This window comes from Pecten maximus, chromosome 15, assembly GCF_902652985.1.
Source record: "Pecten maximus chromosome 15, xPecMax1.1, whole genome shotgun sequence".
Classification (NCBI taxonomy): Eukaryota; Metazoa; Mollusca; class Bivalvia; order Pectinida; family Pectinidae; genus Pecten; species Pecten maximus.
In genome coordinates this window covers 1249991-1309324 of record NC_047029.1, presented here as the reverse complement: position 1 = coordinate 1309324, position 59334 = coordinate 1249991, and the positions used below count along the sequence as shown (strand labels likewise).

At 36.6% G+C, this 59334-nt stretch overlaps 2 protein-coding genes across 4 annotated transcripts in view; both read left to right on the top strand.

Annotated features, from left to right (window-relative positions):
* Positions 1-11396, top strand: part of LOC117343842 (3-ketoacyl-CoA thiolase B, peroxisomal-like) — a 17932-nt gene extending 6536 nt beyond the window's left edge. Inside the window, exons 6-12 of the mRNA XM_033906377.1 lie at positions 4319-4414; positions 6525-6605; positions 7460-7556; positions 8250-8340; positions 9050-9229; positions 9608-9809; positions 10647-11396. Of these exons, the coding sequence (XP_033762268.1) occupies positions 4319-4414; positions 6525-6605; positions 7460-7556; positions 8250-8340; positions 9050-9229; positions 9608-9809; positions 10647-10725 (826 nt within the window). The 3' untranslated portion in view covers positions 10726-11396. The remainder of the gene's footprint in view (positions 1-4318; positions 4415-6524; positions 6606-7459; positions 7557-8249; positions 8341-9049; positions 9230-9607; positions 9810-10646) is intronic.
* Positions 11397-27006: 15610 nt separating this feature from the next.
* On the top strand, positions 27007-58844 carry LOC117343780 (mucin-19-like). Of its 3 annotated transcripts, none has more exons than XM_033906277.1 (3): positions 27007-27132; positions 42879-42983; positions 54356-58844. In XM_033906277.1, the coding sequence occupies exon 3, from the start codon at positions 54366-54368 to the stop codon at positions 56742-56744; it is 2379 nt and encodes a 792-aa protein (XP_033762168.1). In that variant the 5' UTR covers positions 27007-27132; positions 42879-42983; positions 54356-54365; the 3' UTR covers positions 56745-58844. The 3 variants fall into 3 exon arrangements, with proteins under 3 accessions (XP_033762168.1, XP_033762167.1, XP_033762169.1); XM_033906276.1 differs by lacking the exon at positions 27007-27132 and adding an exon at positions 41736-41809; XM_033906278.1 differs by lacking the exon at positions 27007-27132 and adding an exon at positions 41797-41814.
* The last annotated feature ends 490 nt before the right edge of the window (positions 58845-59334 follow it).

The window sequence follows — 59334 nt, the reverse complement described above, 5'->3', positions numbered from 1 at the left end:
TCTATGTAGACTCCTCTATGTGAACTCCTCTATGTGGACTCCTCTATGTAGACTCCTCTATGTGGACTCCTCTATGTAGACTGTTCTATGTAGACTCCTCTATGTGGACTCCTCTATGTAGACTCCTCTATGTAGACTCCTCTATGTAGACTGTTCTATGTAGACTCCTCTATGTGGACTCCTCTATGTGGACTCCTCTATGTGTGATCCTCTATGTAGACTCCTCTATGTAGACTCCTCTATGTAGACTCCTCTATGTAGACTGTTCTATGTAGACTGTTCTATGTAGACTCCTCTATGTAGACTCCTCTATGTAGACTCCTCTATGTTGACTCCTCTATGTAGACTCCTCTATGTAGACTGTTCTATGTAGACTCCTCTATGTTGACTCCTCTATGTAGACTCCTCTATGTAGACTGTTCTATGTAGACTCCTCTATGTGGACTCCTCTATGTAGACTCCTCTATGTAGACTCCTCTATGTAGACTCCTCTATGTAGACTCCTCTATGTGGACTCCTCTATGTAGACTCCTCTATGTTGACTCCTCTATGTTGACTCCTCTATATGGACTCCTCTATGTAGACTCCTCTATGTAGACTCCTCTATGTAGACTCCTCTATGTAGACTCCTCTATGTAGACTCCTCTATGTGAACTCCTCTATGTCGACTCCTCTATGAGGACCCCTCTATGTAGACTCCTCTATGTAGACTCCTCTATGTTGACTCCTCTATGTTGACTCCTCTATGTAGACTCCTCTATGTTGACTCCTCTATGTAGACTCCTCTATGTAGACTCCTCTATGTAGACTCCTCTATGTGGACTCCTCTATGTGGACTCCTCTATGTAGACTCCTCTATGTAGACTCCTCTATGTAGACTCCTCTATGTAGACTGTTCTATGTAGACTGTTCTATGTAGACTCCTCTATGTTGACTCCTCTATGTGAACTCCTCTATGTAGACTCCTCTATGTAGACTGTTCTATGTAGACTCCTCTATGTTGACTCCTCTATGTAGACTCCTCTATGTAGACTCCTCTATGTAGACTCCTCTATGAGGACTCCTCTATGTGGACTCCTCTGTTTAGACTCCTCTATGTAGACTCCTCTATGTAGACTCCTCTATGGAGACTCCTCTATGTAGACTCCTCTATGTAGACTGTTCTATGTAGACTCCTCTATGTGGACTCCTCTATGTAGACTCCTCTATGTAGACTCCTCTATGTAGACTCCTCTATGTAGACTCCTCTATGTGGACTCCTCTATGTAGACTCCTCTATGTTGACTCCTCTATGTGGACTCCTCTATGTAGACTCCTCTATGTTGACTCCTCTATGTAGACTCCTCTATGTAGACTCCTCTATGTAGACTCCTCTATGTAGACTCCTCTATGTGAACTCCTCTATGTCGACTCCTCTATGAGGACCCCTCTATGTAGACCCCTCTATGTAGACTCCTCTATGTAGACTCCTCTATGTAGACTCCTCTATGTAGACTCCTCTATGTAGACTCCTCTATGTAGACTCCTCTATGTAGACTCCTCTATGTAGACTCCTCTATGTGGACTCCTCTATGTGGACTCCTCTATGTAGACTCCTCTATGTGGACTCCTCTATGTGGACTCCTCTATGTGGACTCCTCTATGTGGACTCCTCTATGTGGACTCCTCTATGTAGACTCCTCTATGTGGACTCCTCTATGTGGACTCCTCTATGTAGACTCCTCTATGTGGACTCCTCTATGTAGACTCCTCTATGTAGACTCCTCTATGTAGACTCCTCTATGTAGACTGTTCTATGTAGACTGTTCTATGTAGACTCCTCTATGTAGACTCCTCTATGTAGACTCCTCTATGTAGACTGTTCTATGTAGACTCCTCTATGTTGACTCCTCTATGTAGACTCCTCTATGTAGACTCCTCTATGTAGACTCCTCTATGTAGACTCCTCTATGTAGACTGTTCTATGTAGACTGTTCTATGTAGACTCCTCTATGTTGACTCCTCTATGTGAACTCCTCTATGTAGACTCCTCTATGTAGACTCCTCTATGTGGACTCCTCTATGTTGACTCCTCTATGTAGACTCCTCTATGTGGACTCCTCTATGTGGACTCCTCTATGTAGACTCCTCTATGTTGACTCCTCTATGTTGACTCCTCTATGTCGACTCCTCTATGTGGACTCCTCTATGTAGACTCCTCTATGTAGACTCCTCTATGTAGACTCCTCTATGTTGACTCCTCTATGTTGACTCCTCTATGTAGACTCCTCTATGTAGACTGTTCTATGTAGACTCCTCTATGTTGACTCCTCTATGTTGACTCCTCTATGTAGACTCCTCTATGTAGACTGTTCTATGTAGACTCCTCTATGTTGACTCCTCTATGTAGACTCCTCTATGTAGACTCCTCTATGTTGACTCCTCTATGTAGACTCCTCTATGTAGACTGTTCTATGTAGACTCCTCTATGTTGACTCCTCTATGTAGACTCCTCTATGTAGACTCCTCTATGTAGACTCCTCTATGTTGACTCCTCTATGTTGACTCCTCTATGTAGACTCCTCTATGTAGACTGTTCTATGTAGACTCCTCTATGTTGACTCCTCTATGTTGACTCCTCTATGTAGACTCCTCTATGTAGACTGTTCTATGTAGACTCCTCTATGTTGACTCCTCTATGTTGACTCCTCTATGTTGACTCCTCTATGTTGACTCCTCTATGTAGACTCCTCTATGTAGACTGTTCTATGTAGACTCCTCTATGTTGACTCCTCTATGTAGACTCCTCTATGTAGACTCCTCTATGAGGACTCCTCTATGTGGACTCCTCTGTTTAGACTCCTCTATGTAGACTCCTCTATGTAGACTCCTCTATGGAGACTCCTCTATGTTGACTCCTCTATGTAGACTCCTCTATGTGAACTCCTCTATGTAGACTCCTCTATGTAGACTCCTCTATGTAGACTCCTCTATGTAGACTCCTCTATGTTGACTCCTCTATGTAGACTCCTCTATGTTGACTCCTCTATGTAGACTCCTCTATGTAGACTCCTCTATGTGAACTCTATGTGAACTCCTCTATGTAGACTCCTCTATGTTGACTCCTCTATGTAGACTCCTCTATGTTGACTCCTCTATGTAGACTCCTCTATGTAGACTCCTCTATGTAGACTCCTCTATGTAGACTCCTCTATGTGGACTCCTCTATGTAGACTCCTCTATGTTGACCCCTCTATGTAGACTCCTCTATGTATACTGTTCTATGTAGACTCCTCTATGTAGACTCCTCTATGTGGACTCCTCTATGTAGACTCCTCTATGTTGACTCCTCTATGTAGACTCCTCTATGTAGACTCCTCTATGTGGACTCCTCTATGTAGACTCCTCTATGTGGACTCCTCTATGTAGACTCCTCTATGTAGACTCCTCTATGTGGACTCCTCTATGTAGACTCCTCTATGTAGACTCCTCTATGTGAACTCCTCTATGTGAACTCCTCTATGTAGACTCCTCTATGTAGATTCCTCTATGTGAACTCCTCTATGTAGACTCCTCTATGTGAACTCCTCTATGTAGACTCCTCTATGTAGACTCCTCTATGTGAACTCCTCTATGTAGACTCCTCTATGTGAACTCCTCTATGTGGACTCCTCTATGTGAACTCCTCTATGTAGACTCCTCTATGTGAACTCCTCTATGTGGACTCCTCTATGTAGACTCCTCTATCTAGACTCCTCTATGTGGACTCCTCTATGTAGACTCCTCTATGTGGACTCCTCTATGTAGACTCCTCTATGTAGACTCCTCTATGTAGACTGTTCTATGTAGACTCCTCTATGTGGACTCCTCTATGTAGACTCCTCTATGTAGACTCCTCTATGTAGACTCCTCTATGTAGACTCCTCTATGTAGACTCCTCTGTTTTGACTCCTCTATGTAGACTCCTATATGTGAAATCCTCTATGTCCTCTACCTCTATACCAGCCCCTTTATATGGGCTCCTCTTTGTTGGCTTTTCTAAGTCAGCTCCTCTTTGTTGGGTCCTGTATATTGGCTCTTAAAAATCAGCTTCTTTAAGTTGGCTCAACTATGTCAGTTCCTCTATATTGACTCCTATAAGTCAGCCCCTTATGTTGGCTCGATTATATGATGGATCCTCTATATCTGCCCCTCTAAGTCAGCTCCTCTGAGTCACCTTCTCTAAGTTGGCTCCTCTATACCGGCTTCCCTTATATGCTTAGAAGTTATTTGTGTCTTCAATCACCTAAGCATAGACATATCAAAAAAAAATATCCAAATTTTTTATTTTTATCCATAGGTTTGAGCAAATGACAATGAACAAAGGTCTAGATCATACATTTAACCCTAAGATGTTAGGAGAGGAGAAAGCCAAGAACTGCTTGATACCTATGGGGTGAGTATTCCTGGAGTTATCTCCCTTTACTGTCTGATACCTATGGGGTGAGTATTCCTGGAGTTATCTACCTCTACTGTCTGATACCTATGGGTGAGTATTCCTGGAGTTATCTCCCATTTACTGTCTGATACCTATGGGGTGAGTATTCCTGGAGTTATCTCCCTTTACTGTCTGATACCTATGGGTGAGTGTTCCTGGAGTTATCTACCTTTATTGTCTGATACCTATTGGGTGAGTATTCCTGGAGTTATCTCCCTTTACTGTCTGATACCTATGGGGTGAGTATTCCTGGAGTTATCTCCCTTTACTGTCTGATACCTATGGGGTGAGTATTCCTGGAGTTATCTCCCTTTACTGTCTGATACCTATGGGGTGAGTATTCCTGGAGTTATCTCCCTTTACTGTCTGATACCTATGGGTGAGTGTTCCTGGAGTTATCTACCTTTATTGTCTGATACCTATGGGGTGAGTATTCCTGGAGTTATCTCCCTTTACTGTCTGATACCTGTGGGGTGAGTGTTCCTGGAGTTATCTCCCTTTACTGTCCCGATACCTGTGGGGTGAGTATTCCTGGAGTTATCTCCCTTTATTGTCTGATACCTGTGGGTTGAGTGTTCCTGGAGTTATCTACCCTGACTGTCTGATACCTATGGGGTGAGTATTCCTGGAGTTACCTCCCTTTATTGTCTGATACCTGTGGGATGAGTGTTCCTGGAGTTATCTCCCTTTACTGTCTGATACCTATGGGGTGAGTATTCCTGGAGTTATCTACCTTTATTGTCTGATACCTATGGGGTGAGTATTCCTGGAGTTTTCTACCTTTACTGTCTGATACCTATGGGGTGAGTGTTCCTGGAGTTATCTACCCTGACTGTCTGATACCTATGGGGTGAGTATTCCTGGAGTTATCTCCCTTTACTGTCTGATACCTATGGGGTGAGTATTCCTGGAGTTATCTCCCTTTACTGTCCGATACCTATGGGTGAGTGTTCCTGGAGTTATCTCCCTTTACTGTCTGATACCTATGGGGTGAGTATTCCTGGAGTTATCTCCCTTTACTGTCTGATACCTATGGGTGAGTGTTCCTGGAGTTATCTCCCTTTATTGTCTGATACCTATGGGGTGAGTATTCCTGGAGTTATCTCCCTTTATTGTCTGATACCTATGGGTGAGTATTCCTGGAGTTATCTACCTTTATTGTCTGATACCTATGGGGTGAGTATTCCTGGAGTTATCTACCCTGACTGTCTGATACCTGTGGGGTGAGTATTCCTGGAGTTATCTACCCTGACTGTCTGATACCTATGGGGTGAGTATTCCTGGAGTTATCTACCCTGACTGTCTGATACCTATGGGGTGAGTATCCCTGGAGTTATCTACCCTGACTGTCTGATACCTATGGGGTGAGTATTCCTGGAGTTATCTCCCTTTACTGTCTGATACCTATGGGTGAGTATTCCTGGAGTTATCTACCTTTACTGTCTGATACCTGTGGGGTGAGTATTCCTGGAGTTATCTACCCTGACTGTCTGATACCTATGGGGTGAGTATTCCTGGAGTTATCTACCTTTACTGTCTGATACCTATGGGGTGAGTATTCCTGGAGTTATCTACCCTGACTGTCTGATACCTATGGGGTGAGTGTTCCTGGAGTTATCTACCTTTACTGTCTGATACCTATGGGTGAGTATTCCTGGAGTTATCTACCCTGACTGTCTGATACCTATGGGGTGAGTGTTCCTGGAGTTATCTACCTTTACTGTCTGATACCTATGGGGTGAGTATTCCTGGAGTTATCTACCCTGACTGTCTGATACCTATGGGTGAGTGTTCCTGGAGTTATCTCCCTTTACTGTCTGATACCTATGGGTGAGTATTCCTGGAGTTATCTACCTTTACTGTCTGATACCTATGGGGTGAGTATTCCTGGAGTTATCTACCTCTACTGTCTGATACCTATGGGGTGAGTATTCCTGGAGTTATACAGCTTCACACCATAGACTTTTCTATAAATATAGACTTGATTAGACATGTTTGTTTCAATTGTATTTTTTTTTTTTTTTTTTTTCATTATTTTTGTATCGGTGATTTGAATACATCTTTACAGCCTGACGTCTGAGAATGTGGCTGAGAAATATGGACTGACCCGAGAGGAACAGGATCAATTTGCCTTGTTATCACAGGACAGGTTAGTTTGGAGATTTACTATAATTGTGTAAATTATATGATATGTAAATAGAAATAAAAATTTAACAGATGAAAAGGTCTGTTTTAATCCTAGGAGGTGGTAATATAAACTGTCCGTGTATGTAAGTCAACAGTCATCTCTTTTTCCTTTCCTAATTAGAGGGGATAATTTGTCCTTTCAGTTTCACCAGATTTCTATCTTTTCTCCTTAAGTTAATTTCTGTAGTCGATTATGTTCCTACATATATAGACAGCTGTCCTCATTTGACCTTTGATGTTATCAGGATGTTATTTTCTGATAGAACAAAAAAAAAATTATCTTTAAAAAAGACAAACGGCATAAAAAAGAAATATCTTTAAAAAAGATAAACGGCATAGTTTTAATGCTGGTGGTTATAATGTAGAACTGATGGTGAAATAAACTAACAAACTAAAGCGTTTTAGCACGAATAACAAAATTATATCAGTTTGAATCATTTTTTGGTAATAATAAGACTGCATTTGAATCAGGAATATTATCTTATTAATGTGTCATTTAAAAAGAAAATCTACTTATTCAGTTTGCATTCAATCTTATCTTTGTTTCGTTTTTAACTGCATATCTGCATTTTGCATTTACCGCTACATTGACCAATCACATACTTCCTCTTGACCAGTAACGCCACCTGTCGCGTCATATCCGGGGACAAAAGAAAAATTAAACGGCTATGCCGAAAAACCCTGATTTTGTTGATTATTATTTATGCATCTGACTGAGTAATCTGATGGAGATAAAACACATCTATAGCACATTGAGCTTCCATGGAAATAACTTTTCAGTGAAATTTATTACATAATATTTTTTTTAACCAACAGGGCTGCCAAAGCACAGAAAGAGGGTCTTTTTGACAATGAAATTGTTCCTGTTACCACAACTATCAAAGATAAGGAGGGGAACGAGACAACAATTACTGTAAGTGGGGAACAGACCGACTGTCATCTGAAACATCACAGTGACATGTCATGGTTATACTGTTTCAATTTGAGTTTACTGGCGACTCAATCATGATCAATAGCCAGTCAGTTAAACTGATAACCCAAACAGTGTAACAGTGGTATCCGATACACTATCACAGAAGGGCTAGCTGGATTTGATGTTTATACATACAAGATAGTTGGTTTTTTTCCTAAATAGTTATCGGAAATGTTATTCTCTTTGCCAACAGAGACTTCATTAGTGTACATTATAAGTCTCTGATGTTTGTAGTCACTGACCTTTCAGGGTCATAGTCTGACCTTTCAAGGTCATTAGTGGTCCCTTATAATGCCATGTACAATTGATATACATGTTTCATAATTATGCAAATAGAAATTTGCAAATGATATATTTTTGTTACACTGTTACAAATTATTTTCACGTACCATTCAACTAATGTGTTGTGTCGTAACTAGATAAGAATGCAATTTCATTCTGATGTACAAATTTAATGTAAAAAGTGAGTTTAAAGGTGAAGGTCAAAGGTCTAAACAATAGGTTTATACATTTAACTTATCCAGTTATATTTCTCCTTTCTTCTGTCTGTTTGTTGTATCCTCCTAAAACAATATATACTACGTCACAATGTGTAGTCTTCTTTGTTTTTATTGATTGTTTTTACTTTTCAAGGTCAAAAAAGATGATGGTATTCGTCCCACTACTCTTCAGGGATTGCTTAAGTTGAAGGCAGCATTTAAAAAAGGGGGATCAACCACAGCAGGTAAACGTTGTTTAAGGAAGCATAAGACCTTAACTTCCAAACAAATATGAATATATAAGGGAGGTAACTAGCACAAATCATGGTCTAACTCCTTCTCATGAGGTAAAAATTAACTTGCAAAAAATCACATTTAAGTCTGTCTCAAACTAAAGAGATATATGAATTTGACAATATGTATTTGTATTTTGGCAATAGATGAGATTGAAACAAAGTCCAAGAATTAGATGTAGCATACCTAATTCTAGTTAACAGTAAACATCAATGGATGTTACCAATACATCATACAGGTAACAGTAGCCAGGTAAACAATACATCATACAGGTAACAGTAGTCAGGTAAACAATACATCATACAGGTAACAGTAACCAGGTAAACAATACATCATACAGGTAACAGTAGCCAGGTAAACAATACATCATACAGGTAACAGTAGCCAGGTAAACAATACATCATACAGGTAACAGTAGTCAGGTAAACAATACATCATACAGGTAACAGTAGCCAGGTAAACAATACATCATACAGGTAACAGCAGTCAGGTAAATATTAATGGTTGTAAACAATACATCATACAGGTAACAGTAGTCAGGTAAACATTAATGGTTATAAACAATACATCATACAGGTAACAGTAGCCAGGTAAACAATACATCATACAGGTAACAGTAGTCAGGTAAACATTAATGGTTATAAACAATACATCATACAGGTAACAGTAGCCAGGTGAGCGATGGAGCTGCAGCAGTCTTACTGGCCCGACGATCTGAGGCTGTCCGTCTAAACCTGCCAATTCTGGGAGTCCTGAGGGGGTACGCTGTAGGGGGCTGTCCCCCAGAAATCATGGGCATTGGACCAGCTATCGCCATCCCCATGTTATTAACAAAGACAGGTAAAATCTTTAATCATGCGAGGGTTAAAATGTTTTCTATGTATAAGAGGTCTTTTTTTGGTTAAAAGAATTAGATAGTACATTAATGTTTTTATTGTTTTTTTAGTGTTTTTTTTTCTTTGATTAAGTTCACATTATTTCTCCAGATAGAAGAGGTAATTTTATTACTAAGTCTACACTAAGTACACTTATCTGTGATGTAACAAACTGGGATAATTGGTCACCACAATTTATATAACATGAATTGTATTGATAGCCCCTTCAGGCTGTGTCTTTATACTGATAATGAGCATTACCTCCATTTGAACATACACTGTACGTCCTTCCTAATCCACGACTCATCATACTTGACATTTATCTCCCTCCATCCATGGTTAGGTATGACCAAGGAAGCGATAGAGATCTTTGAGATAAATGAAGCATTTGCCAGCCAAGCCAAATACTGTGTGGACAAGCTTGGTCTTCCCTCAGAAAAGGTCAATCCAAAGGGCGGAGCTATTGCCCTAGGACACCCTCTGGGCTGTACTGGTGCCAGGCAGATCGCCACTCTTCTACACGAACTCAAACGGAGAGGGAAAAAGTAAGACATATATTTTAAAACAGTATTTTACTTGATCAATAGTTTCTCAACTTGTTTCAAAAACCAGCTTAGAGCTTGATATGAATTTCTCTTCCAAAAATGGTGTGATCTCCATTTAAATTTATTACATTAGGAAGCATTGCATCAAGCTTTTTTATTTATTAATTAAAAGTTAATTCCTAAATTGTAGGCCCTTATAAAAAACATGTGTTGTTAAAGTTATTTCAGATAGTTTTTTTTATAATTTCATGACATGCAGATTTAGAATACTTCAAAACAATTACTATTACCTGTATTTAATACAAAAGTTTCATTAATCAATCAGTTTGTCTGTGAGTCCAAATTTTATGACTGGAGAATTTTTAGATTAGTTTTTATGTAATTATCCTACCTTTCCAGGTATTTCCATTGAAAATCATTATTGTGAGAGTTATGCCCCTTCTCTCTATTCTGGTTACCAAGATTAAATATCTCATACAGGTTGATATTGAGATTGGTGTACTTTAGACTGATTGAAACCTTGCAATGGATTTTTGCGATATGCAAATTATGAGATTAGATTAACTAATCTGATTAAATACAACAGTCTTTGTGTTTATGGTATAGTTCTTCTTCAATCAGATTAACTGTTCTTTCTCTAGTTCTTATCCAATCAGATAAGCTGCTGTACTTTCCCCAGTTTTTACCCAATCAGATAACTTGTTCTTTCCCAACACACATCCAATTAGATAAGCTGTTCTTCCCCTGGAGCTCTTATCCAATCAGATTAACCATTGTCCTGTTTTGTTTTTACCCAGTAGAATTAACTCCTAACCAATCAGCCAATCTCTATTACAGGTCCTACGGGGTAGTGTCCATGTGTATGGGTACAGGGATGGGAGCCGCTGCCTTGTTTGAGTACCCAGGACAAGCCTAGTAAACAAACAGTGTAAACATTCTCAAACAACAACTGTGATCATTAATACGCCATATTCAGAGAAGGATATCAGTTTCTGTAATCTGAAAACATGAACAAATTAAACAAATTGATGATGATTAGGGTGAAAGGTGTGTTGTGTGACCGCTGTACCAACTGATGGTCCAAGCCTGCATACATAGGGTATATATCGTAATCAGAGGAATTTACAATGGCACTAAATCAGCAGTAAGGCAATGTGACTTGTGACCAAGGGCTGGGAATTGAATCCATGTGACCAGTGGTCTAAAGCCTGACCTTTAACATCGTGTTTCTGATCAGCTTAACAGAGAACAATGATGAGGCCATGTAAAAAATATCTGCAAGAAAATAATGAAATTCAAAACTGAAACTCTTTAATTGCTATTAAAAATGGTGGTTTAAAGAAAATATATACATATATATACTACTGAAATATTTAACTATTTGTACATTTTATAGATAAATGTTTGTATCAGAGTAAGATTGTATGTGTTATGGACATGTTATAAGTTCATAAGACTGACCAACTGTATTTGAATGATTAAGATGATTAATATGTATAATAGAAATACGTGTGCAATATGTTTGACAGTGTGGATGAAAGGAAATTGAAGATTAAAGAGAAAATTAAAGTTGGATATATATTGAAAGTTGTTCAATTTATTGTATCATTTTGTTGGGCATCGAGGATGGAATTAGAAGACTCTTACCCTTCCTGAACACCTGGTCTTGTTCACCTTATAACTTTACAAGGGTCTCCATCCTCATAACTTTACAAGGGTATCCATCCTAATAACTTTACAAGGGTCTCCATCCTCATAACTTTACAAGGGTCTCCATCCTTATAACCCATCCTAATAACTTTACAAGGGTCTCCATCCTCATAACTTTACAAGGGTCTCCATCCTTATAACCCATCCTAATAACTTTACAAGGGTCTCCATCCTCATAACTTTACAAGGGTCTCCATCCTTATAGCTTAACAAGGGTCTCCATCCTTATAACTTTACAAGGGTCTCCATCCTTATAACTTTACAAGGGTCTCCATCCTTATAACTTTACAAGGGTCTCCATCTTTATAACTTTACAAGGGTCTCCATCCTAATAACTTTACAAGGGTCTCCATCCTTATAACTTTACAAGGGTCTCCATCCTCATAACTTTACAAGGGTCTCCATCCTTATAACTTTACAAGGGTCTCCATCCTTATAACTTTACAAGAGTCTCCATCCTTATAATTTTACAAGGGTCGCCATCCTTATAACTTTAGTTTACACGTCAGTAATACAATACAAACGGTCGTCTGTATAGTTTACACGTCAGTACAACACAAACTGTCGTCTGTATAGTTTACACGTCAGTACAACACAAACTGTCGTCTGTATAGTTTACACGTCGGTATAAAACACAAACTGTCGCCTGTATAGTTTACAAGTCAGTAGTACAACACAAACTGTCGCCTGTAGTTTACGCGCCAGTACAACACAAACTGTCGCCTGTATAGTTTACACGTCAGTTCAACACAAACTGTCGTCTGTATGGTTTACACGCCAGTACAACACACACTGTCGTCTGTATAGTTTACACGTCAGTACAACACAAACTGTCGCCTGTATAGTTTACACGTCAGTCGTACATGTACAACACAAACTGTCGCCTGTATATTTTACACATCTGTAGTACAACACAAACTGTCACCTGTATAGTTTACACGTCGGTACATCACAAACTGTCGCCTGTATAGTTTACACGTCAGTAGTACAACACAAACTGTCGCCTGTATAGTTTACACGTCAGTAGTACAACACAAACTGTCACCTGTATAGTTTACACGTCGGTACAACAGAAACTGTCGCCTGTATAGTTTACACGTCAGAAGTACAACACAAAGTGTCGTCTGTATAGTTGACACGTCAGTACAACATAAACTGTCACCTGTATAGTTTACACGTCAGTACAACACAAACTGTCGTCTGTATAGTTTACACGTCAGTACAACACACACTGTCGCCTGTATAGTTTAACGTCGGTACATCACAAACTGTCGTCTGTATAGTTTAAACGTCAGTACAACACAAACTGTCGCCTGTATAGTTTACACATCAGTAGTACAACACAAACTGTCACCTGTATAGTTTACGCGCCAGTACAACACAAACTGTCGTCTGTATAGTTTACACGTCGGTACATCACAAACTGTCGTCTGTATAGTTTACACGTCAGTACAACACAAACTGTCACCTGTATAGTTTAAACGTCAGTACAACACAAACTGTCGCCTGTATAGTTTACACGTCAGTATAAAACACAAACTGTCGTCTGTATAGTTTACAATCAGTACAACACAAACTGTCACCTGTATAGTTTACACGTCGGTACAACACAAACTGTCGCCTTGATAGTTTACACGTCAGTATAAAACACAAACTGTCGCCTTTATAGTTTACACGTTAGTACAACACAAGCTGTCGCCTGTATAGTTTACACGTTAGTAGTACAGCACAACCTGTCGCCTGTATAGTTTTCACGTCAGTATAACACAAACTGTCGTCTGTATAGTTTACACGTCAGTAGTACAACACAAACTGTCGTCTGTATAGTTTACAGTCAGTACAACACAAACTGTCGTCTGTATAGTTTACACGCCAGAACAACACAAACTGTCGTCTGTATAGTTTACACGTCAGTACAACACAAACTGTCGTCTGTATAGTTTACAGTCAGTACAACACAAACTTTCACCTGTATAGTTTACACGTCAGTAGTAAAACACAACATGCCGCCTGTATAGTTTTCACGTCAGTATAAAGCACAAACTGTTGTCTGTATAGTTTACACGTCGGTACAACACAAACTGTCGCCTGTATAGTTTACACGTCAGTAGTACAACACAAACTGTCGCCTGTATAGTTTACACGTCATTCATACATGTACAACACAAACTGTCGCCTGTATATTTTACACGTCAGCAGTACAACACAAACTGTCGCCTGTAAAGTTCGTCAGTACAACACAAACTGTCGCCTGTATAGTTTACACGTCAGTAGTACAACACAAACTGTCACCTGTATAGTTTAAACGTCGGTACAACACAAACTGTCGCCTGTATAGTTTACACATCAGTCGTACATGTACAACACAAACTGTCGCCTGTATATTTTACACGTCAGTACAACACAAACTGTCGCCTTTATAGTTTACACGTCAGTACAACACAAACTGTCGTCTGTAGAGTTTACACGTCAGTACAACACAAACTGTCGTCTGTATAGTTTACACGTCAGTATAAAACACAACTGTCACCTGTAAAGTTAACACGTCAGTACAACACAATATATCGCCTGTTTAGTTTACACGTCAGTACAACATAAACTGTCGCCTGTATAGTTTACAAGTCATCACAACACAAACTGGTGTCTGTATAGTTTACACGTCAGTACAACACAAACTGGCGCCTGTATAGTTTACACGTCAGTACAACACAAACTGTCGCCTATATAGTTTACACGTCAGTACAACACAAACTGTCGCCTTTATAGTTTACACATCAGTAGTACAAGACAAACTGTCATCTGTATAGTTTACAGTCAGTACATCACAAACTGTCGTCTGTATAGTTTACACGTCAGTACAACACAAACTGTCGTCTGTATAGTTTACAGTCAGTACAACACAAACTGTCGTCTGTATAGTTTACAGTCAGTACAACACAAACTGTCGTCTGTATAGTTTACACGCCAGAACAACACAAACTGTCGTCTGTATAGTTTACACGTCAGTACAACACAAACTGTCGTCTGTATAGTTTACAGTCAGTACAACACAAACTGTCACCTGTATAGTTTACACGTCGGTACAAAACAAACTGTCGCCTTGATAGTTCACACGTCAGTACAACACAAACTGTCGCCTGTATAGTTTACACGTCAGTAGTACAACACAAACTGTCACCTGTATAGTTTACACGTCAGTAGTACAACCCAACATATCACCTGTATAGTTTTCACGTCAGTATCAAGCACAAACTGTTGTCTGTATAGTTTACACGTCGGTACAACACAAACTGTCGCCTGTATAGTTTACACGTCAGTAGTACAACACAAACTGTCGCCTGTATAGTTTACACGTCAGTACAACACAGACTGTCGTCTGTATAGTTTACACGTCAGTACAACACAAACGGTCGTCTGTATAGTTTACACGTCAGTATAACACAACCTGTCGTCTGTATAGTTTACACGTCAGTATAAAACACAACTGTCACCTGTAAAGTTAACACGTCAGTACAACACAATATATCGCCTGTATAGTTTACACGTCAGTACAACATAAACTGTCGCCTGTATAGTTTACAAGTCATCACAACACAAACTGGTGTCTGTATAGTTTACACGTCAGTTCAACACAAACTGTCGCCTGTATGGTTTACACGCCCGTCCAACACAAACTGTCGTCTGTATAGTTTACACGTCATTCATACATGTACAACACAAACTGTCGCCTGTATATTTTACACGTCAGCAGTACAACACAAACTGTCGCCTGTAAAGTTCGTCAGTACAACACAAACTGGTGTCTGTATAGTTTACACGTCAGTACAACACAAACTGTCACCTGTATAGTTTACACGTCAGTTCAACACAAACTGTCGCCTGTATGGTTTACACGCCAGTACAACACACACTGTCGCCTGTATAGTTTACACGTCAGTACAACACAAACTGTCGTCTGTATAGTTTACACGTCAGTCGTACATGTACAACACAAACTGTCGCCTGTATATTTTACACGTCAGTACAACACTAACTGTCGCCTGTATAGTTTACACGTCAGTAGTACAACACAAACTGTCACCTGTATAGTTTACACCTCGGTACATCAAAAACTGTCGTCTGTATAGTTTACACGTCAGTACAACGCAAACGGTCGTCTGTATAGTTTACACGTCAGTAGTACAACACAAACTGTCACCTGTATAGTTTACACGTCGGTACAACACAAACTGTCGCCTGTACAGTTTTCACGCCAGTACAACACAAGATGTCGCCTGTATAGTTTATACGTCAGTACAACACAAACTGTCGCCTGTAAAGTTTGTCAGTACAACACAAACTGTCGCCTGTATAGTTTACACGTCAGTAGTACAACACAAACTGTCACCTGTATAGTTTAAACATCGGTGCAACACAAACTGTCGCCTGTATATTTTACACGTCAGTACAACACAAACTGTCGCCTTTATAGTTTACACGTCAGTACAACACAAACTGTCGTCTGTATAGTTTACACGTCAGTATAAAACACAACTGTCACCTGTAAAGTTAACACGTCAGTACAACACAATATATCGCCTGTATAGTTTACACGTCAGTACAACATAAACTGTCGCCTGTATAGTTTACAAGTCATCACAACACAAACTGGTGTCTGTATAGTTTACACGTCAGTACAACACAAACTGGCGCCTGTATAGTTTACACGTCAGTTCAACACAAACTGTCGCCTGTATGGTTTACACGCCCGTACAACACAAACTGTCGCCTGTATAGTTTACACGTCAGTTCAACACAAACTGTCGCCTGTATATTTTACACGTCAGCAGTACAACACAAACTGTCGCCTTTAAAGTTCGTCAGTACAACACAAACTGTCGCCTGTATATTTTACACGTCAGTAGTACAACACAAACTGTCGCCTGTATAGTTTACACGTCAGTATAAAACACAAACTGTCACCTGTAAAGTTAACACGTCAGTACAACATAATATATCGCCGGTATAGTTTACACGTCATCACAACACAAACTGGTGTCTGTATAGTTTACCCGTCAGTACAACACAAACTGTCGCCTGTATAGTTTACACGTCAATACAACACAAACTGTCGCCTGTATAGTTTACACGTCAGTACAACACAAACTGTCGCCTGTATAGTTTACACGCCAGTCCAACACAAACTGTCGCCTGTATGGTTTACACGCCAGTACAACACAAACTGTCGCCTGTATAGTTTACACGTCAGTACAACACAAACTGTCGTCTGTATAGTTTACACGTCAGTCGTACATGTACAACACAAACTGTCGCCTGTATATTTTACACGTCAGCTGTACAACACAAACTGTCGCCTGTAGAGTTCGTCAGTACAACACAAACTGTCGCCTGTATAGTCTACACGTGAGTAGTACAACACAAACTGTCACCTGTATAGTTTACACGTCGGTACATCACAAACTGTCGCCTGTATAGTTTACACGTCAGTACAACACAAACTGTCGTCTGTATAGTTTACACGCCCGTACAACACAAACTGTCAACTGTATAGTTAACACGTCGGTACAACACAAACTGTCGTCTGTATAGTTTACACGTCAGTATAAAACACAAAACTGTCACCTGTATAGTTTACACGTCAGTAGTACAACACAAACTGTCACCTGTATAGTTTACACGTCGGTACAACACAAACTGTCGCCTGTATAGTTTACACGTCAGTACAACACAAACTGTCGTCTCTATAGTTTTACACGTCAGTAGTACAACACAAACTGTCGTCTGTATAGTTTACACGTCAGTACAACACAAACTGTCACCTGTATAGTTTACACGTCAGTAGTACAACACAAACTGTCGTCTGTATAGTTTACACGTCAGTACAACATAAACTGTCGCCTGTATAGTTTACAAGTCATCACAACACAAACTGTCGCCTGTATAGTTTACACGTCAGTACAACACAAACTGTCGTCTGTATAGTTTACACGTCAGTAGTACAACACAAACTGTCGTCTGTATAGTTTACACGTCAGTACAACACAAACTGTCACCTGTATAGTTTACACGTCAGTAGTACAACACAAACTGTCGCCTGTATAGTTTACACGTCAGTACAACATAAACTGTCGCCTGTATAGTTTACAAGTCATCACAACACAAACTGTCGCCTGTATAGTTTACACGTCAGTACAACACCAACTGTCGTCTGTATAGTTTACACGTCAGTACAACACAAACTGTCGCCTGTATAGTTTACACGTCAGTAGTACAACACAAACTGTCGCCTGTATGGTTTATACGCCAGTACAACACAAACTGTCGTCTGTATAGTTTACACGTCAGTATAAAACACAAACTGTCGCCTGTATAGTTTACACGTCAGTACAACACAACTGTCACCTGTAAAGTTAACACGTCAGTACAACACAAACTGTCGCCTGTATAGTTTACACGTCAGTACAACATAAACTGTCGCCTGTATAGTTTACACGTCAGTAGTACAACACAAACTGTCGCCTGTATGGTTTATACGCCAGTACAACACAAACTGTCGTCTGTATAGTTTACACGTCAGTCGTACATGTACAACACAAACTGTCGGCTGTATATTTTACACGTCAGCAGTACAACACAAACTGTCGCCTGTAAAGTTCGTCAGTACAACACAAACTGTCGTCTGTATAGTTTACACGTCAGTAGTACAACACAAACTGTCACCTGTATAGTTTACACGTCGGTACAACACAAACGGTCGTCTGTATAGTTTACACGTCAGTACAACACAAACTGTCGCCTGTATAGTTTACACGTCAGTACAACACAAACTGTCACCTGTATAGTTTACACGTCGGTACAACACAAACTGTCGCCTGTACAGTTTACACGCCAGTACAACACAAGATGTCGCCTGTATAGTTTATACGTCAGTACAACACAAACTGTCGCCTGTAAAGTTTGTCAGTACAACACAAACTGTCGCCTGTATAGTTTACACGTCAGTAGTACAACACAAACTGTCACCTGTATAGTTTAAACATCGGTACAACACAAACTGTCGCCTGTATATTTTACACGTCAGTACAACACAAACTGTCGCCTTTATAGTTTACACGTCAGTACAACACAAACTGTCGTCTGTATAGTTTACACGTCAGTATAAAACACAACTGTCACCTGTAAAGTTAACACGTCAGTACAACACAATATATCGCCTGTATAGTTTACACGTCAGTACAACATAAACTGTCGCCTGTATAGTTTACAAGTCATCACAACACAAACTGGTGTCTGTATAGTTTACACGTCAGTACAACACAAACTTGCGCCTGTATAGTTTACACGTCAGTTCAACACAAACTGTCGCCTGTATGGTTTACACGCCCGTACAACACAAACTGTCGCCTGTATAGTTTACACGTCAGTTCAACACAAACTGTCGCCTGTATATTTTACACGTCAGCAGTACAACACAAACTGTCGCCTTTAAAGTTCGTCAGTACAACACAAACTGTCGCGTGTATAGTTTACACGTCAGTAGTACAACACAAACTGTCACCTGTATAGTTTACACGTCGGTACAACACAAACTGTCGTCTGTATAGTTCACACGTCAGTAGTACAACACAAACTGTCGCCTGTATAGTTTACACGTCAGTATAAAACACAAACTGTCGCCTGTATAGTTTACACGTCAGTAGTACAACACAACCTGTCGCCTGTATAGTTTTCACGTCAGTACAACACAAACTGTCACCTGTAAAGTTAACACGTCAGTACAACATAATATATCGCCGGTATAGTTTACACGTCATCACAACACAAACTGGTGTCTGTATAGTTTACCCGTCAGTACAACACAAACTGTCGCCTGTATAGTTTACACGTCAATACAACACAAACTGTCGCCTGTATAGTTTACACGTCAGTACAACACAAACTGTCGCCTGTATAGTTTACACGCCAGTCCAACACAAACTGTCGCCTGTATGGTTTACACGCCAGTACAACACAAACTGTCGCCTGTATAGTTTACACGTCAGTACAACACAAACTGTCGTCTGTATAGTTTACACGTCAGTCGTACATGTACAACACAAACTGTCGCCTGTATATTTTACACGTCAGCTGTACAACACAAACTGTCGCCTGTAGAGTTCGTCAGTACAACACAAACTGTCGCCTGTATAGTCTACACGTGAGTAGTACAACACAAACTGTCGCCTGTATAGTTTACACGTCAGTATAAAACACAAACTGTCGCCTGTATAGTTTACACGTCAGTAGTACAACACAACCTGTCGCCTGTATAGTTTTCACGTCAGTACAACACAAACTGTCACCTGTAAAGTTAACACGTCAGTACAACATAATATATCGCCGGTATAGTTTACACGTCATCACAACACAAACTGGTGTCTGTATAGTTTACCCGTCAGTACAACACAAACTGTCGCCTGTATAGTTTACACGTCAATACAACACAAACTGTCGCCTGTATAGTTTACACGTCAGTACAACACAAACTGTCGCCTGTATAGTTTACACGCCAGTCCAACACAAACTGTCGCCTGTATGGTTTACACGCCAGTACAACACAAACTGTCGCCTGTATAGTTTACACGTCAGTACAACACAAACTGTCGTCTGTATAGTTTACACGTCAGTCGTACATGTACAACACAAACTGTCGCCTGTATAGTCTACACGTGAGTAGTACAACACAAACTGTCACCTGTATAGTTTACACGTCGGTACATCACAAACTGTCGCCTGTATAGTTTACACGTCAGTACAACACAAACTGTCGTCTGTATAGTTTACACGCCCGTACAACACAAACTGTCAACTGTATAGTTAACACGTCGGTACAACACAAACTGTCGTCTGTATAGTTTACACGTCAGTATAAAACACAAAACTGTCACCTGTATAGTTTACACGTCAGTAGTACAACACAAACTGTCACCTGTATAGTTTACACGTCGGTACAACACAAACTGTCGCCTGTATAGTTTACACGTCAGTACAACACAAACTGTCGTCTCTATAGTTTTCACGTCAGTAGTACAACACAAACTGTCGTCTGTATAGTTTACACGTCAGTACAACACAAACTGTCACCTGTATAGTTTACACGTCAGTAGTACAACACAAACTGTCGTCTGTATAGTTTACACGTCAGTACAACATAAACTGTCGCCTGTATAGTTTACAAGTCATCACAACACAAACTGTCGCCTGTATAGTTTACACGTCAGTACAACACAAACTGTCGTCTGTATAGTTTACACGTCAGTAGTACAACACAAACTGTCGTCTGTATAGTTTACACGTCAGTACAACACAAACTGTCACCTGTATAGTTTACACGTCAGTAGTACAACACAAACTGTCGCCTGTATAGTTTACACGTCAGTACAACATAAACTGTCGCCTGTATAGTTTACAAGTCATCACAACACAAACTGGTGTCTGTATAGTTTACACGTCAGTACAACACAAACTGTCAACTGTATAGTTTACACGTCAGTAGTACAACACAAACTGTCGTCTGTATAGTTTACACGTCAGTATAAAACACAAACTGTCGCCTGTATAGTTTACACGTCGGTACAACACAACTGTCACCTGTAAAGTTAACACGTCAGTACAACACAAACTGTCGCCTGTATAGTTTACACGTCAGTAGTACAACACAAACTGTCGCCTGTATGGTTTATACGCCAGTACAACACAAACTGTCGTCTGTATAGTTTACACGTCAGTATAAAACACAAACTGTCGCCTGTATAGTTTACACGTCAGTACAACACAACTGTCACCTGTATAAGTTAACACGTCAGTACAACACAAACTGTCGCCTGTATAGTTTACACGTCAGTACAACATAAACTGTCGCCTGTATAGTTTACACGTCAGTAACAACATAAACTGTCGCCTGTATAGTTTACAAGTCAGTACAACACAAACTGTCGCCTGTATAGTTTACACGTCATCACAACACAAACTGGTGTCTGTATAGTTTACACGTCGGTACAACACAAACTGTCAACTGTATAGTTTACACGTCAGTAGTACAACACAAACTGTCGCCTGTATAGTTTACACGTCAGTACAACACAAACTGTCAACTGTATAGTTTACACGTCAGTAGTACAACACAAACTGTCGCCTGTATGGTTTATACGCCAGTACAACACAAACTGTCGTCTGTATAGTTTACACGTCAGTCGTACATGTACAACACAAACTGTCGGCTGTATATTTTACACGTCAGCAGTACAACACAAACTGTCGCCTGTAAAGTTCGTCAGTACAACACAAACTGTCGTCTGTATAGTTTACACGTCAGTAGTACAACACAAACTGTCACCTGTATAGTTTACACCTCGGTACAACACAAACTGTCGCCTGTACAGTTTACACGCCAGTACAACACAAGATGTCGCCTGTATAGTTTATACGTCAGTACAACACAAACTGTCGCCTGTAAAGTTTGTCAGTACAACACAAACTGTCGCCTGTATAGTTTACACGTCAGTAGTACAACACAAACTGTCACCTGTATAGTTTAAACGTCGGTACAACACAAACTGTCGCCTGTATAGTTTACACGTCAGTACAACACAAACTGTCGCATATATAGTATACACGTTAGTGCAAAAAATATCCTACATCCGTCCGCTCATCGACTGACAATTTAATGGCAGGTCAGCCTAAAATAGCCATCCTTGGTACAAATAAGACATGTCCAAAGTAATTTGCCATCTTATTACTATGCTAAATTTTGATTGCCGTTTCCGTATATTTTTCTCCATTGTCAGTTTTTGTCGGGGAGGAAATTCCTTTTCTCGGTATTTTTTTGAAATCTTGTTATTCGCAAATATTTAAATGTGCCAATGTATGTTTACAGTAGCACTGGTGACTGACATTATAAATGATATGTTGTGATGTATCAAATTTAGCCTTGGTCATACACTTCGGTACAGAATGGGAACTCCCGACTGATATAAAATCATATAAGAAATATGTAATTACGAAGCAACTATTTGAACACCAGGTTTATTTGTTAATAATGTCTTTATTTGATTAAACATAGTGAAACATATCAATGTGTATAAATCATTCTAACATTCCGAACGTCGATGATAAAACAACGCAATATCACGTTTTTCGTCCTATACGTTTCCGTGATTTGTTTGAAGTGACACAGTTGAATGTGACAAGTTGAACCCCTGACCCCTTGGTGTCTGTGTTATATCTTCTCGAGATTTATTTCCTTTCTGACGAATTATTGGTGTAAAATATGTGTTTCGTATTTTTATAACCTAACATTTAATGACTGGGTTTTCTTTAATGTCCGTGTTTTACACTGTATCACGTATATATAGCTGCGCAAATTTCATTCAAGATGTATATATATATAAGCGGAAATATAATGAATAACAATTGCAAGCTTCGCCGAAGATGTTTCGTCCCAGGACTCGTCTGTGATGAATACCCAGTAACGCCGTAAATGTTTCGTCCCAGGACTCGTCTGTGATGAATACGTGGTCCAGTCACGCCGTAGATGTCCGTCCTGGGACTCGTCTGAGATGAATATTCAGCTATACTACTGTAGATGAATACCCAGGAACGTTGTTAATGTTTCGTCTCAGGACTCGTCCGTGATGAATACATAGCCACGTGCTGTATTAATAACTTTCTTATGGCTGCTATATTTTATTTCTACTAAAAACATATCAATTTTGTTACTCGTTTAATAGGCCTGCTGTGTCAATAGCTTTGTAAAAGGCCACCAATTGTGGGACCATTTGCAAGAGTTTTGGAAGCCATTTTTTGTGCATATTACAATGTTTGTGACGAGGTTCGGCATTAGAGATGTAATATCCCTATTCATTTAGAAGTCCTCGTTTATGATAATGGCGAATTTCACGCGCTTCCCTGTACTAGATTGTAGTCTCGCGCAATCCGTTTTCTACCTTTGCCCGAAATAACTCAAATTGTTAATGAGCCGTAAAACATACCATACCTTTGCGCGACTTCTTGCAAGTGAGGCCATAATGCAAATAACATCATTTCCAAGCGTCTTTCTTGGCCCTTAACCCATAAGAAATGGCAAATCGGTCGAAACGAAGAATTTGGAATAACAAGTGTTTTTTAACATTGTTAGAAATTTTGATAAAATTATATCGGAATGTGAGATAGATTCATTTCAGTTTATGATTAACTTTAAAAGTGACCCCTGTTTCGAATACACACGTTTATTTCATGTTGTTTTAAGACGTCAAATACCCTATAATGAGTTGTTGCTTTTTGATTATTATTTACGGGATTAATTAATGCACGTCGACATTTGTTAAGGTCCACTTCACCTTATCTCGGATTTCCACACTTTTGACCCCAATAATCAGGGAAAAGACCTTGAAGGACAGTTGTAGTGAGTATTTTTATATTCCTCCTCCGACATTTACTGTCTCCGAGGGTACTGTTCACTCGTATCACTTTTGTACAGCTTTCTCGTCTCTCTAATACCTCATTGTCGTTGACCAGGTAACAGATTCTAGTCCCCCCTGTAGTGTCGACAACCTGCGGTTACGGGCGCTGTAAAATGTGGTCACAAAGTGTACTAGTCATGTCCATTATCTGTTTGTTCTCATGATAAAACTCGCATATTTCTGATGTGTACTTATATGTAAACAATCATCTCCAGCTTTGTTCTCTCCGAGCCTGGACGTACAAGTGCATACCGTGTAGATACACTGCTATGAGTGGACGATGCATAGATATATTTCTTTCGAGAAGACGATGTATGAATCAATGAGATGTATGATAGGGCAGAAATCTTCAATACGAATGTATTTCTAACTAGGGATGAAAACAATATGTGTCATTTTATTGATTTTGAATAACAATTGCTCATGTTGATAATGATTTACATAGCTTTCCGTCTAGATTTCCAAACTATCGGCCCCTTACACATTAATCTGAAGAGACATGACCGTATGATGCAAAGCTGTGTGAAGTTGATTCAACATTTAAAATGTTAATGTTTTGCCAGCGCGACATACAGTATGACATTCAACATTCAAAATTGAATGTTCATCCAATTTCACACAGCTTTGGTGCAATAATGCGAACTGTTGAAACTCTAGAATCTGAGATTAGGGAAATGAAATTCGATAATAGGAAATTTTGAAATACAAAAGATGAATTGACGACCTAATTTGATTAGCTCGATCAACGTTGGATACTTTGTAGGAATCTTAAAAGATACATGTGAATGAATCATCAAAATTGATACAGTGTAGGTATTATACGAGATTACAATAAATCTCGGCCACTAAATATCCACCAAGATTACGATAAATCTCGGCCACTGAATATCCACCAAGTTTGCGATAAATCTCGGCCACTAAATATTCACCAAGATTACGATAAATCTCGGCCACTAAATATCCACCAAGTTTACGATAAATCTCGGCCACTGAATATCCACCAAGGTTACGATAAATCTCGGCCACTAAATATCCACCAAAGTTATGATAAATCTCGGCCACTAAATATTCACCAAGGTTACGATAAATCTCGACCACTAAATATCCGCCAAGTTTACGATAAATCTCGGCCACCGAATATCCACCAAGATTATGATAAATCTCGGCGACTAAAATATCCACCAAGTTTACGATAAATCTCGGCCACTAAATATCCACCAAGGTTACGATAAATCTCGGCCACTAAATATCCACCAAAGTTACGATAAATCTCGGCCACTAAATATTCACCAAGATTACGATAAATCTCGGCCACTAAATATCCACCAAGTTACGATAAATCTCGGCAACTAAATATTCACCAAGATTACGATAAATCTCGGCCACTAAATATCCACCAAAGTTATGATAAATCTCGGCCACTAAATATTCACCAAGGTTACGATAAATCTCGACCACTAAATATCTACCAAGTTTACGATAAATCTCGGCCACTGAATATCCACCAAGATTATGATAAATCTCGGCGACTAAAATATCCACCACGTTTACGATAAATCTCGGCCACTAAATATCCACCAAGGTTACGATAAATCTCGGCCACTAAATATCCACCAAAGTTACGATAAATCTCGGCCACTAAATATTCACCAAGATTACGATAAATCTCGGCCACTAAATATCCACCAAAGTTACGATAAATCTCGGCAACTAAATATCCACCAAGGTTACGATAAATCTCGGCCACTAAATATCCACCAAAGTTACGATAAATCTCGGCCACTAAATATTCACCAAGATTACGATAAATCTCGGCCCCTAAATATCCACCAAAGTTACGATAAATCTCGGCAACTAAATATTCACCAAGATTACGATAAATCTCGGCCACTAAATATCCACCAAGGTTACAATAAATCTCGGCCACTAAATATCCACCAACAGAACTGTAATTGTCTTTTAAGTGTCAATAAAAACATTCATCACAACAATACAATGTCACAAATATGTTAGTTCGAGGTGAGAAGTCTGTGATAGGTTAAAGACCCAGTCAAGTGATTGTCATTATCTCAGCTTCGAGTAACTCCCACATACTGTCGGCTAAGTCTTAATAACAGGTATCATAAATGTCTGTAAGAGTTTTCTGTACTCTGGATATATAAACAGATATCCAATATATGTCTCAATTGATGTCCTCAGAGTATTCAATACTCGCTGACGATTGGGCAAGTACAGATACGTACATTAAACCTAACTCCTTTTATCAATTCTGAAATCTATTAATGACAAAACAAAGAAAGAAAATAGGTAAATAAAGAAATGAGAACCTTTGTCTCTGAAGTGAATCTGAAAAGACACAGCTGACGATGGAAGAAAATTATAAAACCAGATTTATTGGTAATCGATATGCGTTTCATTCACATTCTGAAGACATTTAAATATGATTTAATTGAATGAGTAAATCTTTATCAACGTTTCAAATGCTTAGTTGTTTAGTTTAACATACATTTATTGTAGTGCAGTTACAAAAGGATTTGTTACATAATCGCCGTCCCCTTCATACTTTCCAATATATTATGTAATATACAATGTAATGTCACTTTCAATAACGCCTATTCAGTAATGTAACATTATATATATACTGCTGCTAATATAACTAATGAAGCAGTCTGAATCCCACTACATCCTACTCCAGTAACCCTGGTCTAAGTCCATCGAGATGATATATAAGGATACCAAGTAAAGTGATATAAGGACAGATCTATTTACGGATCTAGTCGTTCCCACTGCTGATTGACCTCCACAGGTAAATGGTGACAGGTATCTCCTTTATTGGTACCGCCAACACTCACCTCCTCACGAACCCGCACGATTCCTCTTCTGAACTAGCAATATTTGGACCTTTTTATGATTATCCCTATCAAAGCGTGATCGGGCCAAACGTTTGACAGATGTGTATTGCGAACAGGCTGAATTATACCTCATACTTACGTGGACATTGTGGCATGTAGCTATGGATTTATTCGCACAGATTTTGGAATTTCCATATCGTTATGAAATTATCTCGATCTAAATCATACCTGATACAAAATTTTCAAAATATTGGTTAAAAGGTAAGTGTTCTAGGGACAGTGGTGTAGGAATCAGTTTAGAGGAATATACGAGGAATCAAGTGACATAAGATGATATGTTGTGTGTGTGTGTTTTTCTTTTTTTCTTTTATTTATTTTTTGAATTCAAAGCTTTATAATTACAATATTTTTTTACCTTCCACTTCAGTTTTATTCATTTTTTATTTATCTATTTATTATTTTTTTTAATTCACTGCTATATAACTACATGTATAATATTTTTTTACCTTCCACTTCAGTTATATTAATTTTTATTTATCTATTTTTTTTAATTCACTGCTTTATAACTATAATATTTTTTTACCTTCCACTTCAGTTTTATTCATATTTTATTTATTTGTTCGTTTTTTTCTTCTAATTCACTGCTTTATACTCTTTTTTTTTTTTGCTATTACACTTCCTTGATGTAAACACATCAATGAGTACATTACTAAATAAAGGGTAGGTAATACTCGGGATTAATATTTCATTAGCAGGTTTCCTGAAGATTGTCGCACCTTTAAGGATTTCCTTATGCCAGTTTGGTATTGAAACTGGGTGTTAAGTCTACAATCCTAGGTATGGTCCTATGTTCTTCTCTTATTGATACTGTATTAGAAACTGTTGTATCTCCTCGGATAATTGGTATACTTAATACAAATGTATGTGGTAGATACCTATATAAAGTAATTGTATTCTGTTCCCGTAAGTCTTCATCTGATTTTTTTTACATGCATTTTACTCTGAATACAGTTCTATTTTAGAAATATTATCGAAAAGCTATCTTGTTCAAATTTACCCAATTGCTTTTGAAACCGTACACATGAATTGAGTATGGACGGAAATATTAAAACGACAGATTTGTCTGATAAAACATTAATTTATCCTGAGCAACAGTGGAAATGAGCTATTCATGGCAATATAGTTTATACAACGGGCACTCTACTGTAGGTTATATCAGATAATAGACACTCTACTGTAGGTTATATAAGGTAATGGACACTCTACTGTAGGTTATATAAGATAATGGACACTCTACTGTAGGTTATATAAGATAATGGACACTCTACTGTAGGTTATATAAGATAATGGACACTTAACTGTAGGTTATATAAGATAATGGACACTCTACTGTAGGTTATATAATATAATGGACACTCTACTGTAGGTTATATCAGATAATGGACACTCTACTGTAGGTCATATAAGATAATGGACACACTACTGTAGGTTATATAAGATAGTGGACATTCTACTGTAGGTTATATAAGATAATGGACACTCTACTGTAGGTTATATCAGATAATGAACACTTTACTGTAGGTTATATAAGACAATGGACACTCTACTGTAGGTTATATAAGACAATGGACACTCTGCTGTAGGTTATATAAGATAATGAACACTCTACTGTAGGTTATATAAGATAATGGACACTCTACTGTAGGTTATATCAGATAATGGACACTTAACTGTAGGTTATATAAGATAATGGACACTCTACTGTAGGCTATATCAGATAATGGACACTTAACTGTAGGTTATATAAGATAATGGACACTCCACTGTAGGTTATATAAGATAATGGACACTCTACTGTAGGTTATATCAGATAATGGACATTCTACTGTAGGTTATATAAGATAATGGACACTCTACTGTAGGTTATATAAGATAATGGACACTCTACTGTAGGTTATATAAGATAATAGACACTCTACTGTAGGTTATATAAGATAATGGACACTTTACTGTAGGTTATATCAGATAATAGACACTCTACCGTAGGTTATATAAGGTAATGGACACTCTACTGTAGGCTATATAAGATAATGGACACTCCACTGTAGGTTATATAAGATAATGGACACTCTACTGTAGGTTATATAAGATAATGGACACTCTACTGTAGGTTATATAAGATAATGGACACTCTACTGTAGGTTATATAACATAATGGACACTCTACTGTAGGTTATATAAGATATTGGACACTCTACTGTAGGTTATATAAGATAATGGACACTCTACTGTAGGTTATATAAGATAATAGACACTCTTCTGTAGGTTATATAAGATAAAGGACACTCTACTGTAGGTTATATCAGACAATGGACACTCTACTGTAGGTTATATAAGATAATGGACACTCTACTGTAGGTTATATAAGATAATGGACACTCTACTGTAGGTTATATAAGATGCTGGACACTCTACTGTAGGTTATATAAGATAATGGACACTCTACTGTAGGTTATATAAGATAATGGACACTCTACTGTAGGTTATATAAGGTAATGGACACTCTACTGTAGGTTATATAAGATAATGGACACTCTACTGTAGGTTATATAAGATAATGGACACTCTACTGTAGGTTATATAAGATAATGGACACTCTACTGTAGGTTATATAAGATAATGGACACTCTACTGTAGGTTATATAATATAATGGACACTCTACTGTAGGTTATATCAGATAATGGACACTCTACTGTAGGTCATATAAGATAATGGACACACTACTGTAGGTTATATAAGATAGTGGACATTCTACTGTAGGTTATATAAGATAATGGACACTCTACTGTAGGTTATATCAGATAATGAACACTTTACTGTAGGTTATATAAGACAATGGACACTCTACTGTAGGTTATATAAGACAATGGACACTCTGCTGTAGGTTATATAAGATAATGAACACTCTACTGTAGGTTATATAAGATAATGGACACTCTACTGTAGGTTATATCAGATAATGGACACTTAACTGTAGGTTATATAAGATAATGGACACTCTACTGTAGGCTATATCAGATAATGGACACTTAACTGTAGGTTATATAAGATAATGGACACTCCACTGTAGGTTATATAAGATAATGGACACTCTACTGTAGGTTATATCAGATAATGGACATTCTACTGTAGGTTATATAAGATAATGGACACTCTACTGTAGGTTATATAAGATAATGGACACTCTACTGTAGGTTATATAAGATAATAGACACTCTACTGTAGGTTATATAAGATAATGGACACTTTACTGTAGGTTATATCAGATAATAGACACTCTACCGTAGGTTATATAAGGTAATGGACACTCTACTGTAGGCTATATAAGATAATGGACACTCCACTGTAGGTTATATAAGATAATGGACACTCTACTGTAGGTTATATAAGATAATGGACACTCTACTGTAGGTTATATAAGATAATGGACACTCTACTGTAGGTTATATAACATAATGGACACTCTACTGTAGGTTATATAAGATATTGGACACTCTACTGTAGGTTATATAAGATAATGGACACTCTACTGTAGGTTATATAAGATAATAGACACTCTTCTGTAGGTTATATAAGATAAAGGACACTCTACTGTAGGTTATATCAGACAATGGACACTCTACTGTAGGTTATATAAGATAATGGACACTCTACTGTAGGTTATATAAGATAATGGACACTCTACTGTAGGTTATATAAGATGCTGGACACTCTACTGTAGGTTATATAAGATAATGGACACTCTACTGTAGGTTATATAAGATAATGGACACTCTACTGTATGTTATATAAGATAATGGACACTCTACTGTAGGTTATATAAGATAATGGACACTCTACTGTAGGTTATATAAGATAATGGACACTCTACTGTAGGTTATATAAGATAATGGACACACTACTGTAGGTTATATAAGATAATTGACACTCTACTGTAGGTTATATCAGATAATGGACACTCTACTGTAGGTTATATAAGATAATGGACACTTAACTGTAGGTTATATAAGATAATGGACACTCTACTGTAGGTTATATCAGATAATGGACACTTAACTGTAGGTTATATAAGATACTGGACACTCTACTGTAGGTTATATCAGATAATGGACACTTTACTGTAGATTATATAAGATAATGGAAACTCTACTGTAGGTTATATCAGATAATGGACACTTTACTGTAGGTTATATAAGATAAAGGACACTCTACTGTAGGTTATATAAGATAATGGACACTTTACTGTAGGTTATATAAGATAATGGACACTCTACTGTAGGTTATATAAGATAATGGACACTTTACTGTAGGTTATATAAGATAATGGACACTTTACTGTAGGTTATATAATATAATGGACACTCTACTGTAGGTTATATAAGATAATGGACACACTACTGTAGGTTATATAAGATAGTGGACACTTTATTGTAGGTTAGATAAGATAATGGACACTTTACTGTAGGTTATATCAGATAATGGACACTTTATTGTAGGTTATATCAGATAATGGACACTCTTCTGTATGTTATATAAGATAATGGACACTCTACTGTAGGTTATATAAGATAATGGACACTTTACTGTAGGTTATATAAGATAGTGGACATTCTACTGTAGGTAATATCAGATAATGAACACTTTACTGTAGGTTATATAAGACAATGGACACTCTACTGTAGGTTATATAAGACAATGGACACTCTGCTGTAGGTTATATAAGATAATGGACACTCTACTGTAGGTTATATAAGATAATGGACACTCTACTGTAGGTTATATCAGATAATGGACACTTAACTGTAGGTTATATAAGATAATGGACACTTTACTGTAGGTTATATAATATAATGGACACTCTACTGTAGGTTATATAAGATAATGGACACTTAACTGTAGGTTATATAAGATAATGGACACTTTATTGTAGGTTATATCAGATAATGGACACTCTTCTGTATGTTATATAAGATAATGGACACTCTACTGTAGGTTATATAATATAATGGACACTCTACTGTAGGTTATATCAGATAATGAACACTTTACTGTAGGTTATATAAGACAATGGACACTCTACTGTAGGTTATATAAGACAATGGACACTCTGCTGTAGGTTATATAAGATAATGGACACTCTACTGTAGGTTATATAAGATAATGGACACTCTACTGTAGGTTATATCAGATAATGGACACTTAACTGTAGGTTATATAAGATAATGGACACTCTACTGTAGGTTATATAATATAATGGACACTCTACTGTAGGTTATATCAGATAATGGACACTCTACTGTAGGTCATATAAGATAATGGACACACTACTGTAGGTTATATAAGATAGTGGACATTCTACTGTAGGTTATATAAGATAATGGACACTCTACTGTAGGTTATATAAGATAATGGACACTTTACTGTAGGTTATATAATATAATGGACACTCTACTGTAGGTTATATAAGATAATGGACACTTAACTGTAGGTTATATAAGATAATGGACACTTTATTGTAGGTTATATCAGATAATGGACACTCTTCTGTATGTTATATAAGATAATGGACACTCTACTGTAGGTTATATAATATAATGGACACTCTACTGTAGGTTATATCAGATAATGAACACTTTACTGTAGGTTATATAAGACAATGGACACTCTACTGTAGGTTATATAAGACAATGGACACTCTGCTGTAGGTTATATAAGATAATGGACACTCTACTGTAGGTTATATAATATAATGGACACTCTACTGTAGGTTATATCAGATAATGGACACTCTACTGTAGGTCATATAAGATAATGGACACACTACTGTAGGTTATATAAGATAGTGGACATTCTACTGTAGGTTATATAAGATAATGGACACTCTACTGTAGGTTATATCAGATAATGAACACTTTACTGTAGGTTATATAAGACAATGGACACTCTACTGTAGGTTATATAAGACAATGGACACTCTGCTGTAGGTTATATAAGATAATGAACACTCTACTGTAGGTTATATAAGATAATGGACACTCTACTGTAGGTTATATCAGATAATGGACACTTAACTGTAGGTTATATAAGATAATGGACACTCTACTGTAGGCTATATCAGATAATGGACACTTAACTGTAGGTTATATAAGATAATGGACACTCTACTGTAGGTTATATCAGATAATGGACACTTAACTGTAGGTTATATAAGATAATGAACACTCTACTGTAGGTTATATAAGATAATTGACATTCTACTGTAGGTTATATCAGATAATGGACACTCTAATGTAGGTTATATCAGATAATGGACACTCTACTGTAGGTTATATAAGATAATGGACACTTAACTGTAGGTTATATAAGATAATGGACACTCTACTGTAGGTTATATAATATAATGGACACTCTACTGTAGGTTATATCAGATAATGGACACTCTACTGTAGGTCATATAAGATAATGGACACACTACTGTAGGTTATATAAGATAGTGGACATTCTACTGTAGGTTATATAAGATAATGGACACTCTACTGTAGGTTATATCAGATAATGAACACTTTACTGTAGGTTATATAAGACAATGGACACTCTACTGTAGGTTATATAAGACAATGGACACTCTGCTGTAGGTTATATAAGATAATGAACACTCTACTGTAGGTTATATAAGATAATGGACACTCTACTGTAGGTTATATCAGATAATGGACACTTAACTGTAGGTTATATAAGATAATGGACACTCTACTGTAGGCTATATCAGATAATGGACACTTAACTGTAGGTTATATAAGATAATGGACACTCTACTGTAGGTTATATCAGATAATGGACACTTAACTGTAGGTTATATAAGATAATGAACACTCTACTGTAGGTTATATAAGATAATTGACATTCTACTGTAGGTTATATAAGATAATGGACACTCTACTGTAGGTTATATCAGATAATGGACACTTAACTGTAGGTTATATAAGATAATGGACACTCTACTGTAGGTTATATCAGATAATGGACACTTTACTGTAGATTATATAAGATAATGGACACTCTACTGTAGGTTATATCAGATAATGGACACTTTACTGTAGGTTATATAAGATAAAGGACACTCTACTGTAGGTTATATAAGATAATGGACACTTTACTGTAGGTTATATAAGATAATGGACACTCTACTGTAGGTTATATAAGATAATGGACACTTTACTGTAGGTTATATAAGATAATGGACACTTTACTGTAGGTTATATAATATAATGGACACTCTACTGTAGGTTATATAAGATAGTGGACACTTTATTGTAGGTTATATAAGATAATGGACACTTTACTGTAGGTTATATAAGATAATGGACACTTTATTGTAGGTTATATCAGATAATGGACACTCTTCTGTATGTTATATAAGATAATGGACACTCTACTGTAGGTTATATAAGATAATGGACACTTTACTGTAGGTTATATAAGATAGTGGACATTCTACTGTAGGTTATATCAGATAATGAACACTTTACTGTAGGTTATATAAGACAATGGACACTCTACTGTAGGTTATATAAGACAATGGACACTCTGCTGTAGGTTATATAAGATAATGGACACTCTGCTGTAGGTTATATAAGATAATGGACACTCTACTGTAGGTTATATCAGATAATGGACACTTAACTGTAGGTTATATAAGATAATGGACACTTTACTGTAGGTTATATAATATAATGGACACTCTACTGTAGGTTATATCAGATAATGGACACTTAACTGTAGGTTATATAAGATAATGGACACTTTATTGTAGGTTATATCAGATAATGGACACTCTTCTGTATGTTATATAAGATAATGGACACTCTACTGTAGGTTATATAATATAATGGACACTCTACTGTAGGTTATATAAGATAGTGGACATTCTACTGTAGGTTATATCAGATAATGAACACTTTACTGTAGGTTATATAAGACAATGGACACTCTACTGTAGGTTATATAAGACAATGGACACTCTGCTGTAGGTTATATAAGATAATGGACACTCTACTGTAGGTTATATAAGATAATGGACACTCTACTGTAGGTTATGTCAGATAATGGACACTTAACTGTAGGTTATATAAGATAATGGACACTCTACTGTAGGTTATATAATATAATGGACACTCTACTGTAGGTTATATCAGATAATAGACACTCTACTGTAGGTCATAAAAGATAATGGACACACTACTGTAGGTTATATAAGATAGTGGACATTCTACTGTAGGTTATATAAGATAATGGACACTCTACTGTAGGTTATATCAGATAATGAACACTTTACTGTAGGTTATATAAGACAATGGACACTCTACTGTAGGTTATATAAGACAATGGACACTCTGCTGTAGGTTATATAAGATAATGAACACTCTACTGTAGGTTATATAAGATAATGGACACTCTACTGTAGGTTATATAAGATAATGGACACTCTACTGTAGGTTATATAAGATAACGGACACTCTACTGTAGGTTATATAAGATAATGGACACTCTACTGTAGGTTATATAAGATAATGGACACTCTACTGTAGGTTATATAAGATAATGGACACTCTACTGTAGGTTAGATAAGATAATTGACACTCTACTGTAGGTTATATCAGATAATGGACACTCTACTGTAGGTTATATAAGATAACGGACACTCTACTGTAGGTTATATAAGATAATGTACACTTTACTGTAGGTTATATCAGATAATAGACACTCTACCGTAGGTTATATAAGGTAATGGACACTCTACTGTAGGCTATATAAGATAATGGACACTCCACTGTAGGTTATATAAGATAATGGACACTCTACTATAGGTTATATAAGATAATGGACACTCTACTGTAGGTTATATAAGATAAAGGACACTCTACTGTAGGTTATATAACATAATGGACACTCTACTGTAGGTTATATAAGATATTGGACACTCTACTGTAGGTTATATAAGATAATGGACACTCTACTGTAGGTTATATAAGATAATAGACACTCTACTGTAGGTTATATAAGATAAAGGACACTCTATTGTAGGTTATATCAGACAATGGACACTCTACTGTAGGTTATATAAGATAATGGACACTCTACTGTAGGTTATATAAGATAATGGACACTCTACTGTAGGTTATATAAGATGCTGGACACTCTACTGTAGGTTATATAAGATAATGGACACTCTACTGTATGTTATATAAGATAATGGACACTCTACTGTAGGTTATATAAGATAATGGACACTCTACTGTAGGTTATATAAGATAATGGACACTCTACTGTAGGTTATATAAGATAATGGACACACTACTGTAGGTTATATAAGATAATTGACACTCTACTGTAGGTTATATCAGATAATGGACACTCTACTGTAGGTTATATAAGATAATGGACACTTAACTGTAGGTTATATAAGATAATGGACACTCTACTGTAGGTTATATCAGATAATGGACACTTAACTGTAGGTTATATAAGATAATGGACACTCTACTGTAGGTTATATCAGATAATGGACACTTTACTGTAGATTATATAAGATAATGGACACTCTACTGTAGGTTATATCAGATAATGGACACTTTACTGTAGGTTATATAAGATAAAGGACACTCTACTGTAGGTTATATAAGATAATGGACACTTTACTGTAGGTTATATAAGATAATGGACACTCTACTGTAGGTTATATAAGATAATGGACACTTTACTGTAGGTTATATAAGATAATGGACACTTTACTGTAGGTTATATAATATAATGGACACTCTACTGTAGGTTATATAAGATAATGGACACTTTACTGTAGGTTATATAAGATAATGGACACTTTATTGTAGGTTATATCAGATAATGGACACTCTTCTGTATGTTATATAAGATAATGGACACTCTACTGTAGGTTATATAAGATAATGGACACTTTACTGTAGGTTATATAAGATAGTGGACATTCTACTGTAGGTTATATCAGATAATGAACACTTTACTGTAGGTTATATAAGACAATGGACACTCTACTGTAGGTTATATAAGACAATGGACACTCTGCTGTAGGTTATATAAGATAATGGACACTCTACTGTAGGTTATATAAGATAATGGACACTCTACTGTAGGTTATATCAGATAATGGACACTTAACTGTAGGTTATATAAGATAATGGACACTTTACTGTAGGTTATATAATATAATGGACACTCTACTGTAGGTTATATCAGATAATGGACACTTAACTGTAGGTTATATAAGATAATGGACACTTTATTGTAGGTTATATCAGATAATGGACACTCTTCTGTATGTTATATAAGATAATGGACACTCTACTGTAGGTTATATAATATAATGGACACTCTACTGTAGGTTATATAAGATAGTGGACATTCTACTGTAGGTTATATCAGATAATGAACACTTTACTGTAGGTTATATAAGACAATGGACACTCTACTGTAGGTTATATAAGACAATGGACACTCTGCTGTAGGTTATATAAGATAATGGACACTCTACTGTAGGTTATATAAGATAATGGACACTCTACTGTAGGTTATATCAGATAATGGACACTTAACTGTAGGTTATATAAGATAATGGACACTCTACTGTAGGTTATATAATATAATGGACACTCTACTGTAGGTTATATCAGATAATAGACACTCTACTGTAGGTCATAAAAGATAATGGACACACTACTGTAGGTTATATAAGATAGTGGACATTCTACTGTAGGTTATATCAGATAATGGACACTCTACTGTAGGTTATATCAGATAATGAACACTTTACTGTAGGTTATATAAGACAATGGACACTCTACTGTAGGTTATATAAGACAATGGACACTCTGCTGTAGGTTATATAAGATAATGAACACTCTACTGTAGGTTATATAAGATAATGGACACTCTACTGTAGGTTATATCAGATAATGGACACTTAACTGTAGGTTATATAAGATAATGGACACTCTACTGTAGGTTATATCAGATAATGGACACTTAACTGTAGGTTATATAAGATAATGGACACTCTACTGTAGGTTATATCAGATAATGGACACTTAACTGTAGGTTATATAAGATAATGAACACTCTACTGTAGGTTATATAAGATAATGGACACTTAACTGTAGGTTATATAAGATAATGGAAACTCTACTGTAGGTTATATAAGATAATGGACATTCTACTGTAGGTTATATAAGATAATGGACACTCTACTGTAGGTTATATAAGATAATGGACACTCTACTGTAGGTTATATAAGATAACGGACACTCTACTGTAGGTTATATAAGATAATGGACACTCTACTGTAGGTTATATAAGATAATGGACACTCTACTGTAGGTTATATAAGATAATGGACACTCTACTGTAGGTTAGATAAGATAATTGACACTCTACTGTAGGTTATATCAGATAATGGACACTCTACTGTAGGTTATATAAGATAATGGACACACTACTGTAGGTTATATAAGATAGTGGACACTTTATTGTAGGTTATATAGGATAATGGACACTTTACTGTAGGTTATATAAGATAATGGACACTTTATTGTAGGTTATATCAGATAATGGACACTCTTCTGTACGTTATATAAGATAATGGACACTCTACTGTAGGTTATATAATATAATGGACACTCTACTGTAGGTTATATAAGATAGTGGACATTCTACTGTAGGTTATATCAGATAATGGACACTCTACTGTAGGTTATATCAGATAATGGACACTCTACTGTAGGTTATATCAGATAATGGACACTCTACTGTAGGTTATATAAGATAATGGACACTCTACTGTAGGTTATATAAGATAATGGACACTCTACTGTAGGTTATATAAGATAATGGACACTTTACTGTAGGTTATATCAGATAATGGACACTCTACTCTAGGTTATATTAGATAATGGATACTCTACTGTAGGTTATATAAGATAATGGACACTCTACTGTAGGTTATATAAGATAATGGACACTCTACTGTAGGTTATATCAGATAATGGACACTTTACTGTAGGTTATATAAGATAATGGACACTCTACTGTAGGTTATATAAGATAATGGACACTCTACTGTATGTTATATAAGATAATGGACACTCTACTGTAGGTTATATAATATAATGGACACTCTACTATAGGTTATATAAGATAATGGACACTCTACTGTAGGTTATATCAGATAATGGACACTCTACTATAGGTTATATAAGATAATGGACACTCTACTATAGGTTATATCAGATAATGGACACTCTACTGTAGGTTATATAAGATAATGGACACTCTACTGTAGGTTATATAACATAATGGACACTCTACTGTAGGTTATATCAGACAATGGACACTCTACTGTAGGTTATATAAGATAATGGACACTCTACTTTAGGTTTATAAGATAATGGACACTCTACTGTAGGTTATATAAGATAATGGACACTCTACTGTAAGTTATATAAGATAATGGACACTCTACTGTAGGCTATATAAGATAATGGACACTCTACTGTAGGTTATATAAGATACTGGACACTACTATAGGTTATATAAGATAATGGACATTCTACTGTAGGTTATATAAGATAATGGACATTCTACTGTAGGTTATATAAGATACTGGACACTCTACTATAGGTTATATAAGATAATGGACATTCTACTGTAGGTTATATCAGATAATGGACACTCTACTGTAGGTTATATAAGATAATGGACAGTCTACTGTAGGTTATATAAGATAATGGACACTCTACTCTAGGTTATATAAAATAATGGACACTCTACTGTAGGTTATATTAGATAATGGACACTCTACTTTAGAATATTGAAAATAATCGAAACTCTACTGTGGATTATTTTGGTTAATTAAAACTCTACTTTAGGTTATTTAGGGTAGTCAACACTTTGCTGTAGTTTATTTTTATATTATTCACACTCCACTGTAGGTTATTTGATATATTTTACACTCCACTGTAGATAGACATTGACTCCCTGTTATAGAATATCTAAGTTACTCGACATAATTGTAAAAGACAATAGACACTTTATCGTACTAGACAAACCTCTATAGTAGACACACGTCTATAGTAGACACACGTCTATAGTAGACAAACCTCTATAGTAGACACACGTCTATAGTAGACACACATGTCTATAGTAGACACACGTCTATAGTAGACACACGTCTATAGTAGACACACGTCTATAGTAGACACACGTCTATAGTAGACAAACGTCTATAGTAGACACACGTCTATAGTAGACAAACGTCTATAGTAGACACACGTCTATAGTAGACACACGTCTATAGTAGACAAACGTCTATAGTAGACAAACGTCTATAGTAGACACACGTCTATAGTAGACACACGTCTATAGTAGACACACGTCTATAGTAGACAAATCTATAGTAGACGAACCTCTATAGTAGACACACGTCTATAGTAGACAAACGTCTATAGTAGACAAACGTCTATAGTAGACAAACCTCTATAGTAGACAAACCTCTATAGTAGACAAACGTCTATAGTTGACAAACCTCTATAGTAGACACACGTCTATAGTAGACACACGTCTATAGTAGACAAACGTCTATAGTAGACACACGTCTATAGTAGACACACGTACACAAAGTTCTATAGTAGACACACGTACACACGTCTATAGTAGACACACGTCTATAGTAGACACACGTCTATAGTAGACAAACGTCTATAGTAGACACACGTCTATAGTAGACACACGTACACACGTCTATAGTAGACACACGTCTATAGTAGACACACGTCTATAGTAGACACACGTCTATAGTAGACAACACGTCTATAGTAGACACACGTCTATAGTAGACACACGTCTATAGTAGACAAACCGTCTATAGTAGACACACGTCTATAGTAGACACACGTCTATAGTAGACACACGTCTATAGTAGACAAACGTCTATAGTAGACACACGTACACACGTCTATAGTAGACACACGTCTATAGTAGACACACATCTATAGTAGACACACGTCTATAGTAGACACACGTCTATAGTAGACACACGTCTATAGTAGACACACGTCTATAGTAGACACACGTCTATAGTAGACACACGTCTATAGTAGACACACGTCTATAGTAGACACACGTCTATAGTAGACAAACGTCTATAGTAGACACACGTCTATAGTAGACACACGTCTATAGTAGCACACACGTCTATAGTAGACACACGTCTATAGTAGACAAAGCGAAGTAGACAAAGTCTATCAGGGAGACAACGTTCTGTAGAAACTCTTTGGTAGACAATACAAAGTCTATTACACAGCGTCTATGTGACCAACTCTAAGGAGGGACAACCACGAAACGGGAAGTAAAACAACAAAGTTATAGTAGAACCACTTGTAGATAGAACGTCTGAGACCAGGTTCTTCAAGAAATTTTGCGATTGTAAGGAATTCCGTAATTAAAATGAATAGGAGGTAAACCTTTACACGACTATAGGTCAGGGCCCTAAAACTATGACCAACCCTAATGATACAAGTAGTTAAAAGATCTCATGTAACGAAATCTATAAATGGACATTTATGAAAGTAATAGAAACAGTATTTGTGAACACCTTTTAAGTATACTTTAAAACGGGGAACACGTTGCTCTAGATGAACCAATGTTTGGTATACAAAACGGCCCGAACACAAAGACAATGTAAAATATGACACCGCCTATAGGGAAAAAGGTCTAGTAACACCTAAAGATGACCAACACATAGGAAATACAAGTAGTGTACAAAGATCTCCTGTTTACTGAATATCTGAGGTAAGGTATGGATTTTTATACGAATTTTTAATTTTGATAATTTTCTAATTTTGGTTGTATAATATACCGAATATTCTTTATTTAAATTCGTTGATAATTTGACTTGATTAATTCTATATTGATTTGGTTTACTATACACTGAGTAATACGGTAAGCTCGAAACAACAAAATCTGCTAATTTCAAAAATATGTCGCAGAACATATTTATTGTATAAGAGAATCTTCTAGGAAATTTACCTTACTTTCTTAAGTATTTTCACATATTTGGACTCTGTATGTTTTTGTAATTATACTATTTTATGACAATAATAGAAAATAGTGCATGCGTTATTACATGTTCTTTTGACACTGTATATGATAATATTTTAACATTTTGGGATAGTTTTATTGTAACATGAGTTCTCTATGTAACACAAAGAGCACGTCTTAATTGATAACATTATACGGTATGGACATTGTATTCTTTATTGTATCATACAGAAGCAGTATATATAATACTTGTAACATTATATGAAAATGGGAGGAAATGTACATTTGTAATACAATGTATTTTGTGATACAATTATATATACACAGGGCTCAACTTTATTAGAAACACGGGTAGCATTATATGACTTTACTAGATATATTAAATACAATGTATTTTGTGATACAGCTATATCCACAGGGCTGAAATCTATAAGAAATACTGGTAACATAATATAACTTTCATAAATTAATGTAATACAATGCATTTTGTGATATAGTTATATACACAGGGCTACATTTATTAGAAATACTCGTAACATCATATGAACTTTGATAACTATATGTAATACAATGTATTTTGTAATATACATGTGTAGTTATATACACTGTATACAGGGTTGAAATTTATAAGAAATACTCGTAATAGTATATGATCTTTAATAAATTAATGTAATACATTGTTTTTATGATACAGTTACTTCAGAAGGCTGTAATGTATTATGAACACTCGTCACATGATATGGACATCACGTTATAACTTCGTACAATGTATAACAGGTACTTACACTGTCGTATCCTTACGTAACCCGTTTGGTTGTAGGTAGACTGCACGCTTGACTTACCTGGTGTACGAACGGAATGCTTACTGACCATGTAATATCATACCAGACACGATTACCAGTGGAATGACGTTTTTCTGGTGAAGGTAAGCCACTTTATTGTTCCTGTGATTATATTCACGATAACAAAACTTGTAATTCTATATTGATTTGTAAGATAATTACTTCTTTTTCGGATGTCTGAATAATATGTTTTTGTTAGGTTACTTTATCATATTTGTAGAAAAAAAAACCAAGCCGAATATCTGTTATGTACTTATTAACAACATAAATGCATTTTAATCATCAGTGTTTGTTCGTAAAAATGTTTAAACGGCATAGTGCATTGTAAATATTTTCTAATGAAATATTATAGTTATTATTTTAATGTCCGGGAAAAGGTGTTTAAGTAACACGGATATAAATCTGTCGCACCTGTAAGAATTATGGTACAGGTGTTAAGTTGTCTACGGCAATAACGATATTGTTATTTATATAACATTGCTGTTTCTAAGCATATAATAATAAAACTTCTGTTATAAAATACCTTACTTAATTTCTAACAGGATATTTAATATTTAGGCATTTAATATAGAACAAAAGCAATGCTTACACTTACTTGTTACCTTGTGATGTTATGTTATATGGTTTTGACGTAACAAATGTCTTTTTCAAATATGTAGTCTCGTTTTCAGCATTATATTCACATACTGTGTAATCGTATTTTTTGTGATGGATTTTTTGTTCGGTGATTTCCTTGATAATCTCGATCCACGAATAAGTTAAAGTGTTTAACATTTGAGACGAACAGTTTAGTGGCCTTCGTAGAATCTTCCAGTGAAGTCAAGTGTCCTCAAAATGTTTTAGATAAAAAAAAAAAAAAAAAATAACAATAAGACCCTCGAACAGATATGTCTTAACAATATCATGCTAAGCTGAGTTTTTTTTTTCCAATATTTCTCTGGAATGTCAGCCTAGTCCTAACTCTTAAACTACTAACAAGTAATCCTATAATTCCTTTTCGCGTTCTTTTAAACTCACATTTTATTTTCAAAAATATGTGAGGAGCATAGTTTTGAGTGTGTATATTGATTTTACATAATGCACTTTCAAAGTTTAAAACACGATAAATATCATCATAATGATATGTTTTCATATGTTGCAATACAAGCATTAAAAAAAGAAATACGTGAGATAAAAATAGAAGCTCCTATACATTTGCTGACAGTCATCATGTGCGCATGTCAAATGACCTCATCGAAGGAATTCACGTGACTATCAAGACAATGTCAATTTGGCATAATTAATGGTTTCGTTGACCTTTTTTTTTACACACAGTGATCAACATTTACTCTATTTTTATCTCGATTGGGTTTTATTTATAAATCGAGATTCGAATCATTCGGTTCTCCTCGACCTCATTTTATCATAGTTTATAGTGGTGTAGTGTAAGATTAACTACAGTTAGTCATACATGTAGGAATAATGGACCAGATTAAATAAACATAAAAATGTGTAATTTACAGATAGTTCAGTAACATTTGAGACATTGGGACCTTTCCTGTATGACACCACAAAGAGATTGATAAGAATTATTGGATTGAGTTTGTTGTTTATCATTTCGAGCTATCAATGGGTTTTACGGATATTATTGGTCATTATTTCCAGATATTATTGGGTATTATTTCAAACATCAATGGGTATTATTTCCGAACATTGTTTGGGATTATTTCTTGATGTTTTTGGATACTATTTCTGGGCATTTTTGGGTATTTATAATGTTTTGTCGGATTTGATTTCGATTTTGGATTTTGTTAAACCTCTGACAGGAATCCAGGACATCTGATTTTACTTCTACATGACATTATTACGTATGACCATACTTCTCTCGAGTAACAAAAGCTAAGAGTTTCTCAGGGGTAGTTTTTTTGTAATGTTAAAGGTGTGTAGTTATATACGGAATCTCTCTGGATTTTTTCTACTTTTACTGACGTCGACCAGGTGTACTTGTCGATATTCATATGACCTTACTATCATGACTATGTATATGTGTATATTATACGAGTATATGTACATTGATGGGTATTACACGTAACCATAATGGACGATCATCTAGTATCAGAACCAACCCTGACATAAAGATCCGGATGACCTCGTTAAGTGTATACGGGGGACACACTTGACAGCCGTAACTATTAACGATCAGTGTAACGATGGCAGTGGTATGATGTCCTGTATGTATATCGATCACGTCAATGTGTCATAATTGACAGAACACACAGCAATAACTGTTCTCACTGATCGCAGATATTAGGAAAGTATAATTCTGTATACTTCTTATAACGTCTCGCTGGAATAGACGTTCTGAAAACCATTTTGGGGTTTTAAATGCAAAACGCTATGATGTCATGATAAAAAAGTGGAATATCAACATTCGCGCACCTTTTTCAAAACTGAAAGTGTTGTATCAGTCGTGACCAGAATAGCCATGCTTTACACTAATTAGATATTAAAACATCGTGTAAGGGCAACATTTCTCTTGCCTATTGAATGTTGGATTTTGAAAAATAAGTTTAAAGGTATAGGCTAATAATAATCATGTAGAAATACATGTATGTTGGGAAATCTTTTAAACCTAATAGACAGCCTAGTGCAATTTAAAAACAAAAAATGTCAAATATGGTTTCATAGTTACACATTATTCGTATAAAATTCTTGCACGCAAGAGTATCAATAGTTTTTTTTCTCGGACACAGGGAACAATAAATACCATTAGGAATGAAAGTCTATGCAGTAAATATAGCTCACACATGTTCCTGAGTCGTGTCCAGGCTAATCACTCTACTGTAATCTATTGTAGTATTCATTGTTGTAATGGTTCACACGAGGACAATGTTGTGCTGTAAATTTCTTTTATGGTTTGAGAAGTTATATTTCTGTGTGCTGCAGCCCACGTTTGTCTCGTAGGATGTTGTACAGGTTATGTAAACAGTAGGTATTGTATGTCATATATCAAACAACAAACGTGACTACCACAGATTTACGTTTATTCCTAAAGTTCTTTATCCATTTCATGTCACAAGGTGTCATATCGAAAAATAGATTTTGGAAACACAGTATGCTGTCACTTGTAAATGTGACCTTCGTAAAAAGCTAAGAACGATAAATGTTAATAATAATATGACTGTAGGTCGCTGTACAGTCATATTCACTGACTTACACAAATAGAATGATTTAGGAGGATGGTCAGAGATAGTGGCCGGTCCGACATTGTGTCACGTTTCCATGTGTAACTATTGGTGTCTATTTCCGTTTTCATGATTCTTTGTCCGATTTAAGTATCTGGTGTTCGTCCATGATGGTTTTCTCACGGGAATTATAATGAAATACACACTGCTAGTAAGGGTTTACTTTCTAATAGTATTACTGAGCGCAAGAAAGTGTTGATACAAAGATCTTTTTTATTCCTCAAAGTTTCACTGCTGTATGCTTGTGAAAATGACACATACGATTTTACTACTACACTGATATGCTTTGACATAGGAGAGTTGATCTACATCTTATCAATATCTCCAAGACAGCGACCACGCTAGCCATGTACTTTCTAGTCAAATTTGTCCCTTGAAACCATGATTTATTCTTGAAAAGTATCCAAATATTTTTCCTTTGACTTTAGACACAATCTTTCAATTAAGGATGTATTCGCTTAAAATGACATCTTCCCCGCTACTTTTCACCAAGTTTTCTCCAGTGTTAAGATTATTGTTTAATTGTCCATTAATACCAACGGCTAAACAAATCTTTGAATATAATCGTTTGTGTAGCGTTATAATTAACTATATAGTACAGACGTAGCATATGAAGCTGATTTTGTATACACTATAATGAACATTTATAGAACCAGCAGCTTCAGTTTATTAACGACCCTAACTTTTCGTCATTATGACATTACAGCGAGTGAAAGAAGGACGTTACAAGGATGATCATTAAGTTGTACTATTGTAACCTCTCACATGAAACATAATACAGACATTGGCATCTATTGGTTGATCAGTATTACAGACATTGGCATCTATTGGTTGATCAGTATTACAGACATTGGCATCTATTGGTTGATCAGTATTACAGACATGGGTATATATTGGTTGATCAGTATTACAGACATGGACATCTATTGGTTGATCAGTATTACAGACATTGGTATCTATTGGTTGATCAGTATTACAGACATTGGTATCTATTGGTTGATCAATATTACAGACATTGGCATCTATTGGTTGATCAGTATTACAGACATTGGTATCTATTGGTTGATAGGTATTACAGACATTGGTATCTATTGGTTGATCAGTATTACAGACATTGGCATCTATTGGTTGATAGGTATTACAGACATTGGTATCTATTGGTTGATCAGTATTACAGACATTGGCATCTATTGGTTGATCAGTATTACAGACATGGGTATCTATTGGTTGATCAGGCTCAGTTTATATAGTATACGTGACGTGTACGAAGCAAACTGGCGACTGTGATGATCACTATTGCTGTTTATTTATAAACATGATATGTATATTCTCCTTGTCATGTTTTAATTTAATTGAATAATTACACGGTACAGAATATAAACATGCAATAAACGTTCTTTTGTAATCCAGTTTTGAATATTATGAATTTGAGATTATGTTTTCTCTGTACCTCCCATCCATTTTCATATTTTGATGGTCTGTTTTGAGTCATCTACTATACGCTCTTAGCACCCGTGACGAGTCCTAGAAGGAAGAAACTGCTTATGAGGCACAATAATCCAATTTGGCACTCTAAATCAGCTTTGAAGAGTGATGTTGTATGTTTTTTGTACAATCCATTACAATAAACCTTCACAGCAAATATAATATTCATATATTCCATTACACATTATCATTTCATAAAGCCCAGATAATGAGCTTCTCCTTAATGACTACTTACACGTGAGAAGGTGAGCCTTGGACGACACCATTATCACTGACGTGTAATCTTTATTCCTGAGGTGACAACAAAATTAATTCCTCCGCTTGTGTACCTATTAAAATTAGTGTGCGACGCTCTAGTTCATATAGTAAACACTCGCCCGAATTCCGGAAGGAATTCTAGGATAATACCTACGTGTAGTATCTAACTGTCAGTTGTTTTGTAAGGTTTAAATATCCTGTGCGTCTTTTGTAAAACCCTAGAAATAAAATTTTGTATGGGATATTACAAATAACCTTTTATTTCTTTTTAGATAAATCACGCCCTTGGTATAGAAACGAGTCCTAGAAGGGCGAAACAGTGTGATTATACAGTGATATGATACATTGTACATGTACATTGGCATTATACAGTGACATGATACAGTGACATGATACCGTGACATTATACCGTGACATTATACAGTGACATGATACAGTGACATGATACAGTGACATGATACCGTGACATGATACCGTGACATTATACCGTGACATTATACAGTGACATGATACAGTGACATTATATAGTGACATGATACAGTGACATGATACAGTGACATGATACAGTGTCATGATACAGTGACATGATACAGTGACATGATACAGTGACATTATACAGTGACACTATATAGTGACATTATACAGTGACATGATACCGTGACATTATACAGTGACATTATACAGTGACATTATACAGTGACATGATACAGTGACATGATACAGTGACATTATACAGTGACATGATACAGTGACATGATACAGTGACATGATACAGTGACATAATACAGTGACATGATACCGTGACATTATACCGTGACATGATACCGTGACATTATACCGTGACATGATACAGTGACATTATACAGTGACATGATACAATGACATGATACAGTGACATGATATAATGACATGATACAGTGACATGATACAGTGACATGATACAGTGACATTATACAGTGACATTATATAGTGACATTATACAGTGACATGATACAGTGACATTATACAGTGACATTATATAGTGACATGATACAGTGACATGATACAGTGACATTATACAGTGACATTATACAGTGACATTATATAGTGACATGATACAGTGACATTATACAGTGACATAATGCAGTGTCATGACACAATGTCCCTTTTTTCTAGAAAGAACATTAATTCTACCGACACAAAAACCTGTACAAAAATGGATATATATAATTATGAGTCTTGTGATCGATACAGTAAAGTCTGAAAGTAGATGTGAAACTGCAAGATAGTTGTATTCGTCCTTCTAGGACTCGTCAGCGATGTTAGTGACATCATACTGCTGTTTTGTCCTTCTAGGACTCGTCAGCGATGTTAGTGACATCATACTGCTGTTTTGTCATTCTAGGACTCGTCAGTGATGTTAGTGACATCATACTGCTGTTTTGTCCTTCTAGGACTCGTCAGCGATGTTAGTGACATCATACTGCTGTTTTGTCCTTCTAGGACTCGTCAGCGATGTTAGTGACATCATACTGCTGTTTTGTCCTTCTAGGACTCGTCAGCGATGTTAGTGACACCATACAGCTGTTTCGTCCTTCTAGGACTCGTCAGCGATGTTAGTGACACCATACAGCTGTTTCGTCCTTCTAGGACTCGTCAGTAATGTTAGTGACATCATACAGCTGTTTCGTACTTCTAGGACTCGTCAGTAATGTTAGTGACATCATACAGCTGTTTCGTACTTCTAGGACTCGTCAGTGATGTTAGTGACATCATACTGCTGTTTTGTCATTCTAGGACTCGTCAGTAATGTTAGTGACATCATACTGCTGTTTTGTCATTCTAGGACTCGTCAGTGATGTTAGTGACATCATACAGCTGTTTCGTACTTCTAGGACTCGTCAGTAATGTTAGTGACACCATACAGCTGTTTCGTCCTTCTAGGACTCGTCAGTAATGTTAGTGACATCATACAGCTGTTTCGTACTTCTAGGACTCGTCAGTAATGTTAGTGACATCATACTGCTGTTTTGTCATTCTAGGACTCGTCAGTGATGTTAGTGACATCATACTGCTGTTTTGTCCTTCTAGGACTCGTCAGCGATGTTAGTGACATCATACTGCTGTTTTGTCATTCTAGGACTCGTCAGTGATGTTAGAGACATCATACAGCTGTTTTGTCATTCTAGGACTCGTCAGTGATTTTAGTGACATCATACAGCTGTTTTGTCCTTCTAGGACTCGTCAGCGATGTTAGTGACATCATACAGCTGTTTTGTCCTTCTAGGACTCGTCAGTAATGTTAGTGACATCATACTGCTGTTTTGTCATTCTAGTACCCGTCAGCGATGTTAGTGACATCATACTGCTGTTTTGTCATTCTAGGACTCGTCAGTGATGTTAGTGACATCATACAGCTGTTTTGTCATTCTAGGACTCGTCAGTGATGTTAGAGACATCATACTGCTGTTTTGTCCTTCTAGGACACATCAGGGATGTTAGTGACATCATACTGCTGTTTTGTCCTTCTAGGACTCGTCAGTAATGTTAGTGACATCATACTGCTGTTTTGTCATTCTAGTACCCGTCAGCGATGTTAGTGACATCATACTGCTGTTTTGTCATTCTAGGACTCGTCAGTGATGTTAGTGACATCATACAGCTGTTTTGTCCTTCTAGGACTCGTCAGTAATGTTAGTGACATCATACTGCTGTTTTGTCATTCTAGGACTCGTCAGTAATGTTAGTGACATCATACTGCTGTTTTGACATTCTAGGACTCGTCAGCGATGTTAGTGACATCATACAGCTGTTTTGTCATTCTAGGACTCGTCAGTGATGTTAGTGACATCATACTGCTGTTTTGTCCTTCTAGGACTCGTCAGCGATGTTAGTGACATCATACTGCTGTTTTGTCATTCTAGGACTCGTCAGCGATGTTAGTGACATCATACTGCTGTTTTGTCATTCTAGGACTCGTCAGTGATGTAAGTGACATCATACAGCTGTTTTATCCTTCTAGGACTCGTCAGCGATGTTAGTGACATCATACTGCTGTTTTGTCATTCTAGGACTCGTCAGTGATGTTAGTGACATCATACTGCTGTTTTATCCTTCTAGGACTCGTCAGTAGAGTTAGGGACATCATACAGCTGTTTTATCCTTCTAGGACTCGTCAGTAGAGTTAGGGACCTCATACAGCTGTTTTGTCCTTCTAGGACTCGTCAGTAATGTTAGTGACATCATACAGCTGTTTTATCCTTCTAGGACTCGTCAGCGATGTTAGTGACATCATACTGCTGTTTTGTCATTCTAGGACTCGTCAGTGATTTTAGTGACATCATACAGCTGTTTTGTCCTTCTAGGACTCGTCAGTAATGTTAGTGACATCATACTGCTGTTTTGTCATTCTAGGACTCGTCAGTGATGTTAGTGACATCATACAGCTGTTTTGTCCTTCTAGGACTCGTCAGCGATGTTAGTGACATCATACTGCTGTTTTGTCATTCTAGGACTCGTCAGCGATGTTAGTGACATCATACTGCTGTTTTGTCCTTCTAGGACTCGTCAGTAATGTTAGTGACATCATACTGCTGTTTTGTCATTCTAGGACTCGTCAGTGATGTTAGTGACATCATACTGCTGTTTTGTCCTTCTAGGACTCGTCAGTGATGTTAGTGACATCATACTGCTGTTTTGTCCTTCTAGGACTCGTCAGCGATGTTAGTGACACCATACTGCTGTTTTGTCCTTCTAGGACTCGTCAGCGATGTTAGTGACACCATACAGCTGTTTTGTCATTCTAGGACTCGTCAGTGATGTTAGTGACATCATACTGCTGTTTTGTCCTTCTAGGACTCGTCAGTGATGTTAGTGACATCATACTGCTGTTTTGTCCTTCTAGGACTCGTCAGTAATGTTAGTGACATCATACTGCTGTTTTGTCCTTCTAGGACTCGTCAGTGATGTTAGTGACATCATACTGCTGTTTTGTCCTTCTAGGACTCGTCAGTGATGTTAGTGACATCATACTGCTGTTTTGTCCTTCTAGGACTCGTCAGCGATGTTAGTGACACCATACAGCTGTTTCGTCATTCTAGGACCTGTTAGTGATGGTAGGAAAATCATAGGTTATTCTAGGACTCGTCAGTGATGCCGTAATCGTTTTAATCGCTAAAGAAAGTCACGTTATATACGTTCTAGTGATATGAATGAGTTTGTAGTTAACATTTGCCCCAGTTCTTTGTGATTAACCCAAAACTTCATCCGTAAACCAGGATATGTATGTTCCATTAGACAGTTTTATCTTACCGAGTTCAGAAGTTACAGCATGAGGTCTAGTTAATTGAATGAAATAAGTAGTTTTATAAACATGTTTTCGTTTAATTTTTACAAAAAACAAGCATTAATATGCAATGGTGAAGTGACACACTTGTGAAGTCCGGATTTTTCGTCCTGTTTATCTGTTTTTACTTGAATTCTATAACAAACAAAACAAATTCTTATTAATACTTTGGATCTATGATGCACAAAATTCGGGGTTAAAAAGAAAATAAATAGGCCGATAGGCATGAATTATAATACTGGGTCGAGCCCAGTCGCAATCCAAGTTATTAATTTGACTGAATTCCCCGTTTTCGTGATCTATCTAGCATTGGCTGTTAATAGGACATTAAACAAAATAATCCAATTCTATCCATCTAGTGATTTTATATATTTAAAAAAGCCTGTTACAGTAGTCGTATATAAGTCTACATGATTTAGATTAGGTTTTAGTTAGTTAATTATAATCCCCGTAGTTTTTGCTGTGACTACAAACCCAACATTGGTAAATATTATATATTTACGTAAACACCAACAGTATCTTACTGCTGTCTCGGGTATTTGTACTTATGATTTAACGTTTTCACAGCTACAGTGGTTATGAATTGTTGTTGTTTTTTAATTACCGAAACCGGTATATAAGATATTAAACCTGTGATTATATCGGTTGAACGGTATATAAGATATTAGAACTGTGATTATATCGGTTGAACGGTATATAAGATATTAGAACTGTGATTATATCGGTTGAACGGTATATAAGATATTAAATCTGTGATTATATCGGTTGAACGGTATATAAGATATTAAACCTGTGATTATATCGGTTGAACGGTATATAAGATATTAGAACTGTGATTATATCGGTTGAACGGTATATAAGATATTAGAACTGTGATTATATTGGTTGAACGGTATATAAGATATTAAACCTGTGATTATATTGGTTGAACGGTATATAAGATATTAGAACTGTGATTATATCGGTTGAACGGTATATAAGATATTAGAACTGTGATTATATCGGTTGAACGGTATATAAGATATTAGAACTGTGATTATATCGGTTGAACGGTATATAAGATATTAAACCTGTGATTATATCGGTTGAACGGTATATAAGATATTAGAACTGTGATTATATCGGTTGAACGGTATATAAGATATTAGAACTGTGATTATATTGGTTGAACGGTATATAAGATATTAAACCTGTGATTATATTGGTTGAACGGTATATAAGATATTAGAACTGTGATTATATCGGTTGAACGGTATATAAGATATTAGAACTGTGATTATATCGGTTGAACGGTATATAAGATATTAGAACTGTGATTATATCGGTTGAACGGTATATAAGATATTAAACCTGTGATTATATCGGTTGAACGGTATATAAGATATTAGAACTGTGATTATATCGGTTGAACGGTATATAAGATATTAGAACTGTGATTATATTGGTTGAACGGTATATAAGATATTAAACCTGTGATTATATTGGTTGAACGGTATATAAGATATTAAACCTGTGATTATATCGGTTGAACGGTATATAAGATATTAAACCTGTGATTATATCGGTTGAACGGTATATAAGATATTAAACCTGTGATTATATTGGTTGAACGGTATATAAGATATTAGAACTGTGATTATATCGGTTGAACGGTATATAAGATATTAAACCTGTGATTATATCGGTTGAACGGTATATAAGATATTAAACCTGTGATTATATCGGTTGAACGGTATTAACATAATGCTCTGTCCTGTTGGTGTGTCTTTATCATCACCGTGCAAGGCTTGCTTTAAAGTTATGATCCTCATCGTCATGTAATTTGTCATGTGGTCTGTCATGTGACCTGTCGTGTGATCTATCATGTGAAATATTGCTGTGATGTAATAAGCAACAAACAAACACGCAATCCTCGTAAACAGGTAAATTGCTGTTGAAAATCAGTTTGGAATAAAAACCGTATTGTTTGAAAATCTATTACACAACAATCGGCTATGTAACTAGTTTTAATCTTATATTAAAATCAATATCAAAATTTTATTTTCGAGCGACCATGTGAAATTATTAAATGTATGATGAAATAAAAACAAAAAGGCTTCTGAATTATATTACATTTGTTACATAGCCTGCTATAATGTAATAATGTATTTTCCTATTATTTCAGAGCTACAGTTATGAAATTCCTTGCTGTTGGCTTCATCTTAGGATGGGTGGGATCGGTTTATCCTTACCATCTTGCTCCACCTGTATATCCAGGTCGCCCAACTACTACGACTACACCCAAACCAACTACTACCACAGTACCAGTCGAGTACGAAGCGCCGGAAATTGAGGGTCCGGTGTCGACAACCACAACGGAAGCTACGACTACTACTACCACTAAAAAGCCTACTACGCATGCGTATGGCCATGGCCCGCCGCATGTCCCGCCCCATGGCCCGCCCCATGGCGGTTACTACGACCATTATGGGCAGTATCATTATGACCCATATTACAATACACACAATGACCCGTATGGCGCATATGGTGCAACCTATGACCCCTACGGACGTCACTCCAGCCATGCGCCTTATCCAACGCAGGCCCCACATCCGAGTCAAGCGCCATATGGTTCGGGCGCACGTGGCCCGTATTCAGATCCATACGCGCCACAATACGACAAACGTAGAGGAGGTTATTCTGAGCCCTACTACAATCAGGGCTTAAAACCAAGAGGACAGTCAGCTTTGATTGATCAATTATCAATTGTAAAACCAAGTGCATCTCCGCCGCCATCATATCGACGGTCCGGGAAATGGATAGAAATGCGACCAGCCAACGAACTTCGTATGAAATCTCGTAGGCGCAACGGACAAGGTGCTAAGAGAAGAAGAGGGTATATCCCCAGGGGGAATCAGCAGACCCTTAAACGGCCTCAGGGGGCTAACAACCAGGGCAACACTGGATCAAGGACAAGAACGGCAGGTAACCAGGCAAATTGGCAAAATAAGCAACGACCCCGTGGACGTCAAAATCAAGCGTTTAACCGCCGTGCAAATGGCGGTCAACAACGCAGGAAAGGAAAACGGGGTCGATGGAATAATAAAAACAAAGGTAACAATGCCTGGGGTTATCAACAGTCTCAAGATTCAGCTAGTACTGCCGGCGGTATTAGCCAGCCTTCGACTGGTTATTCCGGATCAGGATATCAAAACAATAATTATAATCCAAACTCGGCCTTTGACACACAGGCTAGGAATGCGGCGGTGCAACCTAGTCCTTACCCTAGTGCTGCTACTGCTCAAAATCAAAACAATTATTATTCTCAAACGGGTGGTGCTGGATACAACCAAGGACAGGGGAGTGGAACAGCGGCAAACGCTTACGGCCAGCAAGGTTATAATTATTATAACGGGGCCACAGGAACCGGAAGTGGAACAAACTACAACACACCAGCTCCGCCAAGCTATGCATCTAGTTATAACACTCAGGGAACATATAATTACAATACTCCGGCAGTGCCAGCACAACAGCAAGCCTACAACAACCCAACATACACGTCTGATACTACTTACAATAACCAGGGTACACCGACCGGAAACTACGATGCAAGCGGAAATCAAATGCAAGCCAATGGCTACAACTCTGCCGGATCGTGGGGCGGACAGAACAACAATATGAATGCACAGTCTAATTGGAATACGGGCAATTCATTTGGTCAAGGACAGCAAAGTAACACAGGAACTGATTCGACATCTGGCTATATGACCATGAACAATGCTAATTCTGGGTTTGCTTCAAATACTGGTTCATCAAATATAGCTTCATCAAATACTGGTTCATCAAATATAGCCTCATCAAATACTGGTTCATCAAATACAGGTTCTTCAAGCGGGGGTTCAACAAATTCAAATCAAGCAAGTGAACAAAGTGTTGCTCAAACAATGTTAAAAATGCTGGAAAAAATGAAAAAAGCGGCAGCTGCCAATGCAACCTCTTCGAACAGTGTGTCGTCTGCTTCGTTCTCCGCTGCAAGCACTAAAAAGGAACCTATGATTTCAAAAAGTATGGAAGCCGCTATTAAAAATGCTATCATTAATGCTGCAAAGGACCTCACTAATACCATGAAGGCAAAGGAAATACCAACTTATCTTGGCACTCAGGAAACGTACCAAATGCCTCCGTCAGTCCAAGCAATTGACACGTCATTCAAAGCTGAGGTTACAAGTCCATATGGATGGACACAACCGTCTACGACTCAGCGGACGTGGACACAGGCACCGCCCACAACGACAGCAGCTCCTGCTGCAACTAATGGGCAGTGGGGATCTACAGGGGGACTATGGGGATCTCCTGCACTTGACAACTTTTATCAAGTAACAATACCTCCCAGGGGGAGTGCTGCTGGACCCTGGGGAACAGCTGCACCAACTACTCCCAAAATGTCGTTTCTAGGTGAAATGAGTCGGCGACAGTCAGCCCTAGCTAGCACAGCGAAACCAAGAACAACTCCAAACCCGATGAAGGGATTTCAACAACTTTTACTAGCATCCGTTTTGTTTAACAAGAAATAGGCCGATGCCTTGTTATCGGCTTTGGTAGGTGTCTTTTTATATGGATGTAAACATGGAGGAATGATATATGGCTGTGCTGAGGGAGTTATAACAGAAAGTGTTTCCGTTACAATAGTTCCTGTTTTTAATTAGGTAAAATGAAAAGCCTAAAAGAGAAAAAGATACTTTCGTATTATTAACGTATGAGTACAACGTACTTCGGCAGAGATGAATGGATGTTATATTTAATCTATTTAGAAGCGTGTTCCTGGAATGTTAATTGTGGAGATATATGTATGTCAGTCATGCTTGCGATCTCGTGTAGTGTGAAACTTTGGACAATGTTATTATATTGTTGCTATACTGTAGCTGTTCGGTGATGATATGAACGTTGTTGGACAATGTGATTATATTGTTACTATACTGTAGCTGTTCGATGATGATATGAACATTTGTTGGACAATAATATTTAAAATTGAACCGTTCAGTATGTGTCGATATCTATTTTTGTAATTGTCTTCAAAACATAATTTAAGTTTTATAAAAATAATTTTCTGTGCATTGTTGAATTCAGTCTACCTTTCGATATATCTGATAATAGCAGCGGAATTGCATGTTTTAAATGTGTGTCCCAACAATTAAGCTTAGAAATTATATATATATGTATTCTTATGATGGCGAATTAACATTTAAATAATCATTCGGCTTATCGGTGTGTGGGATATTTGGATAGTGTCCATTTTAGTAAATATAAACATACCAACATGTATCTAAGTACGAAAATGAAATGAATACATTTTTTTTGTATGTTTACGTACTGAACATATTGTTATTTTTAAGGGTATTTACCTTTTGCAATTTTCGTTGGTATTATAAAACGCACAAGGAAATACCGTATAAAATTATACATAAGAAACTAGTCTTATAATAGTTTAAGGAAAAATGCATATATCGTGAAAATGTGGCAAAACCGAAAAAAGAACAATATAGATTACGCAGAAATACTTCACAGTTTTACATCTTTGGTAATAAAATATAGGTTATGCATGTGTTCTGGAACATTTTCGTCATGTTGGTAATGTAAATATGATATCTAACACAACCTTTATGACATTAAAGAAAACATATTGGTCGTTGTATATAACTTCTATCATATGGTCATGTAAGTGCTTAGTATGAACTTGTTTCTGAAGCTCAGACTCGCCTTTCTTTTCTACACTTGTACATTGTGGTGCATGTAATTAGTAATAATCAAAGTATTATGAGTGAAAGGGTAGGACACAGAAAAAAATTCCACCAGAGATATTGAATGTGAGACAAACTTATATAATATATATCAGGAACAGTATGGGGATTTCCCTTGTGCTCATGTTGTTTTGCAAATAATGGTCGACTAAACAAAGCAAACTTAGATTAATTACAAATGTAAGTGAGAAATTAAATGTTTTATTTTTCACTATGCATTTTGGAATAACCTGAGAATTTAATGCTGGACATTTTCCTTCGTTATTTTGAATTAAAAAAACGTTTGGAAAAACTCACTCGACACGTTTGAAGTTATATTTTATATGATTCCTGACAGCAGAATAAAGAAATCATTCTAAAAGTAATATTATAGATATAACTTTTTTACTTTTATTCACTGAAACATTGCTTTAAGAAAACATTAACGTAATCTCGAGCTTTGTGTATTGTCTTGTATTGCATATGTCAGTGCATATAAATGTAGCGATCTATTAAAGTTTTGTTAAAATGAAAAACATTTGTATATAAAGTGTATGTAGTGAATCCAGGCATTTAAATAACGTGTCCGAATTCGGAATCGTAAATGGAAAGACACCGATATGAATCGAGAGAACAAATCATTTACTTAGTAAAAGACTTAATTCTTTACCAAAACTGACATTAAAAAACTATACATTCATAAAAGTATAAAACATGTCACAAATAATACCGTATATATTTGATTAAAGTACAGCTAAATAATAATAATATACATTACATGTATTTGGTTTCCTTTTGTTTCGTATTCGACAGTTTTTTGTACCACTTTGCTCTGCTGTACTGCAGATTCACACAAATATTTATGTCATTTTGCATTAAAATAATTTATTAATGGACTAACTTTTGTACGTTGTAATTATTTCCCCCTATGTTATCAAAGTTACGTTGCTTAATTCAGCAATAAGTGTTTAACGAATGACCTTTAACTATAATTCTAATTTCAATTTATAGAATGAGGGCACTAAAACCTCACATATACCACCAACATGTAAACCGTACTTCTAACTGCAAATCTATAGGACGAGACAAATAAGATCTCAAATTTAACTCCAACTTGTAAACCGTACTTCCAGCTCCGAAACTCTGAACAAAAACATAATATAAAGCTTGACACGATGGTTCTTGAAAGAGTACATGATAAATAACTTAACACACCAATCCTTGAAAAAGTACATAATCTAAAACTTAACTGACGTCAATCCTTGAAAAAGTATTTAATATAAAACTTAACACGGTGGCTCTTGAAAAAGAACATGTTATGAAGCTTAACACGAAAGTCCTTAAAAAGTACATAATATAAAACTTAACTGACTCCAATCCTTAAAAA

What these genes read in the sequence shown, in the direction of transcription:
- LOC117343780 (XM_033906277.1), top strand. Translation starts at nt 54,366, where the DNA reads ATGAAATTCCTTGCTGTTGGCTTCATCTTAGGATGGGTGGGATCGGTT.